We start from the raw sequence: 72,089 nt of genomic DNA on the forward strand, positions 1-72,089 counted from the left end.
CTCCTCCGGGTGGTCGCCAGTCGACATTGGCCGGCGGATGGAATTCGGAGGAGGCCTAATCTGTGTGATCTAATCGGTCTATTGGAGGTAATTGGCAGCAGGCGGTCTCTCAAGTACCCAGGTCCAATACCATGAAGGGCTTTATAAGTGACGACTAGCGCCTTGAAGCGTATCCGAGGACTGATAGACAGCCAGTGCAGCTCACGGAGGATAGGTGTTACGTGGGTGAACCGAGGTGCACCCATGATTGCTCGCGCGGCTGCATTCTGGACAAGCTGAAGTCTCCGAATGCTCTTCAAGGGCTTTGAGGTGGGAACTTCAAAGCTATATTCCACCATACAATTACAAAATAACACCCCATTAAAGGTTCCGCTATACAACAGGAACTTTCTGTTCCCAATCAGATTATCGTTACCACTAGCTGTCCCTTTTAACAGATAATACCAGTAATTAGAGTGTTCCACGTGATGAGTTATTATTATTATTAGGTGGCAGATGTTTAGCAGGACTCCTCGCTGGCACCTCTCTAGATGAGTATTTTAATTAATACCAATAATGCAATGCAAGCATATACACAACCAAGTACTGTATGTCACTTAATCAAAATATTGTAGCATTTTTGTTATTTTTAATGTATTTCTGGCGGCCGCTCAAAGCACCGTTTTAAAAACAAAGAAGGTGCAAACTACAACACAGCCTCCTCCATTTCCAAGGTGAAAACTATTCTATTAATATTACTTTACGTATAGTTTTGTTCAGAACACGCATTAATGAAAACAGCATAGTATCAAACGATGCATCCAAAAACAGAATTCTTATTTTCAAGTGGGGTAAAATATAGTTGTGCTTAGAGCCATGTTTCTTAACCTTAGCAGCTTTAAGATGAGTGGACTGCAACTCCCAGAATTCCACAGCCAGCTTTGCTGGCTGTGGAATTCTGGGAGTTGAAGTCCACCCATCTTAAAGCTGCTAAGGTTAAGAAACATTGGCTTAGAGTAAGAATGCCCATAGAAACTAGACATCTAGTAAGGCAACTGTGGAGCAAGAGATTGCATAGCTGATTCAAAGAGCCTCTTTTAAAAGTTTTCATAATATGTGTGATTGTCTGCACAGCTACGAAAGAGAATATAGATTTTAAAACAAAAAGATCCCGCAGTAATAACAGGTGGTCCTCAATTTATGACCGGTCGCCAAGCAACCACTCAAAGTTCTGAAAGATTTCTCTCCCCGCCCCCAAAAAACCCATACTTATGATCAGGTTTCAAAGTTGCTGCCCCTGCTATTGTTCATCCTTACGACTTCAGGGACACTGCGGCGCCCCCCCCATCTCCCTCCCTCTCCTTGTGTCCATGCAGGCCTTGGCCTGCTCTCAAATCAGCCACTCAACCATGCAAGGTTGCTTAAAGCCGGTCAGCAGAAGATAATGGCACACAGAGGACAATTATAGTCTGTACTGGAACTGCTTTCTATGTGGCAGTAGCTTTTGCTGACTGCCTTTAGGCTCCCTTGCGTGGCGGGGTTGAGAGCAGGCCAGGTCCTAGGGGGAACCCTGAGGGGCTAAGAGTGAACCACTGGGTGGCTGGGGAGAGGTCTTGGACAGACCGAGGAAGGGCCTCTCTCTCTGTTTCTCTCCCCCCCGCCAAGACTCCTTGTGCTCTGTTTAAAAACCTGGACCATCATTTAATGGCCCTGGCAGGGAGAGTAGGGAGTGTGGGTCATTAAGTGAGGTCATCTCACTTAAAGGGCCATTGCCACCTGCAACCATAATAGCTAGACTTCATGGCGGTTGTAAGCAATAGCAATAGCAATAGCAGTTAGACTTATATACTGCTTCATAGGGCTTTCAGCCCTCTCTAAGCGGTTTACAGAGTCAGCATATCGCCCACACAGTCTGGGTCCTCATTTCACCCACCTCGGAAGGATGGAAGGCTGAGTCAACCTTGAGCCGGTGAGATTTGAACCGCTGAACTGCAGATAGCAGTCAGCTGAAGTGGCCTGCAGTACTGCACCCTAACCACTGCGCCACCTCGGCTCCATAAAATATCTTCCCCTCAACACTTCTCCATAAAATAGCCATTTTACAAAACTGGTTTTATAGATTGAAATCATTCCCAAGGTTGGAACAAATGTAACTCAATGGATGAATAAGAACAAAAGAATTCAGCAATAAAACAGTGAATGGAGACAACTCTGATACCGTATCAAGAGAAAAGGAATAAAAATAGAAATGATGCCCAGGAGTTGCCAGCTCTCTTTATATCTTCATATGTCCTGACCTTTTCTATTTACAAGGAACCCTTTTTATTTTCACCTAACTAATTCTGTTAAAACCCAGACCTATTGAAGGGTGAGAAATCCAAGATATTCACAGATTGAGAAGTACGTAAAATGATGGCCCCAGAGAATTGCCTGGGAAACAGTGTTTCTTAGGAGGAAAATGTACCAAGAATATACATGTGATGGGTTTTGCATGTAGATCTAAAGAACAAAGAGTCATAACAGAGACTGATAACTAATTTAATTTAAAGAGCTGAGGTGGCGCAGTGGTTAGAGTGTAGTACTGCAGGTTAGTTCAGCTGACTGCTAGCTGCAGTTCAACAGTTCGATTCTCACCAGGCGCAAGGTTGACTCCATTTCCATTTCCATTTCTTGAATTTATAGGCCGCCCAATCCCGAAGGACTCTGTGCGGCTTACAGAAATAAGAAATATTTAAAAAGATTAAAACAAATACAACACAACAAATTAAAAGAAGCACAACATGCACCCAGTCTAAGCGGGGCTGGACCTCAATCAAGAGGAAGACTCAGCCTTCCATCCTTCTGAGATGAGTAAAATGAGGACCCAGATTGTTGGGGACAATATCCTGACTCTGTAAAAGCACTATGAAGCGGTATATAAATCTAAGTGCTATTGCTATGTAGTCCTGGAGACATTTTTTTGGTCTTACTTGCAGAACTGTAATCAAACGTGGAGGCTGATTTTTGCCTTTCAGAAATGTAAACATCAGCTCCAAACTATGAAGGCAATATTTGCCAGAAGTCAATGGAGCAGATATAAACATCACGGTGATAAATTTTACAGTTGTATACTGGAAAATGCAGCACACAAGTGTTGGAGGTTGGGATAAAACATTGTCAAAACTGTCATCAAGAGAAAATGAAATGATCACAAAAACTGATAAAAAAAAGTAATGGATGTTGAATGTACTATATTGTTAATGAGCAAGTGACAAGCTGGGGCAAAAAAAGAGAGACATGTTTGCAGTGAGCAGGAGTCCATGAAATGAATTTGGGCAGTAAACAATTGGTAATAAAATGGAGGCATATTAAAATGACTAGATGGAAGATTGCATCTTTATAATTCCATTTTCAGTGAATAAGTGGAATCACAACAGATCAGGACTAGAGATAAAATCTTTATGACATACACATATGGCATTGTGACTGTTTTATCCAGTTCGACTTTAAAAAAAAACAACACTAGCCAAAACCTCACAGCTCTGCAAACTGAAAACAAGAAAAGATTTACACAAAACCTGCAAGCATCAACTAAAGCCCAGCTCCCCAAACATTAAAAATATATGCATTCTCTCATGAGAGAGGACCTTGATGCTTAAAAATATCAGGTGCCTGAATTTCTGGAGACGTTATGTATTTGAACAAATCCTCAGCATTTAGAATAGCTGTCGGAAAGGCGTATTAGACAGAAATGAGCCAGTTGCCTCTCAGTTGTTGTTTTTTTTTGCTAGTTCTCAGAGGGATAAGACTGTCGATGTACTTCTTCTAGTGCTTCAAAGACTAACTGATGCACATGGGGGCTCTTCAAGGAATTTTGAGGTATAAAAGAGATTCTCTGGCGATTGCATTACCTTCAGTTTGCAATAAACAGGAGGGAAATACCTATTTGGCATGAAATCAATTTTTCTGTGGCTCATTTTGTAGGTCAAGATTAATACAACAACAACAACAACATTGTGAAGGCTAATGCACGATCTATAAATTTCTTTTAGCAGGCATGAATAAGGGAAAGAGCCAGCCTGTGATATATGACTCGATTTTGATGGCTCAGCGTTCTTGCAGAAATTGACTTCACTTGATTGTACCAACTCATAAAATATCGTACTTCTATGCTTGCTCCCAAAATGGCAGCAATGGCTCAGATTTAGGTTCCCTAGTGAAGAGTCACTGTAAACTTATTATATGTAAAAAAAATATTACACAATGTAAAAAAGATGTGGAGGCGCTAGAAAGAGTGCAGAGAAGAGCAACAAAGATGATTAGGGGACTGGAGGCTTAAACATATGAGGAACAGTTGCAGGAACTGGATATGTCTAGTTTAGTGAAAAGAAGGACTAGGGGAGACATGACAGCAGTGTTCCGATATCTCAAGGGCTGCAACAAAGAAGAGAGAGTCAAACTATTTTCCAAAGCACCTGAACACAAGACAAGGAACAGTGGGTGGAAACTAATTAAGGAGAGAAGCAACTTAGAACTGAGGGGAAATTTCCTGACAGTTAGAACAATTAATCAGTGGAACAACTTGCCTACAGAAGTTGTGAATGCTTCAACACTGGAAGTTTTTAAGAAGATGTTGGATAACCATTTATCTGAAGTGGTGTAGGGTTTCCTGCCTAAGCAGGGGGTTGGACTAGAAGGCCTCCAAGCTCCCTTCCAAATCTGTTATTCTATTCTGTTCTATTCTGTTCTGTTCTATTCTATTCTATTCTATTCTATATTTTTGTAATGCTTTTTTACAAATATATACATTGGGCATTGAAGGAGGCACACTTCCTCATCACTGTGTCCAATATTGTACCCGGTAACTGCCAATATTGAAAACAGCAGAAAAGAAAAGAAGAGAAACTGCAAATTATACCACAGTGGTCAGCTTATGAACTTATTTCTGAATGATTTTTGCATGGTTTACAGGAGACTAATAAGCATTTCTAACTGATGGATATTTAGCAATAGCAGTAATGTAACATCTCTCCTGCTCCAAATTCTACTAATATTATCAAAATTGATATGTCTTGGAAAATATGGGGAATTTTGTACCGAAAAAAATTATGTCTAGTGCCAAAGTAGCCCTTTAAACATTGGTTAATAGATTCCAGTCCTAATGCCTTACAAAACTGAACATCATACAGACTCTAAAGACTTCTACAGGTTTTTTTTTCTCTTGGGGTTAGTTTAAACACCAGGTGAAACTAGGAAGTGCACAATTGTACTTTGTTGAATGAATCCCTGCTATCTATACATCACACCAAGCCATAAACCACAATTCAATTGGACACACTATGCTGTTTATGCATCACACTAACCTATAAACCACAACTGGAAAGCTGCCATTTGTTCTCACCCTTGGCTAAGCCACAGAGCGACGTGGAAATGTTTTTCTCTCTCTCTCTCTGTCTGTCTGTCTGTCTCTCTCTCTCTCTCTCTCTCTTTCATTCCTTCTCCATCTCAACAGCAGTTCCTATTGTGAATGCATTACTTTGTGGATTTGGAGAATGAGCTGCTCTATATGGCTTATAGAAATGAGATGTATGAGTTAATCAACACCTGGAGAAAAAATTCTCTCTGCCAGCATGACTAGCACAATCCCAGCATTGTTTCTGGAATAGTTGCATCTACACCTGCAGCTGATGGCAGATTGTGAAGAATATAAAAACATGTGCCATGATGGGTTCAGGGGAAAGAGCCAGAACAGGATTCCAGTTTGCTTTGGCTCAGTTTTGTAATTGGTAGCAACATTGCCATGAAAGCTTGCTTGATTACCAAATCTGAAAGGAGTACAAAAATGAATGGAAAGTTGGAATGTGGTACAACTTTAAAAATAAAAACCCTCCTTTATTTCTCTATAATAGGGCAAGGAGATAGCGAGAAACCAATAAACAAAACCGTAGGGAGGAAAGGACCACTGTTACATTATCCAAAAATTTTGATCAACCTAAAAAGCTGTTTGCATTCTATTCTCTTGCTAAGTTTCCTTTGTGCATTGCAAATTCATGCTGCCAAGGAAACCAAGATAATGCATTTTTTAAAATGTGGTTTCCCCTCCCCTCTTTCCCCTTCAGAAATTCGGTGTTCTTGATCATCTAAAACTAGTGGGAATTTCTCCAACGGCCTTAAGACATGATTCAGAACCATTTTCAATAAAATATTGTAAGTTTTCTTTTCTAAAAGTGGTGTTCTAACAACAATTTCAGTTTGGTTTGTCAGTTAGAGGCAGCCACAAAGTTGATCCAGAAAAGATCGTTTGCAATTGCCACTGGAAATTGCACTGACTCCTATGTTCATTCAACATGTGTTAAGTCTGATTCAGGTATAAGATTTGCATGCCTACATTTACGTACCCTCTCAAGATATATTATTCTAAGCAATGCAAGGAAGCAAGCATTTCATTACTATGTTAGTCATATATTATGATTCTTAGCTAGCACTTATATCAATGGTCAAGATCTTGGGTTTTGGCCAAGGGGGGTGTCAAACTCAAGGCCTGGAGGCCAGATCCAGCCCACAGAGTGCTTAGATCTGGCCCACAGGGCCACACTGGAAACAGCAAAGGACCATAGCATGGTGCCTCTGCCAGTGAAAACAGAGCTTGGGAGGACTGCAGCTACATTTTCGCTGACAGAGGGATGCAGGAGGCCATCACAGCTGAAAACGGAGCTCAGGAGCCCATTTTTGCTGGCAGAGCCCTTGGGCCACCGTGACCCGTCAAAACCGCGTTCCACAAAAGCGCGGTCGCCGAAAGCGCGTATGTGACGTCATCACAGTGCGACGAAAAAGATCGAAAAATTGAAATAAAAATTAAATTACAGCAAGCCGATTCACATAAAGGTAAGGGTTAGGTTTAGGTTTAGGGTTAGGGTTAGGTTAAGGGTTAGGGTTAGGTTTAGAGCGTTAGCGTTACGCTTAGCGTTAGGTTAAGGGTTAGCGTTAGGTTTTTCGTTAGGTTAAGGGTTAGGTTTAGGGTTAGGTTTAGGGTTAGGTTTAGGGTTAGGTTAAGGGTTAGGTTTAGGGTTAGGTTTAGGGTTAGGTTTGGGGGGGTTAGGGTAAGGTTTTCGCTTTATTTTTACATTTTTCGATCTTTTTCGTCGCGCTGTGATGACGTCACATATGCGCTTTCGTCGACTGCGCTTTTGTCTACCGCGGTTTTGTGGTGGAACCTTGGGCCACCACAGGCACTCCCAACACAAGTGACATCAGGCTGGCCATGTCCCCCCCCCAGAGGTCAAACACAACCTTGATGCTGTCCTCAATGAAATTGAGTTTGACACCCCTGAACTAGACTATTTATAAAAAATTATATGTCATATAACGACATGTTAAAGGTGCCCATGGTGATTCTGTCTAACATGGAGATTCTGTGGGCCAGGTCTCTCCACGTCTTCTGAACTTGCATTACCTCTTTGACTTTTTCTATGCTGTGTCTGGTGTCAGCTTTGATGGCGAAAGATGCCCATAGTGAAATGCACTAATAGCATTAGTTATGTACAGAAAGGGAGAAAATAATTGAATGGCTCGATACAGTAATAATTGAATACTTGAGATACAGTAACATTTTTAATGCAAAAAAGAAACCTATACCAGTGAACCAGTGGTGGGATATGACCAGTACGTCCCGCTACGGGTGTACTGGTGCCCACCTGCCTGCCTGTCCTCCTTACTGGTATTTGAGCCGATCGGGGCTTCTGCACACGGAGCATACAGCACCTGCGTGATGCTCCGCCGAGCAACTTGAGCATTGCAGGCGGTAAGTATGCATGCATGCACTGTGTGCGTGTTGCGTGCGTGCATGTGCTGGACGCCCGGCCCCGTTGCACTGTACCAGTTGCAACAGGATCCAGAACCCACCACTGTAGTAAACATCAGAGCCTGGAACTAATGGGATGTGCACCAGTGTTTGTAAATCTAGCCCAGCATTTCAATTTCTCTCACTGTGATTCTCCAGTTGGCATTGCTTGCTGTTCAAGAAGCATTAACAAAGCTCATTATAGAAAGAAAATGGAGCTTATTTTGTTCCATTAAGTACTTAAGCAAACAATACTGATTTAAAAAAATGTAGCCAGTATGTTTGGCTGACAATGAAAGGTTCCTGGAAGAAAGACAAAGAGGTACAGCTGGCTAGTTATAGGAAAGGAAAAACAAAACAGAATATGAAATATAGGCACAAAATACTGTCAATTTCCCCCCATCTTTCCTTGCGTTATGAGCATTTAGTATCTCAGTTAAGTAAAACACATGTCTCTCCTATTTGCAGCTCCTTAGGTTTAAAGAGGAAATTAATTTGTTCCCTTTTTCAGGACCTTTATCAATTAGGGAGATTTTTTCTTTTCAGTGGCAATAACTTGGTGTGAATTTAAATGATGATAGCCTGAGTGGTTTTTTTTTTTAATCTGATTTTTAAATAGCTGCATTGCTGATATTGGTTGAAACTGTGTTGTGACTTTTGTTTTTTTTCTTGCATAATTTTGCTTAGGTATAAGTGCACATTAAATAAAAACATTCCGCCTCCTTCTCTCTATTAGCAGTTAATTTGGATCTTCTAAATTTGCTAGGATGTAAATAAAATTGTACAGCACCAACTTATCAGAAAAGCAGAATTTTTTTAAAAAAGGAAGTGAGACCATTGCTAAGGAGCGTCTTAGCTATTTTTATTTACTTTTATATTGTGAGGTAAACCAAACAAAGCTTTGGAATTCTTTTAATGGTAGGAAAATGAAATAGCTTTTAAAAATAGATATGTATAAAGCAATACTTTTCATTGTTGCTTCCCAACAGACCTTCACAATTGCCAGCTATGTCGTCTCCTGCCTTTGGTGATAGGACATGAAAAAGACAAATAATTTTCACACATAGTATACCCATCTCCATATATTATGGATATGTAATAAATAATACAGATTCGAGTTGTACTCTGTGTTATCAACTCTTTGCTTTATTTTTCTGTAAATGTAAAAAAAAAACAGTTTGATTTTCAAAGGTGATACAGGTAATCCTCAATTTATAACCGGTAAATTAGCAATCATTTGAAATTATGACATAGTTCCAAAGTTTTCACAGTTGCCTTCCCCCACAACCAAGTGACCATGTTTTTGGGCACTCAACAAGCAGACCACATTTATGGCTGTTTGCAGTGTCCCACAGCCACATAACTATGATCTATGATGGTTTTTTTTGCTGAAAATTGGTATTTATTTGTGTGTTTTGGCAAAATTATCCCATAGCAACAATGGGTTCGCTTAACAAATGCATTTGATTAGCAACTGCCACAAAAAGTTATAAAATTGGATTGGTCACATGATAATCCACTTTATCAATGTTGCAACTTATGACCATAATGGGCAGGCTCTATCACAGTTGTAGGTTGAGGACTACCTCTACTGTACTTGACAGTAGAAAAGGACAAAGCAAAGGAACACCAGATGAAGGACACAGTTGAGGGAATGGAAATATTAAAAGCAAAATAAACAGCAGAAACTTTTCTTGTGGCAGCAACCACAGAACTTTCTCATTGATCAAAAATGTTTAAGACTATGAGAGATAATATCTCCTTTGAATAACACAGAACCAGTTGCGACTCATCACATTTTCTATCTGAATACATACTTGTGACTACATACTTGCTAATTGAATATCCTTAACCTTCATGAGCCTATCTTCTAAGTTTCGTATGGCAGATTATTTTTACATAGTACTGAAAAAGGTTTCACAAATGTCTGCACACGTTTTCACAAAAGAAAAAAAAAAGCTGTTAAGAGCATAGAAGAAAGCATATTAATGCCTATGGGGTAGTTTTAATCCCCAGACATAAGGCAAGTTCAGATTTTTGAATTTTCCCATCCTTGTTCACATCACAATGATGAAGCAGGATCTCTCGGAATTTATCCAGATCTGTACCCGTAATGCTGGGCTATAACAATGAGAGAGAGAGAAAGAGAGAGGAAGAGAAAGAGAAAGAGAAAGAAAGAGATTAAAGCGCATTTTGGAAAACAAAATAGTCATTTTTAGCATTAAGCCCATCTACTTTATTGATTTGATTCGATTAAGGTGGCGCAGTGGTTAAATGCAGCACTGCAGGCTACTGCTAGATCAGCAGGTCAGCGGTTCAAATCTCACCGGCTCAGGGTTGACTCAGCCTTCCATCCTTCCGAGGTGGGTAAAATGAGGACCCAGATTGTTGGGGGCAATATGCTGACTCTCTGTAAACCGCTTAGAGAGGCCTGAAAGGCCTATGAAGCGGTATATAAGTCTACTGCTATAAGTTAAGTTAAACTCAATGCAATACCTTAAAAAATCTAGAAAAATTAAAATAACATAAAATTGAACACAACACAAGAACAACACATCGTTGCCAAGGGAATTACACACCAGTGGCCATGACATCAGTCTACCCGAGAGCCTTTCTCTGCCTCTTCTATGTGGTTCCTTCATTTCCCAGCTTAGCCTGCAACTATTCCGTCAAAGTCCCTTATTCCCTTATTATTATTATATAACCCAGCAAGGTTATATCTAATTGGAGTCAATGAGAAATAATGGAGTTGTACTCCAGGGTAATAGATTTAATTTTTTAAAAAGCACATAACATGAAACAGGCTTCTTGAACTGTGGCTCTTCCAGATGTTTTGAACCTTCACTCCTATTATCCCTAGCAAAGATAGGCAATTGCTTGATCTTTGAGGGTAATGGCAGATGTAATCTAGCATAAAGGAAGTTATCAGATTGGGGAAAGTTGCAAGAAATATATAGTGTAGAACTGAAATACACAGTTAATACATTACAGTTAATACATTATAAAAAATATTTATACAAGGGAGGAAGGATGGGGAAGGACAGTAATTGAGGAAGTATGGATAATTTGAATGATACAAGCTGTAATGTATGCAAAAGTTTATGTTGCATAACATTTTCCCATTCTTCTCCTCTTTGCTTTCCATAAAAGAGAAAATGTAAGCAGCTTATTTTGTTCAATCATTAAGCAGATGAACCGAAACATTCACAGGTCGACTAATTGATCTAGGACTGCGAGCAACTTTTGGTTAAAAAATAACGGGCAGAAAACATAATAAGAATAAGTTACCTTGACAAGCTCCATCATATCTTTTACAAACCCATCAACTTCTGGACCTTCAAGAGCTCCTGTCTTACTCTGGAATATATAAAGATCAGGAACATTTATGGAGTAAAAATGTTGACATGTCTATCTACATACTTTGCTCCTCTTTCTGGCAATAATATATTCAACCTTCAAAGCTATATCCATAAGAAGGATCTCATAGAAAATAAAAATAAAAGAAAATTACCAGAATCCATAAGGGAAAAATTACTGCCTTGCTCCTATCCTGTCAGCTTTGAGAATAAGTAGACACATAAATCTTACAAGAGCTGTGGCATATTACAGACTAATGGGATACGAGCATCAAGTTCTTTCCGCCACATGGACCAGATCAATAAGAGTCATACACTTTCTACAAGGGCTTTAAATGGGTGTCATCTGTGCAAACAAAAGGAGGAAACAAGTGTGATGGCCTCCTCTGCATAACTCTATTGTTCTGCTTCTTATGGCCAACAGTTGACGTTGAAAGCTAGAGATCTTCATCTATTTGTGGAAATTCTTTATGCAATTCCAACCCATCAAAATGAAATGAAATATGATATCTATGAAAACCTTCATAGATAGAGACATTTTTCCACTGCCTATAGCAGGGTTGTCAAAGTCATGTTGTCACATCATCGTCATGTGATGTATCATCACTTTTTTCCCTTTCGCTAAACCAGGGATGAGCGTGGTCATCACGTGGGGCATCCGGCCTACAGACCATGACTGTTCTGACCGAGGCTTCCCAAGAGCATAAAGCAAACTCCTTGTCCCGACAAAAAACCCTTTTATTAATTTACTGTGAATTCTGCTCATTCATATCCAGCAAAGTCTTTCAAGGGAGGATTTATAGTCACAGTCCTTATCTGGCTTGGACAGCTGCCAAGCTGATATCTGCAGAACTTGGCAAGGAGTCTCGGAGAGTCATGAACCAATGAAGCGAACTAATTGTCTACTGCAAACTCCACTCCCCTTTCCCTCCTCTTTTATTTCCTTTGGGAGGAACCATTCATCATCCATTTGTGGCCTTACTCCCAAGTTGACCCCTGTTCTTTAGTGTTCCCTTCATCTGGCAACTCTGTGCAAGCACACACTGGGAACAGCCTCCAGCTGTTTGTCTGGCTCACTGATGTCTGACTCTGAAAGCAGCTGAAAACTGGCATATGGCTCTGGCCCCCTCTCTGCCTCCGACACAGAGCCCTCATCAGAGTCTTCCTAAGACTCCAACACTGGCCCATGTTCCTCCCCAACCTCCTCACTGTCTGAATCTGCTGCCAGCTCTGCTGGTTGCTGGCAGGCCACAACAGTGAGTTTGACACCCCCGGATAGTCTTCATCTGTGCATTACAATGAGAGACCAGAATTATCTGTATTGGTACCTAGAGGACAAAAAGAATTACTATGAATGGAAGACAGCCAGGACCCACTTCTGAAGCAACTTGTAATCCTTGCCAAAAACAAAAAAAAACCCTCTTGCTTTAACGATTACAAAATAGATACAGTTTCTTGCTCATTGCCAAATACCTCTTGAAATGTTTTGCACAGCCTTAACAAATTTTAAATATATATATTACTTTTGACATTTTAAGTAATGGAAGGCAGAAAACGCCCTCCACTGAAAACAGTATTTGTTTGGAATAATGCCCTCTTGACCCATTTGCCCAACAAAGCAGATATAATAATCTCTGCAACTATATGTGTATGCATGGATTTGTATACACACTTACATTTAAAAATAATTACTATAATTTTAATAAAGCAAAATCCATTTCTACACTTTGTGAAGAATGGTAACCAAGTGACTTGTCGTTAAACTGACTAGCCACAATAATATCACATCAGCAATGATTGTGCAAATAGTGTGAATTATCTAATTTCAATGCAAATTATATCTGCATGAGGACACCCATGATTTGCATGCCAACTAAATAGGACTCATTAATGACAGATAAATTCCTCTTCATAGATTATTTTTAACTTATCTTTAAAGTAAGGTAAAGGTTCCCCTGCACATGCATGATAGTTGTTCCCGACTCTAGGGGGTGGTGCTCATCTCCGTTTCAAAGCCAGCACTGCCCGAAGACGTCTCCATGGTAATGTAGCTAGCATGACTAAATGCTGAAGGTGCATAGAACACTGTTACCTTCCCACCAAAGGTGGTTCCTATTTTTCTACTTGCATTTTTATGTGCTTTTGAACTTCTAGGTTGGCAGAAGCTGGGACAAGTAACAGGAGCTCACTCCGTTACGCGGCACTAGGGATTTGAACCTGCAAACTGCCAACCTTTCTGATTGACAAGCTCGGTGTCTTAGCCACTGAGCCACCACGTCCCATCTTTAAAGTAGACATAGAGTATTTGAGAATGTCTTCCAATAAAAGGCAGCATTCATAAAACGGGCTACTATCATTTCGTGTTTTTCAAGGTCAGTAATCCCACATAGTAATAATAAAACTCTTACCACATCGTAGTGTGCAAAGATTTTCTCAAAGTCTCTTTTTCTTTCTTCTCCACTGGAAGCCTAAATCAAAGAACATGTAGAAGAGGAATTAATTTTTTTTGAGGGGGGGGGAACCACAGAAAAAAAAGAATAATCAAGTTTCCTGCAAATTGCTGTACTTACATCCAGTTTAAATTGAAGGAGAAAATTTTCCTGAAGAGCTAAAATCCTGAGTGGAGAGAGCCAAACCATTATTTTCTGAGAATTCATTTCCACAGAAATAAACAGTTGTGCTTGACAGAGCTCAGAGAGAGAGGAGATTTCACAGGACGTTAGCAGACATTTCTGGCAACCGTAGTTTGTGATATGGAGCATTGCCACCTTGCTTCCAGGAAAAGCAAGTCCTGAGCCTTTAGCAACTGTACAACAGGAGGTAAGCTGCCGAAGCTACTCCAAGTGAATCAAAACTGTGAATATTTACCTTGCAAGGTCATTCAGATCCAGTCGGCCATCGTTATTTTTGTCAAAGAGCTTCATCTACAAAGCAAATAGTGGAAGTGAAATGATTAATTCTGGGAGAGCAGTGGTGGGTTTCAAAAATTCTTGGAACCTACTCTGTGGGTGTGGCCTCCTTTGTGGGAGTGGCTTGCTGGCCATGTGACCTGGTGGGAGTGGCTTGCCGGCCATGTGTTCTCTCTCTCTCTCTCTCTCTCTCTCTCTCTCTCTCTCTCTCTCTCTCTCTCTCTCTCTCTCTCCTTCCTTTTGTCTCTCTGTCCCTTTTTTCTTTTTTCTTTCATCTCTCTCACACTCTTTTTCTTTCTTTTTTCTTTTTTCTTTCTTCCTTTCTTTCTTTTTCTCTCTCTCTCTCTGTGTCAGTCTGTCTGTGTGTGTGTGTGTGTGTGTGGCAGTGGTGGGTTTGAAAATTTTTTGGAACCTCTTCTGTAGGTGTGGCCTGCTTTCCGGGTCCACTGGTGGAACCTCTTCTAACCGGTTCGGTAGATTTGACGAACCGGTTCTACCGAATAGGTGCGAATTGGTAGGAACCCACCCCTGTGGGAGAGCTTAAAAAAAAACCCAGCACCCCAAACCAATACCCTGTTTTCCCCAAAATAAGACCTCCCTGGATAATAAGCCCAATTGGCTTTTGAGTGCATGCACTAAAATAAGCCCTCCCCTGAAAATAAGCCTTTCTCAAAATTATTGCAACACAGCAACAGCCATGAGTTGCCCACACTCGCTGCCTCTTCCACCTCAAAAATAATAAGACCTCCCCAAAAATAAGGCCAAGGGCTTATTTCGGGGGTCAAAAGAAAATAAGACCCTGTCTTGTTTTCAGGGAAACACAGTACCATTTTACTAATCAGAATGAAACGCTCAAATTACTTTGAATGACAGTAGACAGACAAATGGTAGTTGCTTATGTGGTGATTCCAAGTCCATAGATTTCTCCCAGGGATATTTGGATTATTCAAGTCATAACTTTAAAATAATGCTTTGAGACTCTTCTTTCAGCTAGCGGGCATTGAATATGTAAGCAAGATATTTACCTCTTTCTCCCAATTTCCAATTTTCCCCTAACAACTGATGGAATAGAGTTTTTTTTTAAGTCTAGGTTGATTCAAAAGAAGGTGCTACTACCTTTAGTAGAGCTTGGTCTCTGGAAAGCCTGTATAAACCTGCAGCCCAAATGAGAATGTGGCTAAAAATCTGAAGCCTGTAATTTTAGGATAAGACAATTGGGTAAGCCTTAACAAGCTGCAGGGACAAATCAAGAATTAAATGTAGGTTGCAAAGGAACAATTGGTGGGGGACTACTGAAAATTTAGGATTTTGCATCTGACATCCTTATGGGAAGACTTTATTATGTATTGTTTGGGAGTCGTGGGTAAGTACCAGAGGTGGGTTCCTACCAGTTCGCACCTATTCGTTAGAACCGGTTCGTCAAATCTACTGAACCGGTTAGAAGAGGTTCCACCAGTGGACCCGGAAAGCAGGCCATACCTACAGAAGAGTTTCCAAAAATTTTTGAAACCCACCACTGGTCCTTGGATATGATTATTCTACACTATCATGCTCATATTTATAAAATCAGTGCCTCTATGAAAGGTAAGGATGACTGCTGCGTTTGGGTTGCAAACAGAACATTGCGTGTGTTGAAGTTGTTTTAACGCAAACCAAAGATGCCTTTAAAAAAACAAGTTTACATCCTATTCTTATGCATGCCAGTGCTGTATGTGCGGTAATTTAAGGTGGTTCTGACAAATGTCGTCGACATCTTCATATCCGGTCACATGGGCGGCAAGCCACTCCCATCCGCTCACATGGGCGGCAAGCCACTCCCACAAAGGAGGCCACACCCACAGAGTAGGTTCAAACAATTTTTGAAACCCACCACTGGTAAGTACCTATGTAAACACTGTAGGCCTAAGATGTCAAAAGCAGCCTGCCTCAGAATTTCTTCCTTAGCTACTGGAACTACAATTCCCAGACATTTCTACCAACATGACTAAGAGTTCTGCAGCTCAACATTTCTGATAGAAGCAGTTCTAGTACATTGGGGGACACTATTAGGAAGAGATTTGCAGGAGCAAGTCTCCTGAATTTGTTCTTGGAAGCCATAGGCCAGGGCTCTCCAAACTTGGCAAATTTAAGACCTGTGGACTTCAAATTCCAGAATTCCCCAACCATGGCTGGCTGAGGGATTCAGGGAGGAAGTCCACAAGTCTTAAAGTTGCCAAGTTTGGAGAGCCCTACCATAGGCCATCAGAAGAATGGGCCTTATCCGTACTCTTGCTGAGCCTTCCAAAAACATCTGACACTACCAAAGAGCTTTGTCTATGCAAAAATGAGATTTAATCAAGAAATTTCAGTCTCTTCGTATCAATTTATTAATGTAAAATCTATTAATGTAAAAAGCTTTCTCTGCTCACTGAAGTATATTCTAATTTCACTTAACTTTATTCTTAGCATTTTCTTTCTTGCTGGTTGGTTTACTTTTGGCCCCACTCTCTGCCTTTTTCCTGTCATTTTGTCACAAAAAAAAAGGGAGGGCAATATTTTTTGAGAATGAAAGGAAAATAGCAGTATGTATACTGCTATTTTTTCTTTTTTATGTATATTGAAATGGAATTATAAATACCATCAACACAAAAGGGAGTTTGCTCAGAAGCTGAAATACACCAAATGAATTAGAGGAAGAGGGGGAAGCAGAGGAGAGAAGAAAGATAGGAAGAGAGGGACAGGAGAGAGGGTGAAGGGGGAAGATGAGGTGTACAAGGAGGAGTGATAAGGGGAGAGAGGAGAAGGAAAAAGGAAGGGGAAGTAGAGTAGAAAATGATGGAGGGAAGAAAGGATGTAGAAAGGGGGAGGAGAGAGAGGGAAGAAAGTGTCGTATAAGGTATAAATATGGTGTATGGAGAGCAGAAGAGCCAATAACTGGGTTTTTTTGAGGGGGTTGGTAGTTGATGGTAAGATGAATTGATGTAATTACTTAATAATACAACATGATATTGACTATGTAATAGTATACATGTGATTATATGCTATGAAAATGGAAAAATAAGAATTTTCTATGTGAGAATGAAAGGAAAAGAAGAAAGAGTGAAGGAAACAGTGAATGGAATAAACTATAATAAAAGGAGGTTGAGAAGCTGGATTTAATTTTTTATATGTGGGAAAGCAATTTGGCAAACTGCACGGCTTAGCTTCGGTTTTAAAATATTCAAAACTGGGATAATGTTTAATCTTTTTTTATTAATGCTACCATTAGGAAAGCTGTAAAAAAAATCCCAGGGGGGGGGGACATGATTATATCCATATGCTGCCTAGTATCTCATCTTTCTATCCTTTAATCTTCAGGCTCAGCGGCTTAGAAGATAGGGCCATCTCAAAATCAGTATCCTGCACTCCTACAGTACATGATTTAGTTTTTTTTCAGATGTGTGTGCACCAGTGGTGGGTTTCAAGATTTTTAGAACCTATTCTGTAGGTGTGGCCTGTTTTGTGGGAGTGGCTTGGTGGTCATGTGACCGGGTGGGCGTGGCCAACTTGGAAATGTGGTGAAACTCACTTAACAATGCTCTTGCTTAGCAACCAAAATTTTGGACTCAATTGTGGTCATAGGTTCTCTTTCTTTTTCCTTCTCTCTCTCTCTCTCTCTCTCTCTCTCTCTCTCTCTCTTTTTCCTTCCTTCCTTTTGTTTCTCTCCCCCTCTTTCTTTCTTCTCTCACTCCCACTTCCTTTTTCTTTCTTTTTTTCTCTATGTTTGTCTCTCTTTTTTCTCTTACTCTCCCTCCATTCCTTCCTTCCTTTCTTGTGTGTATCTCTTCCTTCCCTGTGTGTATCTCTCCCCTTCCTTCCTTCCTTCCTTCCTTCCTTCCTTCCTTCCTTCCTTCCTTCCTTCCTTCCTTCTTCCTTCCTTCCTTTTGGAAGAGGTTCCAAAAGGTACGCTAAATTTCACAAACCAGTTCTGGTGTACTGGTGCAAACCGGGAGAAACCCACCCCTGGTGTGCACGATGTACACTAGGGGTGTCCAGGCTTGGCAACTTTAAGTCTTGTGGATTTCAACTCCAAGAATTCCATCTGGGGAATTCTAGGGGTTGAAATCCACAGGTCCACAGGTCTTAAAGTTGCCAAGGTTGGACACCTCTGATGTAGCCAAATGGAGGCTTGAGCTTATTTACAAATACTATACAGTCTATGAGTGGTAACTAGAAAGGTCCTTCTACAAAGATGTCCCCAAGATCAAGTGAGCAGCTTCTCTCTTTATCTTTGCGTCTTACAAATTGCCTGTTTCTACACCTCATGATCTCTCCCTCATACCCACTCAAGATGTGCCACCCAAACCCTCAACAGGAGAAGGGATCATGCTCTGATACAGTGAAATCTCTAACTTTCCAGCAGTTCCCATTGTGGAAACCTTAATGAACTTGGATTATTAATCAGAAATATGTCAGCTATCAACCGCCACATAAGGATATACCTGGCCTCATTTCACAAAAGAAGACTAATTGAGATGCCTGATAACAACTCTGTTTTCTATTGAAGCCTTCACTAATCTATTGGAATTGACACATGATGAATTTTTAACAGTAATCAGAATGGCAGAATGAGCCACAGTGCTGCAGTGGTTAGAATGCAGTATTGCAGGCTAATTTTGTTGACTGCCAGAGTTCAGCAGTTCGATTCTCACCAACTCAAGGTTGACTCGGCCATCCACCCTTCTAAGGTTGGTGAAATGAGAACCCAGATTGTTGGGGGCCATATGCTGACTCTGTAAACCTCTTAGAGAGGGCTGTAAAGCACTGTGAAGTGGCATAGAAGTCTAAGTACTGTTGCTATGGCTGTTGCCAAGACAGAAAACTAGGGGTTGGTGAGGCAGTGCCTGCTGACCAGAATCCCAAGGGCATTACTAAAATTTCAAAATAGTGATGAGAAAACTCACTTGCTGCCCTATGAAAATGCCCGACTCATATGAAATAATGAGATATTTCAAGCCTTTGGCCAGTTCTAGCAAGACGTTTCAGCAACCTCATGTGAAATCATACCAACGCTGCAGGAGATTAGAGTTTTATTGCCTCTTTTCTTGCACCTGGTTCATTGTCTGAGATCATCACTCAGTTCCATTGTATGAATCATGATTCACTACTGCAAATATGAGCCTAGCTTCATCTATAATTCACATCCCTTCTTTTCCCTTCTCTTCTTCTGGCAAGCTCAAAAGCCTTCGCTTCCCTTTTACAACACTGTACAGTGAAATAGGTAATTGTCGATAAACAGTTAATCTTACTCATTACATGGCCTTTCCTCTCCTTGAGGTTTACTTAGCTTTGTCAGTTCTGTCATTAGTGTCTGAACTGAGCTGAAAGCAAAAATCCCGTCATAACTGTTACAATAAGAAAAACATGTAGCCTGCAGAGAGACCAGGCTTCTCCTTATTATTTAATTATCATTTATAAAAAGGTAAAGGTTTCCCCTGTCCAGTCATCTTTGACTCCAGGAAGCAATGCTCATCTCCGTTTCTTAGCTCAGGAAACCAGCGTTGTCCGAAGAAGCTTTTGTAATCATGTGGCCGGCATGACTGTACACTGAAACTCATGGAGCAAGTTACCTTCCCATTGAAGGGGTACCTATTTATCTACTTGCATTTGCATGCTTTCGAACTGGCAGAAGCTAGGCCAAGAATGGGAGCTCACCCTGTCACGTGGCACTTGGGTCTCAAACTACCAGTCTTCAAGTCCAGCATCTTAACCTCTGGGCCACCAGGCCCTTCCTTATCATTTAGATCCCATCTGTATTATTTTTTTATAAATAACTCAAGGTGGCAAGTATACCTAATACTCCTTCCTCCTCCCGTATTCCCTACAGCAGCAACCTTGTGAACTGGCTTGAGCTGAGAAATTGGGCCAAAGTTACCCAGCTAGCTTTCATGCCTAATGCAGGTCTATGTACAGTTTCCTGGTTTTTAGCCTGATGCTGATAGCTAAACTGTATTTTAGCAACCTATCCCAAAGAGCATGATTGTTTTTTCATGTACCCATCCCTTTTCTTTGAAAGCTCTTCCCGGAATTTTTGATGGGTTTAATGTACTAAGGTGCACAGGAAGTGGTCTCCTGCTGCACTAGAATAATTTTAAAAGAAAAGCTAAATAGATGGTGCCATAGGCTTATGAAGGACCCAAGCAATTTATTATTCAAACGCTATTTTATATCTCAGGGATCCAATAAGTTAAATTATTCATCAATTCTTTGGACAAAATGGAGAACATTCTCATCATCCAGGTAGCTGAGAATTAATCCATAGCATTCAAAGAACTATCAGATCCCACAGACTAGGCCTCCTCCGAATTCCATTTGCCGGCCAATGTCGGCTGGCGACTCCTCGGGGGAGGGCCTTCTCTGCGGCTGCTCCGGCCTTCTGGAACGATCTCCCCGTTGAGATCCGGACCCTTACTACCCTTCCGGCCTTCCGCAAAGCAACTAAGACCTGGCTGTTCCGGCAGGCCTGGGGCTGTTGAACTATCCAGCCCCATTCGAGGTTACGACTGTTGTTGAATTTTAAATTGCTGTTCTTTATTTTATTTTTGTATCCCCTCCCCTTTTTATTGTTAGCCGCCCTGAGTCTCTCGGGAATAGGGCAGCATACAAACCAAATAAAAATAAATGAAATGGATTCCCCTCCTCCATTTCCTTTAAATTTCACATTTAAAATAGGTTTAAAAATTACCCTTTACATAAGTAAAAGCTGCCGCTAAATCTGATGGAAGCATATTGACTACTGGAAATGAAAGCCCATTGCTGACAGCCGGGCAGATATTATCATGACTTGCTATTTTAGCCAATGAATAATAATAACCTCAGTACGGAAATGTTTATTTTGGAAGGGTAGGTAGAATGATTTGCAGATGAATATCCCAGTAATGAGCTTTCCTTTCACGTGGCATAGACAAAACATAGCTTTGTGAATTGCAGAATGCTAAATACCAGGACAGGGGTGGGATGCTACTGTTTCGCCCCGGTTCGGGAGAACCCGTAGCTAATGTTATGGCTGGTTTGGAGAACCTCCAAATGCCATCCCTGTCTGGCCCCGCCCACCATGCCTGCCCCTCCCACCCCTCCCTGCCCCTCCCAAGAGTCTCCACATGGCCCGTTGTGGATGTGAAATAAGCGCAGAGCCTGTGTAGAGGCTTGGGGAGGGGGAAAACAGGCCTCCTGGAAGGACTCCGGAGCCCAGGGGAGGCAGTTTTTGTCCTCCCAGAGGCTCGAGGAAAGCCTCTGGAGCTTGGGAAAGGTGAAAAAACCCCTCCTTTGTGGTGCAGGAGGCCGAGTAGACCATGGCCATTATGGCCACGCCCACCCAGCAACTGGGCAGAGAACTTGTTGCTGACATTTTTGAAGCCCACTCCTGTACCAGAGTACTTTAAAAGTCATACCATAGAGCAGTGGTTCCCAAACTTGGCAACTTTAAGACTTGTGGACTTCAACTCCCAGAATTCTCCAGCCAGCTTGAAGTCCACAAGTCTTAAAGTTGCCAAGTTTGGGAACCACTGCCATAGAGTAACTCTATGGTCATCAAATATATATATATATATAAATGACTTGTAAGGCATTCAAGACAGAACTGGAATTAATGGAGATAGGCATTTATAGAGAGCTACATTGCTACAAAGGCAATAGAAAGCCCTAGCAGAAAGATCAGCAATGATACAATGCTACCTGGATGACTGAGAATCTTCATCAACATCAGCAAGGATAAACTTCTACAAATTAGGTTTCCTTTTTTTTTAGGAAGGCATATAAAGGTGATCAGATTTGCCTTGAATGGCGTGCATATCACATTGACATTGGTGGAAATATATGTTTGGACAATTCATCAGCCAATTAGCACCCTCAAAATGCTCTCAACTCCCACCCACTCAATATGGACAATGTACATGTTTAGCTAGCCACAAATAAAAAGAGGATTTGTACATCCTTGCGTTATGCTTTAGAGGACATGATGCCCTCATAGTGAGTCCTGGGTGATAAGACTTGCAGCCATGTTAACTTGGTCCTTTTAGTTCAGCAGCGAAACCTTTTTCTTTGCTGATCAACACTCCTAGCAGGGACGTGCAGTCACTAGAAGCAGGGAAGGTGTGGCCTCACCAGTCATGAGGAAAAGGAAAGAATTTTAAAGAATCTTTTTGAAATAATTAAAGCCAAGGTAGTTGCTACCAGATTCACAGTGACTTGGAACAGTGCTTAGTGTTAACTATAGAAGGAGGCCAGAGAAATAGAGGCCTCCTGTGCATAAGCAATTTTTCGCCTTTTAAGAGTTAAGCAAGGGTTAACAAGCAAAAAAATTCGTATGCAAAGGAGGCACGTGTTCTCTCGCCTCCTGTAGAGGGCATTTTTAGAGGCTTTTTAGAGTTCTCTGGGAGCAACTAGCTCAGTCTGACTCAGAGCTCTGGCCTTTCATGAGGGGAGGGCAGGGCAGGCAGAAGCAGAGTTGAAATCGTCTCTGAAACAGCTGGAAAAGGTGCGTGTGTGGGGAGGGGGGAGGAATTCAAAAAGTTTGATCGGAAGGCAGCAGGGGAAATGGGGGGGTATGGCAGAGGAGCTGCTTTCAAGCCTTTGGAAAATATATCCAATCCAACTTCTGTGTTTGTGTTTGTTTGAGAGTGAGAGAGGGATTCAAGTTCTCTGTGTGTGGTGTCTGTTTGAGAGAGGGGGGAGGGAGGGTGAGAGGGAAGAAGGAGGGGGAGGGAGAAGAAAAAATAATGGGAAAACTTATTTTGCAAGGGGGAAAAATGCTGTCGCTTTAAATCGGAACTGAGCATGCCTGGCTGTGGAATTCTGGGAGTTGAAGTCCACAAGTCTAAAAAGTGCCTCACCAGTCATAAAGCTGACCGCACATCACCGACTCCTAGGATGATAGCACTATGGCTTTGTTCATCATCCTTTGATCCCACTGACACACAAAGATTTGCTAAGGAATGGCCTCCTAGTAGCTGGAGGAACACTATTGCTGGATTTCCAAGGGGCCCACTACTAGAAAAACTACTCTTTAAGTTATCACCATATGTCTCCTCCAATGGTCTTAGCAAAGGACTGGGTTATGTTATGCAAGTGTGCTGCTCTTTCAGGTTGAACACTTTGCTTTCCCAGTTTAAAATTTAAATTCAATTTAAATGTAATTCAAATAACCATGTAACCAATGGCTACTTAAAGATGTGTTCTGTTTCCGGAATTGAAATGCACCGGTAATAAAAGGTATCAAGACTTCTTCCCTCTGTGTGCTGCGGTGGCGCAGTGGTTAAATGCAGCACTGCAGGCTATTTCAGATGACTGCAGTTCTGCAGTTTGGCTGTTCAAATCTCACCGGCTCAGGGTTGACTCAGCCTTCCATCCTTCCGAGGTGGGTAAAATGAGGACCCGGATTGTTGTTGGGGGCAATATGCTGACTCTGTAAACCGCTTAGAGAGGGCTGAAAGCCCTATGAAGCGGTATATAAGTCTAACTGCTATTGCTATTGCTATTGCTATTATAATCTTAGTCCTTAATCCAGGAACCTTTTAATGTATGTATTATTTTAATGAGTTCAACATAATTCAGATAAAATATCTCAAAAAATGCAAGATACATGGAAAGAAAACATAACGAACAAAATTACTAGGATTACTAAACAAACTAAACATGTCTTTGGGCTAAGTGTTCCTGATCATTGGTTCCAAGTGAGCTTTTTAAAAAATAGGTTAATAAGAAATATTGAAATGGAAAAGGCTTACATGCTTAGGCCATTTAGAGGGTAATCTATCTGCGCTCACTTGAATATAAAATGATTGAAATTAGTGGCTTTTAAGTACATATGTTGTGCTGTTAGAGCTATAAAGGCCAAATACAGTTTAAACTGAGCATGGCAATAAACTGGCAGCCAATAAAGATGAAATAATAACAATAACATTGGACTAATGTGGTTGCAGAGCAAGCCTCAATTAATATCCTGCATCTGAAAATTTACTTTTGGTTGCTGACATTCTGCAAAGCATTCACCCTTTACACTTTCAAGCTGTTGCCACAGCCCCAAAAACTAAAGGAATGTTTTTGATTTAGAACAAGAATATGACCAACCTTCCCAGTGATGGGTTTCAAAATTTTTTGGAACCTCTTCTGTAGGTGTGGCCTGCTTTCCGGGTCCACTGGTGGAACCTCTTCTAACCAGTTCGGTAGATTTAACGAACCGGTTCTACCGAACTGGTAGGAACCCACCTCTGATCCTTCCTCAACATCTTACCAAGCCTCCTTAAAGCAGGACTTCCCAAGCCCTTTCCTTCCTTACCCAAAGCCACTTATCAGTAATTCCTTTTTACTGATATCCTTTTAATCAGAAAGGTCTTATTGAAAGATCTATTGGGATTGGATGATGAGTTTGTGTGTCCTTACCAGAGGTGGGTTCCTACCAGTTCGCACCTATTCGGTAGAACCGGTTCGTCAAGTCTACCGAGCCGATTAGAAGAGTTTCCACCAGTGGACCCGGAAAGCAGGCCACACCTACAGAAGAGGTTCCAAACTTTTTTGAAACCCACCACTGGTCCTTGGATATGATTATTCTACACTATCATGCTCATATTTATAAAACTCAGTGCCTCTGTGAAAGGTAAGGATGACTACTGCATTTGTGGTGCAATCAGAACATTGCGTGTGTTGAAGTTGTTTTAACGCAAACCAAAGATGCCTTTTAAAAAACAAGTTTACATCATAGCCTTATGCATGCCAGTGCTGTGTGTGAGGTAATTTAAGGTGGTTCTGACAAGTGTCGTCGGCATCTTCATATCCGGTCACATGGGCAGCAAGCCACTCCCATCCGGTCACATGGGCAGCAAGCCACTCCCACAAAGGAAGCCACACCCACAGAGTAGGTTCCAACAATTTTTGAAACCCACCACTGGTCCTTACTGAAAGAAAAACCATTCTTTCCCAATTTTGGGTAAATTACATGGGTTTAGGAAGCACCGCTTTAAAAGGCATCAGCTGCAGATGATACTTTCCCTCCAGCACAGTGTCTAAAAATCACTAGGCACAAGTGGTTTTGTACACCATGCCTCTGAGTCACATAAAGGAAAAATATAGAATTCCAGAATTGGATGGTCCTTTTGAGAGAACTCAAAGCTCTCCTTAATTCATTTTTCTCTTTGCTCTTGCCTCTACCATTTCTATTTTTTCCCCTTTGCATCATGTTTCTGAAGGTAGAAGATTGCTGTTTGAAACCATCCTTAAATCCTATGTGCTTTGTGTATAATATTCTTTTTCATCCTTTGCTGCACACATCCAAGTAATGTAAAAATCCTTCAGGCTGCCTCAGAGATTTAGGAATTACCATAATGCTAGGAATAATAGTTAAGAATTTTCAGTTTACCATGGTATCCGTATATTCTTTCAATTTTGCTTCGGAAACGTTTTTTTCCTGCTGTTGAAACAGATCTTGCAGAAAGTCCTAAATGCAGGAAAGAGGGTAGAAGTTACGTTTCAGCTTCATCCTAGAACAATATGCATGACTCAGAGCTTGATTCAGACAAGTCCCATGCATAATTCATGGATGACCAACTTTGTCTCTGTAGTTGAAAATAGGCACAGCAGGTTTCCACTATTTAAAGAGACACTAGCACCTCTACAAAGGTAAAAGAAATAATAAATGAACCTGCAAATATTGCCACAAAGGGGAACAGAACATCTAAGTCTTGTCTATATGCATGCTGTGGGCCTATTCATTTTGGAGGCTTATTCCCAGTCACTGTTGCTACCTCCAAGGAAACTTACCATATTTTTTGGACTATAAGACACACCAGAGTATAAGACGCACCATAATTTTGAAAAGGTAAATTAAAAAAAAACATTTTTTGCACTCTGCAGGCCTCCCAAACCCTCTGCATGCCTCATTTTTTGCACACAAAAAAAGGGGTGGGTGGGCATGCAGAGCTTTCGGAAGCTCTTAGAGTGCTCCTGGGGGCTGAGGGGGGGGGCAAAAATGAGCAAAAAAACCAGGACTTTTTTGCCAAAAAAGGGGCATGCAGAGGCTTTGGGAGGCTTGGAGAGTATTCCTGGGGGCTGGGGGGGGGAATGAGCAAAAACTGCTCTCCCCAGCCCCCAGGAGCACTTTTCAAGCCTCCCAAATCCTCTGCACATTCATTTTTGCAAAGGGGGCAGGATTTCGATAGGCCAAAAGTGCTATATTCAGCGTATAAGACACACCCAGATTTTCACCCTCTTTTTTCAGGGAAAAAGGTGCATCTTACACTCCGAAAAATACGGTAATTGCAGCTTCCACCTGGAACTCTGCTTAGTACAGGTGTTGGGTACAGCTAATCAAAGAGTAGCTAATAATAAAAGCCGCATGTGGATACAGTTCCAGCAAGCCCAGGACTTACTCGGAGTTCACCGGTTGAAATAAAGCCACTGCTGTCAGCATCGTAATGGCGCCAAATCTGCAGGAAAGAAAAAGTGTGATACTTTACAAATTATGTCCTTGAATTAACATCACAACCTCAGCAATCAATCCTTTGACAGATTTCTCTCAGGACCATTACAGTGCTACAGGTTCAGATAGCCGAAGCCCAAAGAAGTGGTTGTACCGCTAAAAAAAGCAAAGTAAATAACATAGAACATTTTCTGTTAATCTGGTTCATTAGATCAGTTTCACAGAACTGTCTAGTAGCAATAGCAATAGCAGTTAGACTTATATACCGCTTCATAGGGCTTTCAGCCCTCTCTAAGCGGTTTACAGAGTCAGCATATTGCCCCCACAGTCTGGGTCCTCATTTCACCCACCTCGGAAGGATGGAAGGCTGAGTCAACCTTGAGCCGGTGAGATTTGAACCGCCGAACTGCAGATAGCAGTCAGCTGAAGTGGCCTGCAGTACTGCACCCTAACCACTGCGCCACCTCTTAGTTGCCAAATCACAAAAAAAAGAGTCATAGTATTAGAAAGAAGATTTTATATATAGTCCTCAATTGCCCACAATTGGGCCCAAAATTTCAAAGACAGGGAAGAAAAGAGTGCAGCCGCCATTTTATTTGCTATCGGTTTATTTTGTCCATGACATGCTCTACACTGTCCCATTTTATTACTGGTCTCACTTGTTTGTGTTACTGATTTTTTTCCCCATGAAAAGAAGTCAAACTACAGACATGCTAGCTCAGTATGGACGTGTGGTTTCCATGATCGCGCATCCAGGCCCGGCTATTGCTGTGCAAATAAGATAGCTTATCTTAAACTGCATTTTGAGGCTGAAACTGATAAGCCATAAAATCTGTTCTAACCCGGTATAGAATTATCTTTACAGGATGAGAAATGATAATAATTTCTGAATTACTAGGAAGTCCACAAATCACATCTCAGTTTCCATATAAAAGCTGGCTAAACTGGGCATCTTCTTGGGGATGTGTTAAAGCTGTTGAGTTTTTCTCTGTTTATTGGCTGAAAACTTATTTTTTACTAGGTTTTTTTTTTTATGTAAGAGACTATGGTGCATAAGGCCAGCATGTTGCTAGCATATTTTTCATAAGAGAAATCTGATCACGGAACTACATGGGAAAATAGACACAGCTTTTAATTCTTTCCATATGAAGTAAACATGGCTTAGCCATTAAACCTTCTGATATCTGCAGTTTGTTAAACCAACTGTGATATTTTCACAGTTCAAAACACATAGTCCTTTTGGGGTTATATTTGCTTTAAAGAAAGATAAGGTTGTAATTTATGAACTGAATAAGCAGCTACAAAAAGGAGTAGGGTAGGGTAGGGTAGCGTAGGGTAGGGTAGGGTAGCGTAGGGTAGGGTAGGGTAGGGTATGATTACCTGTGTCAAGAAGCATGTGTTGTCACTTTCAGCAAACCACATATAAATAAGAGATGATATATTACAGAACACAAAAAAGATGGATCTAGGGCTCAAAATTCATCTCAAGGAAGTTTTGTAGAAGAAAAGTTGCTGATATTCAATGCCCACATATGTTTTACCTCCCTCATTTTCAGCAACACTATCGTTTTGTCCCAGATAAATATATATTTTTGGTATCAGAAGAAAAGAGTAGAAATAGTCTCAGGTGTAGCTCCTCTCATCACACAAATACATTCTGTTTTTAAATACCAAATCCTTCAGTACTTATTTTATATGAAGCAGTGGACTGAGTGAAATAACAAATCACAGTTGTTACTTCAAAAACTGGAACAATGCCGCAAGAACTCTTACCCGCATGAACTCCACGCTGCTATTCAAAGGAGTTTCTCTTTGGAAAAGTAGCAGAAAGTTGTCTTCCTCAGTCAAAATCATCTTGGCAAGCTAAAATAACATAAATTATTATCATTGTATAATAATAGCAATAGCAATAGCAGTTAGACTTATATACCGCTTCATAGGGCTTTCAGCCCTCTCTAAGCAGTTTACAGAGTCAGCAACTTGCCCCCAACAATCCGGGTCCTCATTTCACCCACCTCAGAAGGATGGAAGGCTGAGTCAACCTTGAGCCGGTGAGATTAGAACCGCTGAACTGCAGATAACAGTCAGCTGAAGTGGCCTGCAGTACTGCACCCTAACCACTGCACCACCTCAGCTCTGATAATCAGTATCCTCAATCAATATTAGGTCAATCAAACAAGTTAAGAGGGTGACTCTGTGGTTTTTAATGTGTCTCACACATATGGCACATGTAAAAAAGAAATGGACCTTCAATCATATAGTCATCATCTTGCCTTTTTAAAACCTTTTTTATCCCTACCCCAGTTTAGATTGTATATGTTAACATTTATATATTTTACTATCACCATACCACCATTTTCATTTAATTAAGATTTCAAGAACACAGCCACCTGCTGGCATTTTTTTTTCCTTCCCCCACTCTCAATCAATTTGCCATATCATATCTTTATAACATATTGACATATCTGCCAATTACCTCCCTACGACCTATAAGATCTCATAGACTAGGCCTCCTCCGCATTCCATCGGCCAGCCAGTGTCGGCTGGCAACTACAAGGAGGAGGGCCTTCTCAGCAGTAGCCCCGACCCTTTGGAACGAGCTCCCCGTGGAGATTCGTACCCTCTCCACCGTCCGGGCCTTCAGCATAGCCCTGAAGAACTGGCTCGCCCGTCAGGCCTGGGGATAAGGATCGCTACCCCGCCCGAATGATGAATGTATGTTGCTTATTATTTTATTATATGTTGTTATCTTAATGTTGTATTCCCCCCTCCCTGGTTTTCTGTGAGCCGCCCTGAGTCCCCTCAGGGAAAAGGGCGGCCTACAAATGCTAATAAACCACTAAACCAATATTCTAAGAAAAAAGTCAATTAATAGGACATCTAATATTTCCTCTCCCTAGCATATCTTTATTATTATTATAGTTAACTAAAGATCTTAACCTTTTTGACCTTGTCAAAAAGAGCCGAGGTGGCGCAGTGGTTAGGATGCAATACTGCAGGCTACTTTAGCTGACTGTGATCTGCAGTTCAGCGGTTCAAATCTCACCGGCTCAAGGTAGGTCGACTCAGCCTTCCATCCTTCCGCGGTGGGTGAAATGAGGACCCGGACTGTGGGGGGCAAGTTGCTGACTCAATTTGCTAAAAAAATTGTAAACCGCTTAGAGAGGGCTGAAAGCCCTATGAAGCGGTATATAAGTCTAATAAATAAATAAATAAATAAATAAATAAACGTCAACACTTTCTGTGGGACTTTTGCCAAAAATAGGAATCAAGAATGGCTGAAATGAGAAAACAGCAGCGATATCTAAGGTACAAGAAATTCTTATTATTAAAACTGGCTCTTGGGTGTGTTCAATTATCTATGCTATTTTCTAAAAGTCCCAAAAGAAGAAAAGAGGCACCTCTTGTATTTGCAAGCGTCCATCATTAGTTACATCGTAGGTTGACATCAATTGTTCTTTCATCCTCTGAACCTTTTCTTCGCTAATGGGGCTCTGTTACAAAAAAAAAAAAAATGATCACAAGACTTTGGCTACAACTGACATTCTAAGAGTAACAGAATGTTCTTTTTATGTTTCTTCAAGATCACCCATGGAAGGCTTACAATTGGTGTTCTGTATTGAAAGGAAAAGATTTAGAGCAACTTTAATGCTAAAAGAGTAAAAAATCAGTTTGATCTGCTTTGCTAACGATGACTCCCAATTAAATATACAGTACCTTGCTATATTATCTTGTAGGCATTTGTAAATGGAGGAACAACACACAACCATATGTGCACATATGTAGCACAGAATAAGAAGTTGTAGAGAACCACAGCATCTGCAATTGTAGGTAATCCTCAACTTACAACCACAATTGAACCCAGAATTTCCATTGCTAAGCAAAACAATTGTTGAGTGGCAGCTTCCTACCTCCAACTTGAAGATATCTGTTTGCAAAATCAAGTGACCTTCATCTTAGGCAGAATTTTTGGGAGCAACTTTAGAAGTGTATGAATTGGAGCCATGCAAACACCAGGGTGTCATATGAAACCACATTCTAAGGCATAATTTTTATAGCTCCTCCTTTATTTCATAGAATTATTGAATGTAAGGACTGGAAGTGACCTTGGAGATCAGTGGTGGTGTCCTCAGCAAACCATGATGATATCAAAAATAATACCATGGTTTAAATGCCACTACTACAGACTTGCTTTCCAACAATTGGCACACGTCACAGCATTTGTGTGATGCCATTGTAAATATGTCATCATTTGCCCCTGAGTCCTCCAGTGGAGACCCATGGACCCATCTAGTTTGGTGCCATGCCTAGTGCATTGAGTAACAATTGGTGAGAATTGTTGACTATAAATGTCCTGGATGACAAACGGGTCACAGAAATGAAACAACCCAATCCAAATATGTGGTGCATGACCTTTAAATTAGTCAGGGGAACACCAAAACCAGAGTATTATCTATTGCTAAAATTTGTCTATGTTCCAAGAGTTATGGAAACAAGAATTTGGAAAACCCCAATACCTCCAGATATTTTTATCCCAAATGAAGGATCTTTCAGAAAGTATAACAAAGAAGTGGGTTGATTTCCATGGCTGATTTTTAAAAATATCACCTATGACTATAATTCAAACTTCCAGCTTGGCTTTCCAAGTGGAAACTACAAAAGGAGTTCAAGATCATTTAAGGCTTTGAAAATTATACTATAAACAGGATAGCAGAACAGAACATATTCAGCTGAATTCATCAGCTTTAGACATCAGCTTCCTTTTTTAAATAAAATTGCTAATTAATGGCTCATATGTTTCAACTCAAAGGTATGTAGCCCAATAAGAATTTACCCTTGAATATGTGTGTGTGTGTAATTATGTAACTTGTAACTTGAAGCAAATATTAATTATTTACGTAAAACATATTTTATCAACAAGTTAGCAGTGTTAATTACAAAATTAGATTTCTAGTAACATTAGTCAAGAACCAGTTTGTTGTAGTGCTTAAGGCACCTCATTAGACACCAGGAGACTGTGAGTTCTAGTACTGTCTTAGGCACAAGGTCAGGTGGGTGAACCTAGGTGAGCAACTAATCCTACAAAGAAGACAGGAACAAGGCCACTTCCAAAAGTCTTGCCAAAAAAACCACAGAGGCTAGTCCAGGCTGGCACTGGGAGTCAAAATTAACTCAAAGGCACAATAAGTAAATACACATTCAGGATTGTTTTCACCATCAAAGAATCCACGCCTTACAAATCTGGAAATGCCAAGAAATGTAACCCATTAGCAGACTGTATTCTTTAGGCAATTTTCTTTACTTAAACTTCCTGTTCTGCACATTATGTGATATTCTTGAGAAATCCCATTTCTTTCTCTTTTAAATCCTCCCATAAGTTGTCTATAGTATGGGTATCAGTTTTCTTGTCTTGATTATGATACATTCATATTTTCCTAGAAATGTTTGTAAACAATGCCCTATATTGGTATTCAAAACTGTTTATATTAATAGAAAATGTATTGTGTTTTTGATTGATTTATATGTTCAGAGTTTAAAAGCTCAAATGTTCCATGTTGGTAGATATTGCACATGTGCACTTAATTATAGCTGACAGTTGATGAAAAATGTTGGATGAAGCCAGTCTATTTGTTTTGTTTGAACTCAGAATGTCGGGTGAACCTGTTAGAGAGGCCGTGAAAAATACTTTTCTGGTTAACCCACTATTCTTATTTCAAAACAAATAGCTAGTTCTCCTTTTAAAGTACATGGAAACAGTAACCAGGAACAGCTGAGCCGAGCTATCAAGGTTTCAAAATGGAACATTGGCTATTTTAAGGGAGGGGGGGCGCCCTCAACAACCCTGAGGGAAATATAATGACATTTTGCCAAATGTAGGTAGAAAACCAGAAGAAGATAATTTCTGGATGTCTGTGTTGTGAATAAGTCCATTTCTTCTCTGGACCCAGATTTCAAAATTAACTCCCAGATTCCTCAGAGCATCTTGCCAATTAAAAACCACCCTCCCAATTCCCCCATGTTGTATTTCAACCATCCAATTGTCTCTTTTTTCCATTTTGCACGCTTGACAAATTCTGTCGTTCTATTGTTTTCCCAGATGGAGTTGCTATTCTTACACAAAATGAGAAAAGATTAGAGTAGCAAAATGGGAAAAATACCAACAAGCAGAGACTCCATTGGTCATTAGGGGAAAAATAGCAACAGGGAAAGGTTAAAAATAATAATTATGAAACTGTTAGCTATTCAAACGGAGACAACTTTCAGTGTAAACATTAGTATTTATTTGCTTGCATGATGCTCTTTAAATTTCCAAAGCACAAAAATAAAAGCTGGTTATTCCTTCTCACAATAACCCCACTAGATTGTGTGATAGATGTCTTTGCATCACCTTTATGGTTCCAAAATAGTCTACAAAATAGTCATAGATGGAATAGATCACTGTAAAGAAGAAAGGAGATCTCCCATTCTCTACTTATAGGTTTATAGCCATTGGTAATATCTAATATTACAGTTATAATATTGGAAATATGCATAAATGTGACTGGCCCACCAAACAGATATGGCAGAGGAAGCATATGTCCCTTGCTAGCTTGACAGATTAATCAGGTGTGGTGAAATTTATTTAATCCTTCCTGTATAAGTTATTTTGTCTGACAGGAGTTCTTTAAGCCTGTCCATTTATTTAATTATTAAGCTTGGTCACAAAGTTAATCAGATATTTAGTCTGGATTTGGTTTTTCTATCCACTTGTGCTATACCCATCAACATGAAATCATAATTGCCAGCTATTTAGCTGCTGTTGACCTTCATTCACAGCAAGTTCTTTAATTTTTAGAAGGTAGGTACAACATAACTTTTCTCAGCATAACTATAAGAGCCGAGGTGGCGCAGTGGTTAGGGGTGCAGCACTGCAGGCCACTTCAGCTGACTGTTATCTGCAGTTCAGCGGTTCTAATCTCACCGGCTCAAGGTTGACTCAGCCTTCCATCCTTCCGAGGTGGGTGAAATGAGGACCCAGACTGTGGGAGCGATATGCTGACTCTGTAAACCGCTTAGAGAGGGCTGAAAGCCCTATGAAGCGGTATATAAGTCTAACTGCTATTGCTATTGCTATAACTAGTTAGTACCTATCCTCTTCATCAGGGGTGTCAAACTTGCAGCCCACAGGCTGGATGCATCACAGGCTGGCCATGCCCACCCCCGGTTTAGTGAAGGAGAAAATAATTGCAATACATCACATGACGATGACAACGTGACAATGCGAGTTTGACACCCCTACTCTTCATTGTGTAATCGGTAGACAAGAAAGAAATGTTGCATTCTCCTTTCACCTGTCGATTTCTTTTTCTCTCTTCTCAAATTTCTAACAAACTAGGATCCTGCAATTGCAATAAAATTACCAGAAATCTTTAGGCATTGAAACATAGAAGTATGGTATTCTGGCTTCTTCATGACTGGGGCAATGTCTGCAGTGACACTATAATTCCATTCAGTGGAATGGAAAATTGTTCTTTCTACAAAATTTCATTTCATGTAAAGCATAGTAAACATGCTCAGCTAAAATGGCCATTTTTCATGGAGAGCTCGCCTCTGAAAACAAAGAGGTCAAAAATAAAAATGGATATATATACTTCTAGAAAGAGCAACAGACACTAACTTACTTTAGAAATGTGACCCCTCTTTTAAAGAAAAAAATTAAATTCAGCTACCGATTGAACTACATCAGCTAATATTAATCCTTCTTTAACCTTCCTTTGTTTATTTTTTGGTGTTACATGGAAATATAAAGTTGTAATTAAATTGAGGTGCTACCAATTTAGAATAACTGATCACATACATATGCTTACAGTAAATGGTTCAGAGTTTAACAGCTGGGATCCTTTTTTTTAAATTTTAGACAACCTTAGGGAAGGTTCTTAGTGCAACCTATTTCTGTACCTGGTTAATCTACATTTACATACTTGCAAATTATTCTTATATTCCATATAAAGTGGAACCTTAGTTCAGACGTGATTTAAACAACCCACACATCCCAAAATTAGCTTTCCTTCATTTCTGCTTTTCAACAGGTTGCCCAGTTAGCAATGGTTAGAAATTGAAAATTCTGATCACTATGGTGTAAATAAATACACAGCTAATGTAATAAAAGTATTGCCTATGCCTTTTGTAATTTCTTAAATTAAAACTACATGTTCAAGAACAGGCAAAGTAGACCGTAGAGGGAGACTGTGTATCTCTTGTTGTACTCTGAACAGGAAGCAATCAAAACCAGGACAACGCATTTGCTGAAATAAAATAAACACGCAGTACCTTATTTACAGATTTTTGCATCCAAGTATCAATCCAAGGAAATCTGATACTAATTTACACAACATCTGTAAAACTAACATTACCACGGATTCTATGGGCCATAGAACACCTGCTTTACAACGCAATAGATACACAAGGCTCATTAATCAAGCTAAACAGGTGGTACGGTTTCCTGAAAAAGACAGGTGAGCCTTATGCCTGAAATATGACCAGTGGCTTGGAGAGTCAACACAGAAGCAGCAGTAATGAGATTGCTTTGACAGGAAGCAAAGTAGACTCTGGGGGTAGCAAATGATTTTTAGTGGTAGGAATTACCAGGCAAATCAGTAAGAGATACATGTAAGGATATGGTTAAATACCCTCATCACGATCAAGCACCGCACAGAACAACAACCTGCACAGAGAGTCTTAAAAAGTCAACCTGGTATTTCAGTGGAGGAAGGGTGGAGAAACGAATTCAGCCACTCCTCCCAACGGCTCCCGATAAACAACTGAGTTCCAGAACAGATGTTCAGCTCTGCTGTATTTAATCCAGCCAGGAATAGGCTGGATAAGCTTTTGTTTATGTCATCCTTACTTGCATGGAAGATGATGGAGTACTTACTTTACTGCCCAGGATCTCAAGCAGGTGACAGAAAAAGTTATCAAGCTCTTTTCCTTCTATGTAACCATTGTCTAAAAATAAAATAAAATAAACCGTATTACTGAATATGCAAAAAGTAGATCAATCCCAAGCCCGATCACCTTATATCACCAATTCCTATTTCATAAATGGATCAAATCTATGTCTCAAAGGAGCTTGAGACATATGTACGTCCTGGATCTGCTCCTTCTGTGGCTGAAGTGTTTTCCTCTAACATATGCAACTCATGTATGACATACCGTATTTGTGTGTTTATGTTTGTTGTATGTTTATTATACTTTTATGCCGCCCTATTCCCGAGGGACTCAGGGCGGCTAACAAACAAGTGGGGAAGGGGGAAATACAAAAAACAAACAAGACAGAAACAAGACACAACTTGTTTACTTTAATTGAATTGATTTGAATACTTTATTTGGCCATCTGTGATTCAACACACCAAGAATATGTCTCCGGCAACGAAGCACTCAGTGTGCATGCAAAGCCACAGAGAGAATAATAATAATACCAATAAAAGGGGGAAATAAATAAGGATAAATAAGAATACTCCAGCCACACTGTAGTAAGACTAATATACATAGACGTTAGACAAAACTGCAAGAATTAGGTGTTCGGCAAAGTGATGGTATTGGAGGGTGGGAGAAAAAAATGGTCCCTGTGAGTAATGAGTCATTAAAAACTATTCAGGAGTAAACAAACTAACTGGTCATCCATTGCTTAATCATCTCCAGCAGTGGCAAAAAGGTTCGCAGCTTGGCAGGGCATCTTGTATTGGAAAATGAAGCACGTCAGTTACGGATAAAAAGTTCAGGCCAAGGGGGGAAATCCCAAAGAGCAGGGAATCTCAGTCAATCAAAGGGCCCGTTCGGGGGAGCCGAGAGAAGAGCGAAACAGACTTATCCCAAATTAAGTTTTTGCCCCGAGGAACCCTCCGCCCTACCCAAATCTCCTCCGCCTGTCACTCACCGTCAGCGTCGAAGCGCTGCCAGAGGCTCCGGAAACTTGCAGCGTCCAAGAGGGGCAGGAGATCGCTGTCCATGGTGCTTACGACTGGCCGAAGTTTGGGGTGCCGGCCTTTGAACCGACCCGCGGCAGCGACTGACAAAGGAAAGCGTCAGTAGTGGAGCCGCCCAGCGCTCCCAAGTTCCCACCTGCTGCTTCGATAGGCGGTCAGAGCGACCTCGAAGAGGAGGGGAAAGCAAATCAAAGAAACTGCGCGGATCGTGGTTTCCCAAGTGATTAATTGGTAAGGGGTGACTGACAACTCTGCTCCTAACAAAAAGCAAGGGGACGGAAACGGTGCTTTAAATTAAGTTGTCCTCGCCTTACTTGCGACGGATAAGCAAACAATGTGTAAGATCTACACTGGGAGGAAGGAAACGTCTGTATTGGGAAATGTATTTGAGCTTTGCAAAATTTGATAAAGTTGGCATCGGTTTTTAATTTAAAAAAAACCCACAGCATAATAAAGTGGTTTCTAGTGAGTGGAGAAAGCACTCTAACTATAGACCAAGAAGTCAAGAAATGACTAGGAATAACCTCTCATTATTTAATCAGAAGGCAGGGGGCATCTGTGGGATAGTTTTTTTAACCTTCATAATTACAGACAAATCAATCTTAGGTGGCTCTTATGAATTACAGTTATTCTGCCAGAGATGTTTTAAAACATCACCTGTGTTTTCAAAAAGATTTCCTACACACTTAGCACTGTTGAGGGATATGAAAAGGAAATATTTTTTTTAATTATTCATTGTTAATTAATCAACAGTATTTTCAGCACTCAAAATGGGTCTGAAGGCTCCATTGCATCTCATAGAAGCAGTCTATTTGTAGAACGTTAAATTAGGGTTTTAAAATGGTTTCTTATCAGATACCAATAACAATGGCTATATAATTACATCCAAGCCTTGACAGAAAGCTGGTGTTGGGTGTTTTTGAGGCTTGCAGTTTGAGCAAGATGGTAATTATTAGCACTATCCATTACCTTTCAGTTTTGTAAAAAAAATGTATCAGCTATTTTGTTGTCTTTTATCACATCCTGCAATTAAGTGCACATGGCTAGCCCTTAACCATTACTTTCTGAGAACTTTTATTTACACTCCTCCATATAAGACAACATAATATGATGGGAAGAAGTAAGAAACCACAGAGAGTAAGGCCCAGTCTATGACTACTTATACTAGTGATATTTCATATTTAGGAAAATACTCTTATTTCTACTTCATCCAATTTCCCGTTCGGCTTACAATATTAATTTTTTACAATGAGAATCCCTTGCAACGTCTTGAATTGATTGCATAAGAGCTGAGGCAGCAGTGCAAAAAATTTCTAAAAGAAACTCTGAAAAAATGAATGTACACAAAATGTCTACATTTGTTCAGCTGCTTGTTCATTTATTCCATATATGAGTGACAGCTTGATTTGCAATTGGAGTGTCAGTTTTGGTTTGTCTACCATGGCCTTCCCCAACTGGGTGTTCTACAGATATATTGAGTGTCAACTCCCATGCTATTAGGAATAGTTAAATTACTATCTGACATCTGTGGAGAAGAGTGGGTTAGGAATAAATTTCAAAAAATGGGGTGAGAGAAATAGTTTGGCTGGCTTCGCAGCAATCAACATCCTTTTTCTTTTGTAAATTATTAACTTGAAATTTTTTTGTGTGTGTCCTGTAATGCATAGAAACTGATCTGAGCTGGATATGAATTCCTTGAAAAAGGAGAATTTAAATTAGCAATAATACGGATATTCAATTCTGGAGCTATTCCTATGCCAAGCAAGAGAATGATGACCTATGGTTCCATTATTAGTTTTATTATTTGTCATCAGATTTCTGACAAAAGCTATATAATCATCTTTATAACTTTGGGTTCAGGGAAGGCATTAGTGTTCTCGAAACCAACAGGCATGGAGGCTAATTTGATCTAGTGGTGTTAAGGTGCCCACTAGAACCCAGAAGACTGTGACTTCTAGTCTCAACTTGGGCATGAAAGTCAACTTTGGGCTAGTTATTCTTTCTCATACCCACCGATCTCACAGGGTGGTTGTTGTGGGAAAAATAGGAGGAGGAAGGAATATTATGTATGTTCTTCACCTTGAGTTATTTATAAAAATATTAAAGGTCTGATTAATTTAAGTATGATTATTTCTGATTATGTCTGGACCTAATCCCATATTGGGTGCTTGACTTGTTTAATTTCTGGTCCCAGGAATAACTGCTAAGTAAAATGAACCCTTCCCCCAATTGGATATGAATTATGGGAAAAGGAGACATTTTCCTCATACTTCTCAGGAAAGACTATTACTAAATGAGTGATAATCTTATCACACGACTAGACATGCATGAGATTAAACAATAAGAGAATATAGCTTTTTCTTAAATAGTTTGCAGAGGTCTACATCTGTCTTAGTGGGACACGATGGCTCAGTGGCTAAGATGCTGAGCTTGTCGATAAGAAAGGTCGGCAATTCAGTGATTCGAATCTCTAGTGCCGCGTAACGGAGTGAGCTCCCGTTACTTGTCCCAGCTTCTGCCAACCTAGCAGTTCGAAAGCATGTAAAAATGCAAGTAGAAAAATAGGAACCACCTTTGGTGGGAAAGTAACAGTGTTCCATGCGCTTCAGCACTTAGACATGATGGCCACATGACCACAGAGACATCTTCAGACAGCGCTGGCTCTTCGACTTTGAAACAAAGATGAGCACCGCCTCCTAGAGTCAGGAACGACTAGCATATATGTGCAAGGGGAAGCTTTAACCTTTACATCTATCTTTCTTATCTATAAAATGTTCTATTAAGTATTTTAAAAAATGTGATCAGTTGAGAATAAAGAAAGACACTGTATATCGGAAAATGAAATACTCACATTACCAACTTAGAGGTTTGATGAGGTTTAGAAGTTTCTAATCTATGCAGAGGTCGATTTTCTACCACCACCACTCTTCCCTTTGCATGCTTTTGAATATAACATTACATTTACACTGCTATGTTCATATCTATAGTTACATCGGAACACAATGAAGCTAATCTTAAATCAATACAATCTATCAACATTTGTATGGGCTTACACATTTGGGATATGTAAGCCCATTAAAATTAAAATGAAAGGCACTACCACTAAAGCTGAAGCATTAATTAACACTACGAACTCCCAAATGGACGAGACTAATTATTATACTCCGGATAAAGGCTTATGAAATGTTAAATGTGATGTTTAAAGCAAGACTTGCCCCCATATCTAATGAATAGGCTTAAGCAAACCCTTTTATTACCCTCTCCTAATTTTCTAAGAAAAAGAATGGGTTCAGTGGGGGACATGATGAAAGAAAACAAATAAAGACGAAAAGAAGGGAGGACTGGGAATGAATTGGCCTTACTCTTTAATAGTTTTAGAACTGCTACGTTTGTCTTATTCTGGGAAAGAACTTCAATATCTATCCATATGATATTATTTTCGCTCAGTTCGTTTTCAGAGGGAAGCATTCAAATGTCATTCCACAGCAAATGCAGCTGACAAAACAGCCAATTCTGAATACTGAATACATTTGGCTTCCTTATGCCCCCAATGGATACTACCATAGTAAGCAACACTATCAGAGTTTAAGAAAGTCTTTTTCTCCACATAATTAGCATTTAAGCATAAACATTAAAATCTCTTCAGCTGTACCAGTTTGATTGTGGCTCATAAATCTATTCTTTTTTATGCATAACTCTACAGATTGATTCCTACAATATCACTCCAGGAAAAGGCTGTGAGTCCTCATAAAGATTAAAAACAATAAGCTACACTGAGAAGGGTTTTGTAGCCTCCTTGCCTTTAGCCAAAAGCCATTACTTCTAACAGGGGGCATTATTGTATCATACTGCAGTAAAATATACTGTATTTTTGTCCAAGAATGTAATGGCTTACAATCATAACCTTATTCTGTTAGAATTATACTCAGTGGCCCATGTCAAGCTAGAATGAGATGCCAAGGGGAGTATTACAGGGCTCCATTCTTCGGCCATCACTGTTCCTATGTGCACCAAAATATGCACGAGGTTATCATGCTTATCGAACAAGATTATCAACTCCATAGATGACACCAAGATAAGGAGGATAGCAAATACCCTTGAGAGACCGCCTACTGCCAATTACCTCCACCAGACCGATTCGATCGCATCGATTAGGCCTCCTCCGAATCCCATCTTCTAGCCAGTGCAAACTGGCAACTACCCAGAGGAGGGCCTTCTCGGTGGCTGCTCCGTCCCTTTGGAACGAACTCCCCATGGAGATTCGGACCCTCACCACCCTCCAATCCTTCCGCGCTGCTGTAAAGATCTGGCTGTCCCGGCTGGCCTGGGGCTAAGATTATAGCCCCACTCGAATTGTGTGATTGTTGCGTTTTTCTCTTTTAATATGCTGTATTGTTTATTGTTTGTTGTTTCCCCCTCCCTTTTGAATTGTGAGCCGCCCTGAGTCCCCTTAGGGAAAAGGGCGGCATACAAATAAAGGCAAAAGTAAAAAGTAAAGTAAAAGTAAAGAATAACTGTATCAAGATTCAGGATGATCTCTGCTATGTGTGATTTTTCTAGAAATACTTAAGAAAACAAGCCTCTTTGAACTCAAAGACATATCAAGGACCATCCTCCCAATCTTGAGAGGCTGACCTTTATCACTTTATTCCTAGAGGGCAAATATTTTTACCCCCACATCTCTTTTATTGGTGTAATTTTTTCATCTTATGAGGACTGTATTTGTATCTCTAAGTGAGAGGTATGAATGGCTTTTAGAGTCCTAATGCAAAGAAGCAACATTCAAACCATTTCATCTGATTACATTTAATATATACATATACTGTCCTCAGTAATTTCTTAAAGTTAAAAAGGAAAAAAAATAATTTGTCTATATAGCAATAGCAATAGCAGTTAGACTTATATACTGCTTCATAGGGCTTTCAGCCCTCTCTAAGCGGTTTACAGAGTCCGCATATCGCCCCCACAGTCTGGGTCCTCATTTCACCCACCTCGGAAGGATGGAAGGCTGAGTCAACCTTGAGCCGGTGAGATTAGAACCGCTGAACTGCAGATAACAGTCAGCTGAAGTGGCCTGCAGTACTGCACCCTAACCACTACGCCACCTCGGCTCTGTAAATTGTCTTATGCTATGTTTCAAAAGTGACATCCCTTTTCTAAGTTAACAAGAGATGCCAGGTGAGGCCATTTGTAATTAGATGTAACTATATCCCTTAGATCCTAATATCTTTATTATTATATTCTTGATTACAAATCCTACTGACAAACATTTTTAGTGGGTGAAGAAAGAAATACTGACTTCAGGCAGAAAAGTCATTTGGGAAAAAACTGTCGTGACTAGTTGTTCTGCTGATGTGCAGTGCCCTATAGAGTCTTTTGAGGGTAGAAGTTGAAACAATTTATGTCCAGGATGTGAGGGGTCTGTTTTGACTCGCGCAGTGTACAGGTCCTCAATGGAAGGCAGGTTGGTAGCGTTTTTTTCCCCCCCTGTGGTTCTAATTATCTGTTGAAGTCTGTGTCTGTCTTCATTTGGTTGCAAAGCCAAACAAGACAGTTATAGAGGTGCAGATGACAGACTCAATAATTCCTCTGTAGAACTGAATTAGCAGCTCCTTGGACAGTTTGATCTTTCTGTGTTGGCACAGAAATAACATTCTTTTTATGATATTTTTGATGTTAGGTGTCCATTTTAAGTCTTGAGATATGATAGAACCTAGAAACCTGAAGGTCTCTACTGTTGATACTGTGTTGTCTAGTATTGTAAGAGGTGGAAGTAAAGGAGGATTTTCCCTACAATCTACTACCATTTCTACTGTTTTGAGTGTGTTTAGTTCAAGATTGTTCGGGTTGCATCACAAGCTAGTTGTTCAACCTCCCGTCTGTATGCTGATTCATCTGCAGAGTGAGCCTTTCAAACAAGGCGATATCAGAAGTTGGGTCAAGTGCTGCCTACAGTTGGTGACTTCTTAGTTATATCAATGGCTTAAAAGGTTAGCTCTGAGTGCCAATGCTAATGTCATTTCTCCAACGGAGGTATTGACTACGGCAAGAAAAAGTCTGTTATGATAAATTTCTCACTGAAGTTCCAGAATTCAGGCACTGCTATAGAAAGAAATTATGTACCATTTGCCTGGCTGTTCATACATGGAAAAAAGAAAGCTCAACAATATAGAATTGGATATTTTATATCCAGACAATTCAACTGTCCTTGAATGCTGAAATAAATATTCCTTGTGGGGAACTAGTTCAAAGGCAGTCTGTTGGCTTGACCAGGTTGGCGTGCTCCATTTCATCCACCCCCTGTTATGCAAGGACGCAAGTGAAAAAATAGATGAGTCTTTCCATATACACTTCAAACCTTGACATTTAAATAAGGGCTATTCTCATTTACGACATTTGTTCTTAACAGCTGTGTTTTGAAGAACAGAGAGGTCTGCAAACCTGTACTGCAGCCAACAAAATGTTGCTCTAGGAAAAGAGTCTTTATCTATCCTGATACTTAATAAATACTTTTCTTTGCACTTGTGAAGGTTGCTATGTATTACTCAGAGGGGCACAATTTAGTTCAACAATAGCAGGCTTGCAAATCCAATTCTTCAAAGCACTTATGCCGAGAACCATTTCTCAAAACGATCAAAGGTCTATTACTGCCCCTGTATCTCACAACATGGCCTTCGAAGCTGTTGTTTGATTCTTGTTGTACTCTAGTGCTGCATAGTAAACGGCCCCTCTCAACTTAGCCCACTAGATACAACAGAGGTTATTCCCAGCTGGTTGAGAATTCTGAAGACTCTATTCTAACATGCAGGGGGAAGCTGCCTTGTAAACTTGCAATAATCCTTGAGGTTATTTTACAAAAACAGGGCAAATACCGAATATAGCCTCCGGCATATCCTACACAAATGGAGTTACTTATCAACACAATCAATCCAAGCCCACCTTTCATAAAGGATGTGACTTGAACAGAAACACAGCTGTTCGTTGTTCTCCAGTAGTATATAAGCTTCAATACTTTTGCTTGGGTGATTAACAGGCTCCTTTTTCTAATCCTGAAAAGTACTGTAGATCAGGCTGCTCAATATCTCTTAATTCTTATTTTAGAAATAGAGCTTCTACTCTCAGCATGATTAATAATCTGAAGCTGAATATTTAGGGAAAGACGCATCTGGTTTATGAAGAAGGACTGGGGTCTTTCCTTTTCCTCATTAAATCTAGATAGGTAGGCATGCCCAACAATTCGAAAGGGACTGCAGTGGCAGAGATATGAAACTTATTAATGAAGAATAAAGCATCTTTGCAACTGAGAGCAAGCACCATTCTCCACAGGTTTCAAATGCTCAACATTTGGAGCAAAACATGTGTCTGCCTCTTTTTCTTTTATAGCTAGGCCTCACTTAATGATGGTAATTGGGGCCAGAACTTCCATTGCTAAGCAATTTGGTTGTAAAGTGTGACATCACCGGACAGCAATCCTGGCAGTCCCCATTGCTATCGTTAAATGAGATTTGTAGGTCATTAAGTGAGGACTTCACGTGACCAAAACTTGCAACTTTCTGCTGGTTCCAACAAGCGAAGTCAATGGGGAAGCCAGCAGGAGATTGCAAGTTCGAGTCAGGACAAGTCTTTGCTTAGGCCACTTGCAAGCAGGCTGGTGAATAGATTGGTGTTGCTGAATGTCTGCAAACGTGGCCAGGAAGTGGGAGAGTTCTGTGAAGTGCAGGTAGGTGTATGGGAAGGTGCAGGGCAGAGGTGGGTTCCTACCAGTTTGCACCTATTCGGTAGAACCGGTTCATCAAATCTACCGAACCAGTTAGAAGAGGTTCCACCAGTGGACCCGGAAAGCAGGCCACACCTACAGAAGAGGTTCCAAAAAATTTTGAAACCCACCACTGGTGCAGGGCCAGGAGGCAGGACGAGATAGCTGCAGAGGGCAGGTGGGTGTGTTTGAGAGTGCTATGGCCTTGTGCAAGTGTGGCTAGGTGGTAGAGGATGCTGCAAACCTGCCTGTGTATGCAAGTACATGATCCTTGAAATACTTGGGAGAAAAAGCTGCATGTCAGCCTCTGCTTTGCTGCTGCTTCAGCTGCCATTGAAACGGGGAGGGGGGGCATGGTATTTGGGAGGGGAGGAAGATTCTGGAGTTTCTGCTGCCTGTCTTACTGCGCATGCGGAGGAGGTTTCCCGCCAAGGCCAACGGCACTGACATTCCATCTTGGTGGTGCCTTTCGAAGTTATCTCACACCTGACACTTGGGGGAATTATGATTGGACTGTAACTGGGATGCCAAGGGGTGGGGAATGGGTTATTCTATATATCATTTGCTTTCGCGCCTAAATAATCAGTCTTCGCTTTGCTATGCTTCTATTCATTTATAATTAGTAAAAGTACACTTGATTTCTATCAATGGAGTCTTGTGGTTTTCTTTCCTGATTATCCAATGAAGGAGTGTTGACAGTAAGCGAAGACTCACTCACACCCCACCAGGAGTTTGCAACCTACCGTGGGGGGTGTACTCACAAGAAGGAACGGAGAAAATGTCATTGCGAGCAAGCGATGAAGAGGAGGCTGAAAGAGAAACTGCAGAACCATCTTTACCTGAAAGGCTAGCTGGCCTAAGGGTAGAGGAGCCTGCGGTTCGGCCCCGATGGACTTTGGGAGTGGGGCAAAAAGAGGATTCTGAGAATTTGGATGCAGGAGTTACCAGAAGGAGACAAAAGAAAAAACCAGCGGACTGGGAAGAAGCTATGACCGAGCGGAAGACCCGAGGGAGAGCGATGGAAGGGGAGCAAACGGAAGAATTTGAACAAAGGTACTCCATGCATAAATTTAGGGAGGGTGAAGAGGCCGAGGGGGGATGGGAGCAAGCAAACCCAGAAACAGTCTCCTCTCCCCCAGCCAGGGCTGCTGCCAGAGTAGGGCCCCCCCCAGAAGATGCAGAATGGCAAAAGTCCCTCCCTTACCAGTAAAATATAATGGTGATGCCAAGAGGTTGGGTCTTTTCGTTATTCAGATTTGGAACTACATGGAAATTTATGGCCCAGATTTAGAATCAGATGAGATGAAGGTGCGAATGGTTTTACTTTCTTTGGACCTGTGACCTTGACTGTCAGCTTCCCCATTGACTCTGTTGTGGGAAGCCAGAAAAGAAAGTCACAAATGGTGATAATGTGACTCTGGGATGTTACAATTCTCATGTGAACTGGTTGCCAAGTGCCTGACTCATGATCACATGACCACAGGTGTGCTATGAAGGCCAGCATTTTGAGGACTGGTTGGAAGTACCTTTTCACAATTATCATAATGTCGAACCGTCACTGTTGTTCATTGAGAACTACTTGTATATCAATCCAATGGGGGAGACCAAGCAAGGAATTTTTAATTATTAACAATGTGAATGCCAAACTAAATATAGAAATCTCCCTTATACTATAAATACTGATCATTGTCCAGGCATTTCTGATTCTAGGGGTTGGTACTCATCTCTGTTTCTTAACCAAGAGAACCAGTGTTGTCCGAAAATGCTTCTGTGGTCATGTGGCCAACATGACTATATGTCAAGGTGCACATGATACTGTTACCTTCCCATCAAAGTGGTACCTATTTATCTACTTGCATTGTATGTTTTGTAACTGCTAGGTGGGCAGGAGCTGGGGCAAGTAATGGGAGCTCACCCCTTTGTGTGGTGCTCGGGTCTCGAACCCAAGCTGGCAGCTTTCCAGCCCTCAAGCTCAGCATCTTTAACCACTGATCCACTGCACCCCTTCAGTGTATACAATAATCTCTTTCCACATGTCTCTCTCCAATCAGTGTTGCAAAAGGAGTCCTCCATCACAAAGTCTTGGAAAATCAAACTGTTGGAAGAAGACAAGATACACTGACTTCATTCGTCTTAGTTTCACTGTGTCAGTAAGAAGAAATTAGAGAAGCTTAATGCTGTTCAGCCGAAGCAAATTGGATTTTCTTAGAGAGCGTCTCCTTCCTTCTCCTTCCTGGGCAAGGTCAATCTAATTAAAACAATTCTAAGATAGCTATTATCCTTCTCTGTTTTTTCATGTTCACCTAATCTTACTAAAAGAATAAATGTCAGAAGATGAAGGGTCAGTTTGTTTTCCTTATCAGATATGATTGATGATATTCCCAAGTTAATAGAACCTCTAAAGAACACTAAAGATTCCCAATGCTTAATTTCAAATTCTCTCGAACCAACTTAATGTCCTAGGATGCACATAAAACAATGCAGAGTTAATCTGTCTGCTCTTGAATTATTTCAGGTTTTCTACGGCAGTTAGAGAACTTGATGTCACAAGCACAGTACTTAAACAAAATGGTTCGGTTGAGATATGCATACATGGGACTGATTGGGGTAGATTGTAAGGGTGACACCGAAATATAATTTTATGTCATTTTATTCTATTTTATATATTTATTAAATTATATTGTATTTTATCCTATAAGTCTTGTATTTTACCTTACTCTTATTTTAAATTGTATAAGATTTTATTGGCGATATGTGTTTGAACCTTGTGTTTTGATATGGCCTATACCCATGATGGCAAACCTATGGCACTTATGCCACAGGTGGCATGTGGAGCCATATCGGTGGGCACGCAAGTTCAGCTCCGGTATGCATGTGTGCGCTGGCCAGCTGAAATTTGGGCCTTTTGGGTCCACTAGAAGTCAAGAAACATACTGTTTTCGGCCTCTAGTGGGCCTCCAGGGGTGAGAAGTCCATTTTCGCCCTCCCCAGGCTCCTCTGGAGTCTGGGGAGGGTTTAAAACGGGTCCACCATGCCATTGCATGGCAAAAGGAGGGGGAGTGCAGGGATCACGCACGCATGCGCAGGGGTCACATATAGACTTTTGAGTGTGGGCCCCCATGTGCAAGACCGCCCCCGCATGCTTCCCCCGATTTTGCCACGCAATGGCAAAAAGGTTAGCCATCACTGGCCTATAGGCTAATCAAGAAAGCTATCATATCATAGGACTTGAGGTGTATTCCAGATGTGTTCAAGCAGGGGTCGCCAACCTGTGGGCCATGGCCCACTAGAGGGCCATGAGGGGTTTGCAACTTGGCCATGGAAATGACCAGCAAGCGTGTGTACACACATCTTCACTTGTAGGAGCAGCAGGCGCATACAAGTGACCATATGCATGCTGCTCGCACAAATGGAGCTGCGCGCGCACATGCTTGCTGGCTACTTGCGCGAACCATCCTCTTAGCCCTTCCAGTCAGCAAAGCCCAGAAATGTTAGGCGACTCTGGGTTAGAATCATAACTCCGAGAATTTCCAACCAACATTTTCTGAAAATCTCAAAACATCCAAAGGGCAATAACTAGTACCACGTTGCATTCATCAGGTTTTCTTTTTTGGGGGGGTGGGTGGGAACGTTCTTATTGTCCCTTTGTTAAAGCAAAGTGAATCAGAAGAAAGTATTGAGACTTATTAAAAGTCATTGTTTTCAGCCCAAAGGTCTCAGAATAATTTTCAAAGCGATCAATGCTCCATCTACATAACCAACAACAAAAAACTGTATTGAGACGCCATGTTATCTCCATCCTCACCTTTAGTTCATGCTGGGCAATTCTCTATTAGATTGTTTCAATGGATGTGCATTTCAAAATGGATTTAAAAAACTAGTGCAAGGATATTAAGAGCCGAGGTGGCGCAGTGGTTAAATGCAGCACTCCAGGCCACTTCAGCTGACTGCAGTTCTGCAGTTCGGCTGTTCAAATCTCACCGGCTCAGGGTTGACTCAGCCTTCCATCCTTCCAAGGTGGGTAAAATGAGAACCGGGATTGTTGTTGGGGGCAATATGCTGACTCTGTAAACCACTTAGAGAGGGCTGAAAGCCCTATGAAGCGGTATATAAGTCTAACTGCTATTGCTATTGGGGTGCTAAGGTGGTTTATTAACTGGAAAAGCCATTTGCTGAAGCAGTGGAGCTCTCCCCTTGGAATCTATCTGCTCCAAATCTTTAGTATTAATCTGGCCAAAATTATTTCCAACTATTCCTTTTGCACCAGAGGAGAGCTGAGAGTTAATCCGGTCCACTGTCCAACTCTTATGGGCAATAGCAGTAGACTTATATACCGCTTCATAGGCCTTTCAGCCCTCTCTAAGCGGTTTACAGAGTCAGCATATTGCCCCCAACAACAATCTGGGTCCTCATTTTACCCACCTCGGAAGGATGGAAGGCTGAGTCAACCCTGATCCGGTGAGATTTGAACCGCTGAACTGCTGATCTAGCAGTAGCCTGCAGTGCTGCATTTAACCACTGCGCCACCTTGGCTCTTGCAATTGATGCAAAGACCTGGTGTGAAAGTACTCTAAGCAGTTTTCCTTGAGACTCCAAAATTGAGGTGGTAGGGGGAGGTGTCCAAAGGTAAACTAGAATGTAGAGAAGGGACATAAAATGGCAATATTGAGAAAGAATGGATTTCTCCTTTACTTAAACAATAAAGTTTTTCATTTAAAGGAATATTGGTATTTTTTCTCCATATATTTATAATACATTTCTTCACTCTCTGATCCAATTAAAACCATCATAGCATAACTTAGTTGCCTCATGCAATAATGGGTATTACCAGTATCTAGCTGCATAAACATTATGTCATGAAGCCAGCTCCATGAACAATATATTATGAGACATGTGTGACTGTCGCTTTGTAGGCATTCTATATGATCTTGAAATCCTGGCTGTTTTCCTTTGGGTTAAGATGAATGGAGCTCCTTGGTGGATGCATTTTTTAGATATGATTTGGGATTCCATCCTGTCGACTTATTCTGTCCCATACAAGTCCTGCTGTGCTGTCTCATCATGGTGGAATGTGGTGGTCCTGGCAGGGTTGAGCAAAGAACATCAGGAGTATATATTCTCAGCAAAGTCATCCAAGTTTTGAAGGTCAGTGGTGGGTTTCAAAAAAAATTTGAACCTACTCTGTGGGTGTGGCCTCCTTTGTGGGAGTGGCTTGCTGGCCATGTGACCTGGTGGGAGTGGCTTGCCGGCCATGTGTTCTCTTCTCTCTTTCCTTCCTTTTGTCTCTCTGTCCCTTTTTCTTTTTTTCTTTCATCTCTCTCTCTTTTTTCTTTCTTTCTTTCTTTCTTTCTTTCTTTCTTTCTTTCTCTCTCTGTGTGAGTCTGTCTGTCTGTCTGTCTGTCTGTGTGTGTCAGTGGTGGGTTTCAAAAATTTGACGAACCGGTTCTACCGAACTGGTGCGAACTGGTAGGAACCCACCTCTGGTCATTCTAGCTGCCCAGCTAAACTATCAGGCACTAGACTGGCCAATCGCAATACAGGAAAATGCTGGAGGTGGATATTACTTTATTGACAATGGCAAGAACGTGAATTAATACTATGCAGGAGAATATAAAGGTAAATCATTTTTTTACCGTAGACAGAAAATATAGTTATTGAAAACGTAGCGCTAGAAAGAACAGGAAGCTGCTGTTCGTATTGTATTGTGTAAATGTGGTGTCTAGGTTTTGTGTGTGTGTATTTTACATGTTTGTTAATAAAAAAAATTATTAAAAAAAAAAAGAAAATGTAGTGCTGGATGATGGACCTTCAAGACATCTAATTTCTGATGTTGCTATACAAAGAAGGAAATGCGAAATTATGGTGGAACACGGAACATGAAACTCATGAACATCGAAAAGCTCAGCATTGTTAAACTGTTAAAGATGAAATGATGAATTGACATGACTACAAATTGAAATTTTACTCATCAGTGAATTGAGATGGAATGGCATCGGACTCTTTCAGTCAGAAGGCCACACTGTTTATTACTCAGGACATTAAAAACAAAGAGGGAACTGCATTGCTTTTATAGAAAGGAAAGGTATAGCAAGAACAGTACTAGGCTACAGTGCAACTAGTGATGAAATAATATCAATTAGACTTCATGGACAAACCTTTAATATGACAGTCATCCAAATTTATGTTTCAATCATTGATGCAAAATAAGAGGTTGATTAATTTTATGATCAAGTCCAATTAGAAATTGACAGAATGTGCAAGCAAGATATGCTCCTTGTGACTGGAGACTGGAATGCTAAAGTTGGAAATATTAAAACAAATGTCCTCTTCCAGGGAGAGTAAGGAATGAAGCAAGCATTAGATGTTTCTTTCTCGCTCAGTAAAACTTAGTGCACTAATGGATGAGATGTAGCCAAACATGTTAAATAAACTCATCCACAAAGAGTGCTAGTACTGTTACATATTTATAATATTGACAAAATTGGTTTCTTCTGGTACTCTCTTTCCAAGAACACTCAATTAAGTATGAAAGATCAATTGCAGGATGAAAGAACACAGATCACAAAGATTAAAGTCAATCATAGAAAGCCTATGTTTTCTGAGGGTGTTGAAAGACATAATACATCCAATGCTAGATATATATTCTAATCAATGGAAGCCATGTACACAAATTTTACAATACTGGCTCTTCAGTCATTTTGTGCCAGATCTCATAAGTTATCAATATAAGATGCTGAAAATGCCATTTGAAACATGAAATCTTGACAGTGCTCCTGTCAGGCCTGGAAGCTATCTTTTGCACTGGTCCTTCAAGCCTGCCACATTTAATGATGTGGGAAAATGGGAGGGGGGATTATATGGAATATGGGAGATATATAGTCATAATAACATTCCTTTCTCAGAGAGTCAAGGACATCTTGCCCTGCACATGGAGGGGTATGACTGGGAGGCATCTTACCAAGCTGTTTTTTTTTCACATATGAGAGTAGATTTTGTGGTCAAACAGACAACATTTGGGTTTAATGGCTTATCCTAGTCTCAATTGAGTCCATTAAATCAACATTTTGTCATAAGCTGAATACAGTGAGAATTTGAAAGAATTATCAAAGAAGTGTGTGTGGTAAACAAGACTAGATATGGTAAAAAATAATGAATGAATGATGATTGAATAGAAAACTTAGTGGCCCTTTTGAAAGAAGCACTTGAAGGGGTTTTGTTATACAGAGAATGAATAGAAATTGAACCATATGAAGGATGTATTTGAGAGGAAGGTGAAGAATGAGAAAATCATGACTAAATAACGTTAATCACATCCTGAAAAAGATGCAAGAAATTTAAAGGAAAAGAAAAGTATTATATGAAATAATACAATGTAAAAGCATAGTGGAAGGAAGGACGGTTTGCAGTGAATAAAGGTATGGAGAGGTTAAATGAATAGTGTTGACGTACCTAATTTATTTTTCTTATTTCATGATTTTCATATTTTTGGCCTACGACAATGATTGCGATCCTTTTGTCTCAATATGTCAAAAATTTGGAGAATGCCTAACATGACTCTGCTGGCATGTCACCCCTTCTCCCAAACAAGAGAAACAATTTTCTATTCCCCCCCCCCCCAAATCTAGGCCACCCTAATCAGTAACACTTGGTACTGGGTGTGGGTGAAAGCGGGTGTGTCACACAGAACATCATAACATGCCACCTGGACACATATATCGTAGGTTTGCCATCAATGGCTTATTATTTCTTACACTTTTTCCCCATGCTTTGTATTACATTATTTATCCTGGAAAGGAAAAAAAAACGGATGGACAAGATGAAGACAGGCAAAAGTCTTAAGAGAAGCTATTCAATTGGACTCTTCCTCCATCCTAACTATCAAACTGTTACCACCAATTACAAGTATTAGTTAAATAAACAAATTAATTGATCAAGATATACTTTAGCTCTGGAGAATAACATTCAAAATTTGTCTTCCTTAATCTGGTGCCCTCCAGATGCCTTTGACTTTGACTCCTATAGTCCCTAGTTAACGGCCTTGCTGACTATTATGGAAGATGAAGTTCCACATATCTAAGAATACCAGACTGGACAGGTGTGGCCTCATTATTGTAATGCAATGGCAACATGAGGACATAGCTTTAAAAAATGGAAATTCCTACTTCATTTGTAAAATCATTTTATTGGTACAAATATACATTATGAATAAAATTCCTTCTGCCCATATTGTAAGCAAATGCATGTAAAATATTGAAAAAAGTAAAGAATTGCTTTTACAGACAAGGAACTACTATTCGTTCTGGAGTATGTGATAAAAGTAGAGAGGATGCAGACAGTTCCCAAAGTGACTTCTACAAAATACCAATATTGATAAAATATCCATTGCCTTCATTTCAATCAACATACATTTACTTATGGATATGGAAGCATAGCAAAGTGTTAGTAATTGTTTTTCTACTTTTGTGCTTTTGAACAGTACACAAAATGTAAATGATTGTGTTCTTAAATAGAGAGTTACAACAAATATGGATAAAGTCTCCCAAAGGAGGATGTAAAAATCATATCCAAGCATCTAATATATATTATTTATACAAATTCTTTTATTAGTGTGCTCTGTTGATATAATTACAATGTGCAATTGCATTCAGCAAGAATATATTTATAAAGTAAGTTGCGTGCAAGTTTGACAAATTTACATTCAGCAGTCCAACACTGTTCCTGCTGTACAGCAATGGGTTAGTATAAGAAAATGACCAATCTATTTGCTTTGAGTTTTTTCAACCACAAAGCTCTAATGCAAGGCATTGTGTTTGTAGCTGCTTCAGAAAATTCAAGTAGAAGATGTGGAATAGTTGCTGGCTTTAGCAAAGGCATGATAAGAGAAGATCTGGAAATAGTCAGAGAAAAAAGAACCAAATTCTTTTAAAATCTGATTACCAGTGCAAATATTGACCTTTGAGAAGCTTCTTTGTAAAAAAACCGAAAGGAAAAGTTAATGGGAAAAGGGGTCAGTAATAGTTGGACTCCATTATCACAAAAGAATATGCACCGTTAAGCCCATAACCAACCAATTAAATAAAAATAAAGTCTTTATCTGGCTCTTCTCCAGAGTCACTGGACTTGCTTCCTTGCTGGCCATTTCTCCTTAAAGGTCTCCGTTTCTGTTCCTGGGACTCAGACATCTGTTGTCCTGGGCTTTTCTTTGGACCTGTATTGTGAGACAGAAGGCTTTGTTAAGTAAGCTGAAATCTTCTCTAAAAATAATCCCTGCAAAAAACAAAGCATAGTTCAATTTTTCTACAATATCATCTTGAATATCCAGCTATTCTGGAACTAGCCTGTTTCCCTGAAAATAAGACCTCCCTGGATAATAAACCCAATCGGGCTTTTGAGCGCATGTGCTAAAATAAGCCCTCCCCTGAAAATAAGCCCTCCTCAAAAATATTGCAACACAGCAGCAGCCATGAGGTGACCATGCTTGCCGCCTCCTGCACCTCAAAAATAATAAGACCTCCCCAAAAATAAGGCCAAGTGCTTATTTTGGAGGGTCAAAAGAAAATAAGACATTTGGAACCATGGCAGAGATCTGAAGAACAGCACATTCTGGCTTGTTATAGGAGACAGCTCTCTGTACCTTGCTTTGCTCTTCTCTGCCAGAAAAAAAACATTTTGATCCTAAAACTTTCCCTTTTTCACTGGTCAAGTAGCAACAACAATCGCAAATGGCCACAAGTTACTTTCAAGCAAGAGCTGCAGAAAGATGACATACAGTTTGCGTAAAAAATGTGCACTGCATATAAATGCCAGCCTATTGCTTAAAATGTCTTTCTGGCCCAAAGCATTACTTTACTCCTTCCCATTTCCATTCTCAGTTTCTCTTGTATTTTCAGATTGTGAGCCTCAGCCTGTCTCTCTTCTTTATTGATGTGACCTACTTTGAGAGACAATACTTGTCTTAAAATGGATAAAAATGCAGTTAATGAATAAGAAGCTTAAAAACATGCCCTGCATTGTGTACGTTGTTCATAAAAGAGAGAAAAAAAATCTATATAATAATAGGCAATGGCACTCAGATGAGACAGTATTAACTAAATCAGTATATGGAATTACTGTACAATCCATTGATCAAAATAGAGTTAAAGCTATTTTGGCTCACGCATGCTCATGGTTATGAGAGACATAAGTACTAATGTGCAGATAAACAAAAGTTATCAGAAGGATGACAAATAAAGTACCCCAGATGAAAATTCTTAAAACCAACTTCAGTTTTCATATTTTTATATTTTTATATTTTTATATATATATATATATATATATATATATATATATATATATATATATATATATATATATATATATATATATATATATATAATGTTATATTTATGCTGATAAATAAATAAAGGGAGACTAGTATAGATCTATTTCAAGCTATTTAGCTCTCATCAGCTAGCCATACCCTTACTGGGATTTGAACCTGGGCTATATTGCACCTGGGCTATAAGGGTATGGCTAGCTGATGAGAGCTAAATAGCTTGAAATAGATCTATACTAGTCTCCCTTTATTTATTTATCAGCATAAATATAACAAATATAGCAAAAAGGCAACAGTAAAAAATATTGGGTTTCTGTCTGGATGGTCTCTTGTGACGAGCCGAAGACAGAGAGTGGAAGTGTGACCTTCCTCTCATAATTGGGGCTTACCAGGGGTTGTAAAAAAATCTATATATATATATTCAAAGAATTTTAATAAATAGCAGTAAGACATATTTGGCACAAGGCACGGGAAGTTTTAAATTATCCAAGAAAAAAACCCTTGCCTTTCCCACAATTAGCTTATGAATTAGCTAAATTGACATGAAGCTGCTATAGTTATAGCTATACAATTCCTATATAAAGATAAATAGACTAAAACTGCAATCCTCTTTTACTACTTACAGAATAAAATTAATTACATTTTGTATAAAAGATGTGTAAGTATAAACCACAGTCAATCGCTGTCATTTAGAGCAAATTATTACTGGTTGTTACTTCAAAAATACAGAAAGAAAGGATATAAGAATTAGTAATCTCGTCATAATATAATAAATGAAACAGCTCATGTTCTTTAAACTCTAATGAATGAGACACATTTTCAACAGATGACACAAGAAATCCTTCCAGATTGGGCAGCAGAAACATCTGTTTATTTTTCACTCAGCATCCACCAAAAATAGAACTCTGCTCTATTCATTAATAAATCAGAACTTATTCACTGAAAACCAAATGAAAGATTAAAGAGACATGAGGGAAAGAAAGTGTGAAAAATTATGCTTCTTCAAAAACTTTAAAAATCAAAATTTAAAGTTTGGCTGATGAAATAAAATGCGCTGCAATCAATATTGTAAAGCTCATTCAAATCATCAGCACGTCCAACAATTTTTGTCATTCATCAAGATTGCTGTCCTGGAGAACATGCAGATATCCTACACACTAGAGGTGGGTCCCCAATTTTTTTTACTACTGGTTCGGGCACGCTCACACAACACTTCTGCACATGTGCAGAAGCATGCAGGCAGGTGGGCGGAGCCTCCTGCCACGGCTACTACAGGTTTGCCTGATTCAGGCTGAACCGGCAGCAACCCACCTCTGCTACAGAGAGGGAGGGGGGGGAGGGAGAGAGAGAAAGAGAGAGATTTTTTTATAATTTCCTAAGAAAGGTACATAAATCATCAATGGCGAATCTTTAATACTACTATTAGATAAGATAACTTTTATTGTCATTTTTCTGTGTACACAATGGCACATATTAAAATGAAATAATGATAACACACACACACACTGTATATATGCATTTATACATATTTGCTATTACATTATGTTGTGATGCATTATTTATTATGTCGTATCAATTTATGCTTTACTTTGTTTTTTCTTTTATAAAAAAGTCTTTTCGATGTAATCCTTTTTATATAATAGTACAAAAGACTGAAACTAATTTGTATCTTTAGCATTCTATTATAGGTTGTTAAAATGGTTAGGTTTTACATGATAATTTCGATTTTCTGATGATACCTATGATAGCAGAGCTGGAACATTTTATTTGACTATGCAAGACAATGGCCAATGTTTCCAAAGATGTTGGGTTTCCATTAAAGTCTGTATTCCATGCAGCACTAAAATGCAGTAGCAAAATGGGGCTTCCTAACAATATTGTACGAAGAAGCCTAGATATTATCTTTACAACTTATACTCTCTGATCTGATCATGTTTTAAAACATAAGAATTTATTTAAGAGGCAATAAGTATCTGCTTTAGCCAAGAGGATTGTACTGATTTTATTTAAGACTAGCTGATAACCTGGCATTGCCACGGTATTTGTTTATCCTAATCCTGTATTAGACAGGATTTCTAATGTTGGATTTTCCCCTTACCAGAGGGAGCCCCCTTGTGGAGTACTGTGAAGCCATTACCATGGGCAACTCCACTGTACTGTACAGTAGAAGCCATTTTACCGCAGTACGATAGAAGCTATTTCAAAGCACAACAGGCTGTATCTTAACAGAACACACACCCTAAGGGGCATTAGGGGTGCCTTACCCTCCACAGTATTTGTTTCCAGAGAGTAAGTAATATGTGTCCCAAGTTTGGTTGAAATTGCTTGAGGCGTTCCAGAGTTCTGCTGGAACGTACATACACAGCCATTTTTAGATATATAGATTCTTTGTGCAGGTTGCCTTCCTTTGTTTTCCAACAAGTTGTTTGGTGCCTAAACATCTGGTTTCATTGGTTTAATGCAGGGGTGTCAAACTCACATCGTCACATTGTTATCACGTGTTGTATTGCGACTTTTCCCCCTTCGCTAAAATGCAGGTGGCCAGCACATGATGGATCTGGCCCGCGGGATGCAAGTTTGACATCCCTGGTTTAATGCATGATCTTTAAATTAAACCTTTCCTACTACTACTTTAAATTGTTACAACTCCCAGCTTAATTGTTTTTTTTAAGTACGTTAAATACAAAGAATGTAATCTCACTGCTGCTTCGTTCTTGTGAATGAGAAACACGTAAATGATAAAACTGAGCATGAAGGATGGGAGGAGTAAGGGATATGAAGTTAAACGGAGGATATATGCAAACGTACCTCTTCTCTGTGCCATCTGGGTACACAAGTACATGAATAATTAAGAACAAACGTTTGCTTTCCAGTAAATGTGGATGTTAAACATTATACCAGGAAAGAATACCAGGAAGATAAAGCAACATTCCTACCTTCATGTGAGAGAGATTTGAGAGCTGCCTGAGGGCTGCTTTGACTATCTTTTTCTTTATCGGAAGGGACTCTCTTCAAAACAGGGGGAAGTAGGGCAATTTTAGGGGAACTTGGACTGGACTGAGTCTCTGGGACTTCATCTGTGGAAACATCAGAAAGATAAATCAGCTTAAAACTGCACAGCTTTCATTGTGTTTCGTGCACTTATGATATTACAACAATGTAGGTAATCCTCGACTTATGACCACAATTTAGTCAAAAATTTCTATCAGTAAGCAAAAGTAAGTCGTTACGTGAGTTTTGCCCCATTTTACAACCTTTCTTGCCACAGTTGTTAAGTTAGAAATATGGTCGTTAAATGAACCTGGCTTTGCTTGTCGGAAGATCACAAGAGGATCACATGATCCTAGGACAATGCAGCAGTCATAAATATGATCCAGTTGCCATGTGTCTGAATTCTGACCAAGTGATCAACTATCATCCTCCTTTGTTCATTATCTGGGGTGACGTCTCTGATCAATTTTGCTCCCTCTTAGTATCTCAGGCAAAATTATTATGTTTCTGTGATTAATCCTATTTTTGATGAAGTCAGATCCAGGTGTACTAAGAAGGGACATGTTTCAGATGCCTAATACAGCTAAGAATGTTTTTGCAAATAATAGAAGCAATTAAATAGACAATAACTATTGTATATCCACTATCCCAAAGGCTTCCCTTTCTAAATACATGATGTGGCAACCGATATTTCATTACATTTATGAATATCTTGAACACCAAATTATATGAACACACAATTTATAAACATTTTTAAAAATAATGTGTATAGCTGTCTGCAGTCTAAATGGTACACATACGAGCAACAGCAATGCAATATCGAAGCAATCGCAAATCTAGTACAGATTTTGAATTAGAGAATAAAGAAAAATAATAAGAATGTGAAAAAGAAACATTGACAAAGAATGACAAAGGGAAAAAAGGAAAGATTAAAAGAAGTGCTTTCCGATCTCCTTGACAGGGATTATAGACACTGAAACAGTTGGGCTTTAGCTTTTAAAAAGCCATGAGAGTAGAAATGACCTACTTTGGGAAAGGATCCTTGGAACTAAACTGATCCAAAGGAAGAAAACCTCAAGAGGATTTTTCTTGCATGGTCCCTTCTCATAACACTTCCTGATAGGTGGGGATCTTCAACAGGCAATCTTTCCCTGTATGAACTACCGGTAGGTAGGCAGAATATACCTGGGAGAGAAAATCTTGTGGGCATCTAAATCCTGAACGCTATAGGCCTGGGATGGCGAACCTATGGAACGTGTAGCCATTTGTCAAGGCACATGAGGCGTTGCCCTGCCAGCTGACTTCAGCCTTTTTTGAGGCCATTTTTGCCCTCCCCAGGCTCCAGAGGCTTTATAGGAGTCTGGGGAGGGTGAAAGCAGCCTCCCCCCATCCGAGAGCCCTCTGGAGGCTTCAGGAGCTTCCCTGAAGCCTCCGGAGTGCAAAAAAACGGCCCTCGGGCAAACCGGAAATTCAGGAATGGACTTCCGGTTTGCTCATAGGGTCGTGTTTCCCCCTCCAGTCTTCAGGGAAGCCTCCGGAAGGCCCTTGAATGCTCTGGATGGCTAAAACTGACCCTACTGAAAGTCCATTCCTGAATTTATGGTTTGCCCGTAGGGCTGTTTTTTTGCGCTCTGAATGCTTCAGGAGCTTCCCTGAAGCCTCCAGAGGGGCTCTGGGGGGGAGAGGGGGAAGGAGAGGCTGTTTTCACCATCCCCAGGCTCCTATAAAGCCTCTAGAGCCTGGAGAGGGCAAAAAAACCAGGGTTGCGCTGGTCACACACGCATGTGTGCTGGGGGTCCAGCATTGCATTATGAGTGTAGCACGCCCCCTTGCACTCCCCCCGCTTTTGGCACACGAGGTTCGCCATCACTGCTATAGGCTTTGAAATTAGTGCCTTACATTCCACTCAGAAACATATTCATGTAATTTGATCTCAAATTGTTTAAAGTTTATATTGAAATTGAAATTAAGCTTATTTAAAATCCATGCCAAAATTTTAATAATTGGCAATTAAGGGAAATAGAGAAATGTTGGAATCTCAGGGACAGTTAAAAGGTAGTGCTAAATACATTCCTAATTAGCATACAAAGTACAACGGTATTAAGTCTTCTATACAAGTGAAACTCGAAAAATTAGAATATCGTGCAAAAGTTCATTTATTTCAGTAATGCACTTTACCACTGAAATCCAGTTGCCAGCATGAAAAAGATTAGTTAAAACCGAATAATATGGTACCCGTGTTGCCCCTTTCCAAAAGTATCCCTCAAGGATTTTAATTATTAACTTTCCATACAGTTAAAATGGATGCAACGTTAAAATAGTCTCACCTGTCCGAGAGGCAGACCGTGGCTTCTGAGGAACTGTTGGCCGTCCTGTTGGGGTGGGTTTTATTGATTGCAGTGGAGGTTTTGGACTGGAAGGGGCGCTAGAAGTACTTTTTGTCCTAGCTCCAATTTCTATCTTTGGTTCAGCTTTTGAATTTTTTTCTGTCGAGATTGTGGCGGGATCTTCCCTATTGAGAGCAAACTGATTCTCTGGAGAAGACTGATGAAGTTTCGTTACTGAAACAAAACGAACCAGCGAACAAAGATGGAGGTCAAGGGCATTGTCAGTTTTAATAAAAAAAAGTTTCCACCCTCCATAACAATAGAGAAAAACAGCATATCGAGGAGGGCCCATTGTAACTAACAGTGAATGTTACTAACTTTGTCTGAATTGCCCTTTGTTCTTATCAGGTAGAATAATGCTACTTTGACCAACAATTCTAATGAAGCATCCAATAAGTTCCCAATTTTTATAATAATAGTTGGATGAGAAGCACGCTGGCAGTGTGAGTGCTAGATCTATATTTGACTATATGATTTGGGGGGGGGGGTAATTGGCTTGGTATCATGGGAAAAGCTTTGGTCAATTCAAGAGGACATAGGAATGTATCTTTTAGAAAGACTAGGATAATCATATACATATACTCAGTGTACCTGGAAGAGAATCAGTATTATATGCTATTGAAAAGCTTGTCAAGAACTTGATAAAAAGTTGGCATGCAATTTGCAGGATAATGTTAAATATTTCCTATTTGAAAATAGTTTCATGAATCCTAATATGACCTACAAATCTAAGACAGATTTTTGAGACATTTTAATAGATCTATAGTGGGAATACTGGTTTGGTTTCCTTTATTATAGCTCTTTTAAGATGTTAAGTAAGTCAGATATTTAATATTTTCTTTTGCTTTCATCTTTGTGAGTATGGATAAATGGAGTACTAAATAATTGTATAAACCACTTTCCCAGTCTATTGATGAGTTGTCATGGGAGGAAAGAGAGGCAAGTATTTTAGAAATGGAAATCATCCACTGGCAATAACCTATGGCCAAAATGTGACTTAAATTTGGCATCAGGTTTGGTAAATTTAGGTGACATCAAATGGAGAAAGGGATTTTAATGAGATATGGTATAATTACAATCATGCAGACCTTGTTTTAGATTTAATAATGTGTGTGCCTGCAATCTCCTGTACATTTTGTGCCCTGACAGATTCATTCAGAATGATTAAATAAGGTTTAATATATGAGCAGTAAGAAATGTAAAGGTATTGATACACTTTTATTTTACTAGCCTAAAAGAAAACATAATATTATGGAGTAACTCACCAGCTCCATCTGATCGTTCTGAATTCAGTGAAAGATCTGCTGAATCTCTAACATCATTCACTAATTTCTTTAAAACAAACAAATAGGACACATCAAAATTAGTATGTCTTCTTTGTAAACTGCCAATTGCAAATTCAACAAGAATTTGGAATTATATGTCTCAAAACGCAGAATTGTATTAAATTAAAATGATGCAAATAGTGCTCCTTGATACTACCTTTGAAATAGGTTTGGAATTCCTGTTGGATCTAAATATTCAGATTGCTCTCTGAAGCTCTATGATACACTGATATATACACCGAACATACACTAAAGCAGTGTTTTTCAACCTTTTTTGTGCAAAGGCACACTTTTTTCATGAAAAAAAATCACGAGGCACACCACCATTAGAAAATGTTAAAATTTTTTAACTCTGTGCCTATATTGACTATATATAAAGTGTTTTTCCCACGGCACACCTTACACTATGTCACGGCACACTAGTGTGCTGCGGCACAGTGGTTGAAAAACACTGCACTAAAGCTCTACTATACACAGATACAAAGATATATACCATGTATCATGTTAATATTAAAACGCTAAATTAGTTGGTAGTTTATTTCTGGTTTTTGTTGTTTGTAACATTAAATGGTCTAAAAGCTTGGAAGCAATTGTCTTAAATTAGGATCATTTAAATGCTTCATAAACCAATTTTCCACTTACATCTAGTTCTTGTTTCCATCTTTTGATAAAGTAATGATGGGAGATTCCTCTCCACACATATATGGTTCTGATGCCAATTCAACTATCTTTCCGATTACAGGAGAAATGTGTCTGTTCCAATTAGAAGAGAATAAACGTAGCTCAGGGTTGAACTTTGGAGTTCTTGGTGCTCTGAGCTGGGTTGTTTTCTTGCAGAAGTTTCATTACTCAAGTAGGTAACATCATCAATGCTAGTGAGTGTGGAGTTGCTCCCTACTTATATACAGTGACTTGTCCAGTGAATTTTGGTGGGGATGTGGCTTTCTCCTTGAGAGTCCCTTGATTACGATCTGATTTTTATCTGGTGTTAATCTCTGTTTATCACAGATAATGTTTACAAACAAACAAGTTCAAAGAGCACTAAGGACTCCAAAGCTGTTTCTTTTTCTGATCTGTTTAGAAGCATTTCTTAACTGTCTTTTGCAAGTTTATTGTTTTGATTAATAATAATCACTTAATGTTTTGTTTCATAAGTATTACCATGAGTTTATTGCTTTCTACTGAGCTATTAATAATGATTGATTTAAGGCTACCTTGAGGTAAATACGGCTAAGCAACATAAATATTAATCCAAATCTAGCAGCATGTCTAAACTTCTGCATATGAGAAAGTACCCTTTGTAGGAAAATACAGAAATCTTTTGTTCAGGTGTTGTGCTCCATGAATTTTACCAAAATAATTACCATCCTGGTAAGGTACTTCTTTACATAATATCACATTGTAATCCTAATATCATATCTAAAATCTCCCTTTTAAAGAGTTTTGATTGTACTGAAGTATGTTGCAGACTGATTATAAAAATGTTTTTATGAAGGTCTATGAAATCTTTTGTCTGCTTTAGATCATCATTTTCTGCATGAACAATTTTATATAGCTTTAGCAGCTCTTCTAAACAGTATACTACACAGTATCTAATTGCTGTACTGACACAACAGTTCTAGGTTTATATGATACTGATATATCATAGGATCCCTAGTTCAACATTATTTGGTAAGATATTGCTTTAAAAGCTCTGCTCTAGCCTGAAACAGCCTCCATAATATTCTATCCTAAATGCAATACTACTAACTAGTAATAAATAAAGACAATAAAACATAAATGGTTTATGCTGAACGCTGTATGGACTGAAAAGAACAACATTCACATAAAATATTGTTAAGTAGAGTATGTATATTTTTATGTATATATACAATTATCTTGGCTTATATCAAGTATTAGGCTGACTCTCTATTGGTAGATAGTACTTAATTCTAATCCTTTGATGTGCTAATTAATCTGTTCTACATAGCCTCATTTGCATGCCATTTGTTTCTGGGGTTAGTATTTAGTTCATCAAACACTAGATGGAGCAAGATCTTCACCAGATCTTACTCAGATGCATTGTTAATTCACATTCATTTATCTGCAACGCTTAATGCCAATTCACATATCCAATTCAGAGCAACCTAACACATACACAATGTTCAGCACTTGCCATCTTTTGTCAATGCATCATCATCTGTAAGCCTAGTAACACTGCATTAGGTTACGTGTCAAGTAGTAAATTCTTAATGGTTTTGTTTCTACTACATGAATTTAAATTTAAAGCAGACTTGTACCACAGATTTTGATGGCGAAAAACTCATATATAAAAAGTTGATATAAAATGGCTCAAGATGACCTTCAATGTTGGCCTTTTTATTGTAAGTAACATTGCAACAGGAATCCTCTTCTCAAGAGAAAGTCATATTAAAATGAGAATATCCCTAACCTTCTGCGCTGATGCTGCTCTCCGTTCCTGCTTGGCTTTGATTTCTGCAAGAAGGCCACTGCCCATCACTTGCACCCCGTACCTACGCCCTCCTTGAGGACTGCCTTTGCCATCACCCTTTTCAAGCTTTGAAGCATCCTCCTCTTCTGTAGAATCTGGTGTTTTTAAGTCCTCAGTTTTTTCAGCAGTGCCATTTTGTTCTGCTGACTTCAAATCCTTCTTTGAAGTATCCACAGTGGGGCCTTTGACAATACCTCTGGGAGACGAAGAATCTTCAGGCATTAACACAGTTGAAGGACGCTCAGATTTGGATCTAGGCTTGATTAAATTAAGAAAGCCACTTTTCCGAGAATCTCTTTTTTTCTTTTCATCAGCTACTTCACTAGAATCACTGCTATCTGAGCCTTTTGTGAAGGACTTCCTAATAACAGAAAACAAAACAAAACATGTAAGGAAATAAAGACTTTATCTCAATGAACCTCAGTAAACCGTGAATCCTTAAATTCTCCTTCCACGCTTCTCATTTAGCATACTGAGACTGAAAGCTATTCTGCTTTAACTAAATGAAGTATATCATTATTGTGTTAACTCAAATAAGGTTAAGCTTAATTATTCAAAAAATTAACTTCATCTGTTAGTTTCTCCTGCAGGTTGATTAATTCATTTTTTGCCCTCCCCAGGCTCCAGAGGCTTTATAGGAGTAACATTCAGGATTAACTACATGATCCTAAGAACTGCATTTTGTTGCCTAGAAACAATTTCTTTCACTGTGATTCCAGGATATTGATAATTCCGAGATAATGTATGATTTGACGGTTCCACCACAAAACCGCGGTAGACAAAAGCGCGCTCGACGAAAGCGCGTACGTGACGTCATCACAGCGCGACGAAAACATCGCGCTGTGATCGGTAAATGTACAATTAAAGCGAAAACCTTACCCTAACCCCCCCAAACCTAACCCTAAACCTAACCCTAAACCTAACCCTAAACCTAACCCTTAACCTAACGCTAAACCTAACGCTAACCCTTAACCTAACGCTAAACGTAACCCTAACGCTCTAAACCTAACCCTAACCCTTAACCTAACCCTAACCCTTACCTTTATGTGAATCGGCTTGCTTTAATTTTATTTTTATTTCAATTTTTAATTTTTTTTTGTCGCGCTGTGATGACGTCACGTACGTGCTTTCGTCGAGCGCGCTTTTGTGGACCGCGGTTTTGACGGGTCACGTGATTTGACAAGTATGATGAAATGAGAAATTATTTCAAGACCATACAGATCAAAGGGAGAGCAGAGAAGCAGGACTATTCTATCCCCTATTTTAACCAACCATCTGCTTTTTGCTTTCACTCAGTTCTTACTCAGAGTCTTTAAGCAAGATGAACTGTTTTTACCAGTAAATCATTGTAAGAAATACAACTTTACCCATTCCCTCTCCCTTTTTCTAGTGTACCATATCTGATGACAAAGACCGTTACACTATTGATCTTTTAAGCTGACTTGGAAGATTTATTGGCTAAGAAAAGCGGGGGGGGGATCCTTTTAGCAGATAAAAGAAATGACCTAGACATATGGTTTAGTCATGAAGATACTTCACACCTTTAGTCCTAGAGCAGATTTTGAACTTTACCTTACTCTTTCTCTTTGAAATGATTTAGCTTAAAGAGTTACCCATGAAGACAAATATACTAATAATTGATATGCTGCTGTAGCATATCAAACAGCCACCATAAAGACTTATTCAGACAGCTGCTTAATGTCCTTCTCTCCTGCCCTTCAATTGCTAGTAAAATAAAGTTAAACATAAATTATGGTGCCCACATTTTATTGCACGCAGTAAAGTTTCACATTATGGATTTGCAGATACCTTGATCCTCCTCACCTAGGGGCATCTAACCGTGGAAAAAAAAGATCCACCAGTTGTTCTCTTGCTTTATCTTTTAGAGTAATGACTTTTTAAAATTTCAAGCATTATTTTTTTTATATTTATTTGTTGATCTTTAAATCTTGTGTACAAGGTGGAAGATTGAGAGATTGCAGCTCAAAGTCCCCCCCGCCCACCTTCTCCTTTCTCTCTATTTTTAAAAGAAAAATCCAAAAGGAAAATGAATTGTGAGCCCTAAGTAATACCAATATTATGGCCTGGCAGAAGAAAAGAACAGTCTTCTTTGTGGCTTCAGGTCTGGTAAAAAACTGTTTTTTTAAAAAGAATAATACATAATTTGCTGGAAATAAAGCAGCCTCATGTGTGTGGCAAAAGGGGACACGGGTGAGGTGTTGAGAATTCCATAGTCAAGTAGTTTGCAACTAGGGAAAATAAGTGGGCTTTTCAATTCTTGCTGGCATGTTTTGGGAAACTCCTGATTGAGATCAGCTCTGAATACTCCAACTTCTGCAAATCAAGAAAATGCTCAGAAAACTTCATAAAAGTAATATCCTTGGCGTGGCCTTTTCTCTTTCCTGCCCTCACTAGCAAAGAACCCCTATGAAGAAATGTTGTGATTGTTCAGGAAGGCTATACAAAAAATTTCAACTCAAACATTTGTCTCCACCAATCTGGCAATTGTGGGATATTTTTGGTTCTGTCAGAGATGCAGTCTTTGCTGGCTTTGCCTTCCCTTAGTTCTAGGAACGTTTTCTTTTCTTCAGGTTGTAATGCACATTTTGCTCTTTACTCAAGCAACTTTTCCATGATTTTGATTTCAGCCCCTCATTTGGGGTGACTCTGATCTCTCTTTGTCTGCCTTATTTTGTATTGATGTACAGCCAGAAAGCAAGCAAGCAACAATGCTGCCTAAAATTACTAATTTACTAATGGCTGGTCTATACCTTTGGGACTAACAAGCAGATCTCTCCTTGCATAAATTCTGATTAATTTGAATGAGTTCTGATGGGTGTTTGCAGCCACAAGCCAATGTGATTCTTTAGGGTATGGGTTTGAAATAATCCAACTAAATAAAACAATTGTTAAAACTACTGTTACAGATTAATGTTTGTGGATCTGTACATAAGTGTCTTATGTACTTTCCTTATTTTATAATTTCCCCAACATCTCCACCCTCCCAGCTATCAACCAACCAGCCATACCCTAAAAGCAGCAGCAAAGTAGCAATGACCCCCACCCAGCAAATTCCTAACCTTGGCCACAGCATCACAATATTGTCACTGAGATGCTTTTGATCAGGTCTGTCAAACTCCCAGCTGGCCACATCCACGACCAGTTTAGCAAAGGGGAAAAAAGTCCTGATACGTCCTGTGACGTCACTATGACAATGTGAGTTGGTAAATTTACATGGTAAATTTTGTGTTTGGAGAAGAAAAAAAGCATCACACTGGGAGAGCTAAATATGACTTTAGTCTGCTTCTCGAGCAAAAGACACACTCGTTAAAAAATTACCGAGTCTTCTTTGTGGTGCAGTGAATGAGAGATGAGAATGAATGCTAATATTTCTTTGTCATTATTTCTTGGTATGAATTGGTGTTTTTTATTTAAATGTTGAAGTATTTAAAAAGAAATTTAGGATGCAATGAAATCCAATGACTATTGGCTAAAATCTAATTTTGTAATTGACTTTTTAGCATGTCTTGCCCTAAACATTTTTTAAAAATAACAAGTCAGAAAATGTTTTGATTAGATCAAAAGTGACATTCACAGCTTACTATTTATAATTTTGCAGGTTTTTTGTATCACTAGCAATTTGCCATATAGCACATTGCTTCTGCACTTAACTTTCTTGATTTTTGTCGTTTGTAATTTAATGGCTATTCAGACTTGCTTAGTTACTAAGACATCCTATTTTTTCAGCACCAGTGGGGTTTTTTTATAAGTGAAAGTCAAACACATAAAATGGCCTCTGAAATAACTACAATTTAGTCCAGTTGTTATATTCTTTAGGTTACTTCTTGCTTCTGTATCTTGCATGAATTCAATTCCTTACACATACGGATTATAAATAAAAATGCAAATTATATGGTCAGGGGCGTAAAATGTATGTACAATTCATACTTAATTAGGAAAATCATATAACCAAGCAAAATCATATTCAGTTTCATACAAAAAATAATGTAATGTCATGTCATGTCACAACACACAGCGGCAAAAAGAATACACTGAATGCAGCTGAACAAATAACATTCTTTCCCCTCACACACTAATATTTGCATTAGTTCAGTGCTGTTTGGCACGTTTATTTCTTAGCTTGCAGTTTCTCAATATTTCTCTCCTTATCCTTCAATCTCTTTAACTTTATTACATTATGTTATTGAATCAAACAGATGATACTTATCAGATCATGGTAACTTTATGTAGACTACCATAGCCAAAATTAAATATTATTGAAGAAAAATGGTTTACAGAAGGAAGTACTGAAAAATTCCAAAATTATGGATAGAGAAATTGGTTTTAAAAATTGATCTTAACTGATATTTTAAAGATTAGCAATTATATCAACCGCCATCTACACGTAATCCTTCTTTAGCAACTACCTCATACAGCGACTGTTCATATTTACAAAAGTGATGAAAAAATAACTTTACAACCAATCCTCACATTTACGACCTTCAGGTCTGTAAAGCAAAGAAAGCTGAAGTAAAATCGTAAGTACAGTCACAGTTTCACTTAGCAACCACTTTGTTTAACAACTAAGTTGCTAAACAAGAATTATCTGCATTACTTTACCACTAGCAATAATTTTCTAATTAAATTAAAATTTCTAATTAAAACAAATAAATTAAAAACAAATACGCATAAAATTCTCTTTAATACTGTACATCAACTTCTAGGTGCATTTAAATTAGGAATATATAGATAACTTACTTTGAATCCATTTTTGTCACTTTCTTGCTGAAAAATTCATCAACACCTTCATCTACTCTTCCCATCATTCCATTTTGTTCTCCCTCTTGAACGGTTGCAGGACTCACCTGATAAAATACAGAACCTTAAGGATGTGCAGGGATGTGCTTGATGGACACTTGAATATAGGCCAATCAAATTTTCAATTCCCAAATATATAAACCATAATACAACCAATCTTTGATTTTCTACACCATCCACTTTCATTATGCACTTATAAAATAAAAAAATAATCACAACATTACATGAATGACATTATTATTATTATTATTTAATTAAGGGCTGAAAGTGCCAATATACAATATATACCAGCATTTTCATGAAGACATCTTCCAAGCTGATCTATAAAGAGATAAACCAATAAATTTCCATGAATTTTAAAAGAAAAAAGGAAAGAATACAAGCCAACTTCCCCCTTCACTGTAGTTAAACTAGATTTTTAAAGTTATGCTACTGTTGATATGGTGGTTTTTTTTCCTGCTTGTATCCCCCCCCCCCTTACTTGGTTTGTGAGCCGCCCTGAGTCCCTCTGGGAATAGGGCGGCATAGAAATACAATCAAATCAAATCAAACAAAACTGCTTATTGTTTGCAGACACACAATTTCTGTATGAAGGCTCTGAGCAATCCTCTTTATGTGGATTATCAACTTGTTTGAGACATGAACGTTGTTTACATACATATGAAATACAATTTCTTCAGTAACAGATTAACTCACGGCAGATTGTGTAGGCTGTTGTTTTTTATTCCTTTTAGGCCTAAGTTTAGTAAAATGCTCCAGCTTTTTTCCTTCCTCCGAAGGTAGTTCTGAAATGAGCCCAGAAGTCCGTTTGTCAAACCTCCCAGAATGGAATGGTGGGTCCTCTATATGAATAGGAACTTCTTCTAATGCTTTATCAAGGTCAAACTCCATCTCTAAAGAAAAAGTTTAAAACATATTAGGGTTATATTTCTCTTCCCAGTCATAGCTTTTTTTGTAAAGACTCAAGTCAAACTCAACTCATGAAAGACTGCTCTAGAGTGTCTAAGTAGTCTTCTTAATAACAGTATGGGCTTGTTGTGGGATGTTTTTCATTTTTTCAGTTTGGCTCACAGCGACAGTTTTATAAATAATTGAGAAAAAGCATCACTCCAAAAAAAATAAGCTTACCAAAAGCTCTGGATACAGGCCTTAACATTCGACTGTGGATGCTCTTCCTTTTAGATTTGGGAGTCATCTATAGATAAAATGGAAAAATAACATAATTGCCTTTTGGGAAATAATTAGTAATAAGTAGTAGAAAATAAGTAGAAATAAGTAGTTAAATTAACTATAGTACTGCAACGATCAAAACAACTATGAAACATGAAGCAAAATAGCAATTGGATGACAGTAATCAATATTTATATTGATTGTAGTATTGGAAATACGCCAAGCTTGATGTTAAACTGTGAAGTGAAAATGCAACATTCTATTTTGTTTATTAATGTGGCTGAAAAATGAGCTTTACATAAGTCCTACATCTCTACTGGGCCTTTTTTAAGAATGAACAAAATCTTACAGCATCCTTATTTTTAAAAAAAGCAGAAATGTTAGTCTGAACATTCAGGGTACCATTCAGTGATGCTTTTTGTTTGTTGATATCATACCTCAAATATATTCAATAACCAAAGTCACATTTCTGAGATGTTAAAATGCGACATAATCTCCATCATTAATTTGCACAGTATTATTTTGAGAAAATATAAAAACCTGGGACTTCTGAAAAGAAACAGCAAATTAAGGATGGCTCCACTAAAAGCTAAAAAAGGAGCTGACAACCATAGCACAATTAACAGCCAGTAAGTAGAGCAGCCCTTTCCAGACAAGGAGAGAAGCTGAGATTTCCCAAAAGCTCTGCTTACAATTGTTCTTCTCCAGGTCTTTAGATGTTTTATAATTTTGAAAAGGGGGAGACATGAAGACCTCATAGTTTTCCCTCAAAGTATTATTTGTGAGGCATTCCTTAACTGATTAGTTCAGGCTACTATGGTAAAGATGAAAGAAATCACTTGAAAGCAGTGTACATTTGAAATATAATTTTAGCGAACTACATTTAATACAAATAAAATACCCAGCACTGCTATCATGCTGTTTTCTTGCAATTTTTAAGAGCAATATTTTAAAAATACTATACATAGTTTGAGAGTATTTATTTATTTATTTATTCAAACAAATATTTACATTCATTTTTATTTCTCTCAGTGAAACATGCCTGCCTTCCTTCCTTTTCCCAGGCCAACGAAAACCCAGATACAAAACTTAGTACACCAAGTACATGGTGAGATAGACTTGGAAGAATAAGGAATAAAAATATTGTAGAAACCTATTTCAACAGACCAGTTATTACTAAGACCTTGATTAATTGTTTTAATTGTTGCCCACAATTGGTCTTTTAGGAAGAATTTTGAACTTTTTTGGTTACAGAAGCAACTAATTGTTCGGGCAAATGTAAAGTGCCAGGTGTTTTGGAGCCTCACTTCTTCCCTTCAATACATGGAATTTAAAAATTATCTCAATCATAACAGTACAATGCTATACACTTCTCCTAACCATAGCCGATAATCTAAAGAGAGGATGAAGAAACATATCGCATATAGTATTATAAAACAGGGATACAATTCACTAAACTGGAGAAATACAGAGGTATCTTAGCAGAGAACAGACAGTTTTAAGAAAGAAAGATAGCCATAATCTTTGGAGAGATAATTGTAATTTTTACTTAGAGCAAAATAAAAATTAAAGTAGACATTAATTAATTCTAGTTCAAGATTTTGAATATTTTCGTTATCCTGCTGTATCAAATGCACCAAGGGTAGTCAATTTGTGAGTGTAGAGCTTCAGGAAAACCCATGGAGGTTTCTCATTCAATTGCTGTCAGTTTTTGATAAGTAAGTAGAAATTACTAAATGTAGCTACATGATGAGAAAGGATTGGTATTTTTTTTTACAACTATGTAATCCCTTGCTTTGGGTTGGTGTTGGGGCTAGGCATTTATTAGTCAGATGCCCTTCCTGATGCCTATGCGGAGTTCACAGCAGATATTTTCTCTTTGCATTCTGATAGAAAAACATGTCACTGCCTAGGACTGAATTCTCAACCTTCTGAATGGGAAGTGAGAACCTTCACCTCTAGGCCACCATGCCACTCGAGAAAGTTTTGGTAATAAAAGGGAAAATAGTAGTAGGTAGATAGTAGGCATATTTAAGAAAATGGATTTCTAGGAACATGTTCTCTTTTCACCAAACTCTTTTCCATTTGCACTCTCCTCATACTATCCCCAAGACTCACTTGTGAGCCTTGCCCTCTATAGTTCCCAATTAATGATATACACTTTGGTGTAGAAAATGAATATATGTAGCAAAATAAAGTTACAATAAATGGCAAACATTGATAGAAATAGTAAAGCATGCAATTTATTTCTTTGATCATTGTGAGTTTCCTTACCTATATTTCTACAAAATGTATATCTTGGCCATGCTTTTTAATGGGCTACAACAAAGTTTTAGATATTGTGAGTTTTCACACTAGCACAATCTGATTACCTACAT

At 39.3% G+C, this 72,089-nt stretch overlaps 2 protein-coding genes across 3 annotated transcripts in view; both read right to left on the minus strand.

Moving 5' to 3' along the window:
* Positions 1 to 8,922: 8,922 nt before the first annotated feature.
* Positions 8,923 to 36,581, minus strand: SCGN (secretagogin, EF-hand calcium binding protein). Its single transcript, XM_087707361.1, has 11 exons — positions 36,410 to 36,581; positions 35,408 to 35,478; positions 29,895 to 29,987; positions 28,267 to 28,356; positions 26,444 to 26,500; positions 25,435 to 25,512; positions 14,023 to 14,078; positions 13,725 to 13,770; positions 13,563 to 13,622; positions 11,087 to 11,155; positions 8,923 to 9,919 (listed from the first exon to the last, which is right to left on the minus strand). Exons 1-11 carry the CDS (start codon positions 36,480 to 36,482, stop codon positions 9,791 to 9,793), a joined length of 822 nt encoding a protein of 273 aa, XP_087563487.1. The 5' UTR covers positions 36,483 to 36,581; the 3' UTR covers positions 8,923 to 9,790.
* Positions 36,582 to 52,376: 15,795 nt separating this feature from the next.
* The window catches only part of CARMIL1 (capping protein regulator and myosin 1 linker 1), a 130,332-nt gene continuing 110,619 nt past the window's right edge, over positions 52,377 to 72,089 (minus strand). For both annotated transcript variants that reach the window (XM_087707362.1, XM_087707363.1), the window contains 8 exons: positions 69,670 to 69,736; positions 69,238 to 69,434; positions 68,482 to 68,588; positions 63,664 to 64,084; positions 61,173 to 61,239; positions 59,848 to 60,081; positions 57,466 to 57,606; positions 52,377 to 53,422 (listed from right to left, as the gene is read on the minus strand). In XM_087707362.1, the coding sequence (XP_087563488.1) occupies positions 53,286 to 53,422; positions 57,466 to 57,606; positions 59,848 to 60,081; positions 61,173 to 61,239; positions 63,664 to 64,084; positions 68,482 to 68,588; positions 69,238 to 69,434; positions 69,670 to 69,736 (1,371 nt within the window). In that variant the 3' untranslated portion in view covers positions 52,377 to 53,285. The remainder of the gene's footprint in view (positions 53,423 to 57,465; positions 57,607 to 59,847; positions 60,082 to 61,172; positions 61,240 to 63,663; positions 64,085 to 68,481; positions 68,589 to 69,237; positions 69,435 to 69,669; positions 69,737 to 72,089) is intronic.

The sequence above is a fragment of the Thamnophis sirtalis genome, unplaced genomic scaffold (assembly GCF_051295495.1).
Source record: "Thamnophis sirtalis isolate CommonGarterSnake01/CBP01778 unplaced genomic scaffold, rThaSir2_p1.2 scaffold_2, whole genome shotgun sequence".
NCBI lineage: Eukaryota > Metazoa > Chordata > Lepidosauria > Squamata > Natricidae > Thamnophis > Thamnophis sirtalis.

Bases quoted from the DNA above. Each gene is read 5' to 3' on its own strand.
- SCGN (XM_087707361.1), bottom strand. From the start codon at position 36,482: ATGGACAGCGATCTCCTGCCCCTCTTGGACGCTGCAAGTTTCCGGAGC. The intron at 25,513-26,443 runs GTAAGTCCTGGG...TCCTGCATTTAG, and splicing joins TTTCAACCGGTGAACTCCGA to GACTTTCTGCAAGATCTGTT. The intron at 13,771-14,022 runs GTAAATATTCAC...CTCTCCACTCAG, and splicing joins GATCTGAATGACCTTGCAAG to GATTTTAGCTCTTCAGGAAA.